This window comes from Megalopta genalis, unplaced genomic scaffold (assembly GCF_051020955.1).
Source record: "Megalopta genalis isolate 19385.01 unplaced genomic scaffold, iyMegGena1_principal scaffold1521, whole genome shotgun sequence".
Classification (NCBI taxonomy): Eukaryota; Metazoa; Arthropoda; class Insecta; order Hymenoptera; family Halictidae; genus Megalopta; species Megalopta genalis.
The window spans coordinates 1-64,284 of NW_027477590.1; the positions used below are offsets into that span (position 1 = coordinate 1).

The 64,284-nt window shown below is 35.4% G+C and overlaps 5 protein-coding genes and 3 long non-coding RNA genes across 10 annotated transcripts; 4 read left to right on the top strand and 4 right to left on the bottom strand.

Moving 5' to 3' along the window:
- Positions 1-9,529: 9,529 nt before the first annotated feature.
- LOC143263774 (uncharacterized) lies at positions 9,530-23,648 on the top strand. The gene is made up of 2 exons (XR_013037113.1): positions 9,530-9,922; positions 23,410-23,648. It is a non-coding gene; the product is annotated as an uncharacterized LOC143263774 (long non-coding RNA).
- On the bottom strand, positions 10,848-15,023 carry LOC117228071 (uncharacterized). Its single transcript, XR_004492224.2, has 2 exons — positions 14,708-15,023; positions 10,848-14,598 (listed from the first exon to the last, which is right to left on the bottom strand). It is a non-coding gene; the product is annotated as an uncharacterized LOC117228071 (long non-coding RNA).
- LOC143263775 (uncharacterized) lies at positions 19,455-23,411 on the bottom strand. Its single transcript, XR_013037114.1, has 2 exons — positions 20,843-23,411; positions 19,455-20,391 (listed from the first exon to the last, which is right to left on the bottom strand). It is a non-coding gene; the product is annotated as an uncharacterized LOC143263775 (long non-coding RNA).
- Positions 23,649-23,809: 161 nt separating the features above from the next.
- Positions 23,810-28,094, top strand: LOC117221755 (uncharacterized). Its single transcript, XM_076528491.1, has one exon. It carries the CDS (start codon positions 23,944-23,946, stop codon positions 27,883-27,885), a length of 3,942 nt encoding a protein of 1,313 aa, XP_076384606.1. The 5' UTR covers positions 23,810-23,943; the 3' UTR covers positions 27,886-28,094.
- A 31-nt stretch (positions 28,095-28,125) lies between these two features.
- LOC143263773 (uncharacterized) lies at positions 28,126-29,556 on the top strand. The gene has a single exon (XM_076528493.1). The coding sequence runs from the start codon at positions 28,126-28,128 to the stop codon at positions 28,921-28,923; it is 798 nt and encodes a 265-aa protein (XP_076384608.1). The 3' UTR covers positions 28,924-29,556.
- A 3,797-nt stretch (positions 29,557-33,353) lies between these two features.
- On the bottom strand, positions 33,354-42,038 carry LOC117221693 (uncharacterized). 2 transcript variants are annotated; one of them, XM_076528489.1, is made up of 17 exons: positions 41,842-42,023; positions 41,014-41,518; positions 40,284-40,905; positions 39,779-40,209; positions 39,512-39,713; positions 38,978-39,401; positions 38,526-38,900; positions 38,311-38,446; positions 37,836-38,239; positions 37,469-37,762; positions 37,347-37,391; positions 37,202-37,285; positions 36,559-36,796; positions 36,098-36,474; positions 35,868-36,019; positions 33,729-33,855; positions 33,354-33,664 (listed from the first exon to the last, which is right to left on the bottom strand). In XM_076528489.1, exons 2-17 carry the CDS (start codon positions 41,516-41,518, stop codon positions 33,602-33,604), a joined length of 4,479 nt encoding a protein of 1,492 aa, XP_076384604.1. In that variant the 5' UTR covers positions 41,842-42,023; the 3' UTR covers positions 33,354-33,601. The 2 variants fall into 2 exon arrangements, with proteins under 2 accessions (XP_076384604.1, XP_076384605.1); XM_076528490.1 differs by lacking the exons at positions 33,354-33,664; positions 33,729-33,855 and adding an exon at positions 35,111-35,294 and having other exon boundaries at positions 41,842-42,038.
- A 2,367-nt stretch (positions 42,039-44,405) lies between these two features.
- On the bottom strand, positions 44,406-47,678 carry LOC117221731 (SET domain-containing protein SmydA-8-like). Of its 2 annotated transcripts, none has more exons than XR_013037112.1 (3): positions 46,438-47,678; positions 44,900-45,015; positions 44,406-44,741 (listed from the first exon to the last, which is right to left on the bottom strand). XR_013037112.1 is itself a non-coding variant. In XM_076528494.1 (3 exons), the coding sequence occupies exons 2-3, from the start codon at positions 46,723-46,725 to the stop codon at positions 44,968-44,970; spliced, it is 336 nt and encodes a 111-aa protein (XP_076384609.1). In that variant the 5' UTR covers positions 46,726-46,997; positions 47,279-47,678; the 3' UTR covers positions 44,406-44,967. The 2 variants fall into 2 exon arrangements, 1 of the variants encoding a protein (XP_076384609.1); XM_076528494.1 differs by having other exon boundaries at positions 44,406-45,015; positions 46,438-46,997; positions 47,279-47,678.
- Positions 47,679-49,996: 2,318 nt separating this feature from the next.
- On the top strand, positions 49,997-60,861 carry LOC117229498 (uncharacterized). The gene is given in 15 exon segments (XM_076528488.1): positions 49,997-51,109; positions 51,112-51,543; positions 51,652-51,962; positions 52,050-52,424; positions 52,504-52,639; positions 52,711-53,114; positions 53,226-53,501; positions 58,584-58,709; positions 59,117-59,198; positions 59,201-59,256; positions 59,259-59,358; positions 59,443-59,819; positions 59,898-60,049; positions 60,360-60,486; positions 60,551-60,861. Coding segments are annotated over 15 exon segments (3,069 nt in total). The 5' UTR covers positions 49,997-51,057; the 3' UTR covers positions 60,614-60,861.
- Positions 60,862-64,284: the final 3,423 nt, after the last annotated feature.

Genomic DNA, 64,284 nt, shown 5'->3' on the forward strand with positions numbered 1-64,284 from the left:
GGGGTCTTCTCAGAAGTTATTTTGTATTTAAATTGAAATAGTTAAGTATTAAAATTAAATCCAGAGATTTAATGATTTGACAATAATGTACATATATAAAGTAAATGCGGAGATAAATCAACCAAGTATTGTATTTGTTGCTGCAACAATTCTTGTTTCGCAGAAAACATTTTAAATTTAATTGGAAAAGCTGGAACCTTTTTGTACAGAATATTATTTGCGAAGGATCTATGAAAACTGTTTCGCACTTATCCGGCTCGAGGGACTCGAATGTGTCGCGGAAAATGTGTGCGAAGCGAGTCGAGCTTTTTCGACCCACGATTGCGTTCGCTCGTTGGCGAAGTAATGCCGCGGATGAGGATTCTACGGAATGTCTCGTGAACTCGAGAGAGTGTCCGATTGTACTGTATGTTAGAGCTAGAGCTCGGGCGAGAAAGAGAGCGCGTGTAAGTGTTTTCGACTGTGACTTCTGACTGTTTGACTCCGACTGGTTGACTGCGTTAGACTATGTTTTTCTGCGTTTTAACTGTACGCGCCCCGACTGGTCGCGTTATTTTATATCGGTCACCCCCGTTTGAGATCCCTGAAGGAACCTCCATCTCCACGCCGGGACGCACTGATTGGTTTTTCTCGAAGATTGCGATTTTCCAATCAGTGTCCTCTAAGCTTTTCGTCACCACCCTCTCGTATCGTCCTACACGAGCCTTTTTTTTTTTTTTGTTTAACGTGGGGGAAATCTGCTGGTCAGACACCCCCGTCCCGCCCGAAGGGCGGGGCGGGGGTAGTGCGGGGTTCGACCCGCTAAAACCCCCACGGCGGCCTAGGGCGCTGGCGAGTAGCGGGGGAGCCACGGGAACTCTCAAAGAACACAACCGCGGCTCCCCCTCGCCTGGCCGGCCAACAGGATGGAATGGCGGTGGCCGGCCGCGTCCCGGGGGGGAGATTTATACTCCCCCCATGAATCATCTTGCTTCGGCGGTGCGGGGGACCGCACCCCACACCGCCTCGTCTCTCCCAATATGGGGAGGACAGCTTCAGTTGGGGGGGGGGGGGGTGGCAGGCGGCGGGCAATTAAACCAGTAATCTGGTACACCCGCCGCCCGCCTATTCTCATCTGCTCGGGGGGGGGGGGGGGCTCTAGGCGTGGGCGCACACGCCGCACCCCCCGCTCACGGCGACCCCGCTCGGCAGCCTCCTTCTGCAGCATCACCTCTTCGCAAAAGATGAATTTCTAACTTTGGATTTGTCACCAAAAAGAGGAAGACCTAGGCTTTATTTACAAATAGAAATGGATCCGTTATACGCTGGATCTCGTCCTGTTCCTTCAGCAAAATACAAAGACATGATGGACTTGCTTAATTATATACCCCCAATATACCACAGTTATTTTAAAAATTTGAAACAAAACACGATTTCCGAGGACTTAATCACTCCTATTGATGACGAAAATTAAATCGAACTGATGTATTTTCATATAAATTACTTATACTTATGTTTCAAAATGTACTAATTATTTTTGTGTTTTATGAATATTAAAAAAGGAAATACTTCAATCAAACCTTTATATTAAATATATTCATGGTATAAATTATTACTATATGAGCCGTTTATTTTGAAAGTGGCATAAGTCACTCTTTCAAAAAAATCGTGTTAATGGTAACACTAATTACAATTGAAAGAAAAGTGACTTATGCCACTTTCAAAATGAACGGCACATATATGTGTAATTAATTCAACAATTTTAGTAAATCACTGTCCTTTCAAAACATCACTTCAGTAAAATACGTCGGACAAAATTAATATATGTCAGTCATTTTTCTAAACTATTTATTTTGAAAGTGGCTTAAGTCACTTTACCGTAATGAAAAGTGGTGATTTTTTAATGTTTATACGAAATTATTTATACTGAGAAAAATATCAGTATCCTGAGATAACAAATACAAGTAAATCTTCTTGAAAGTTAGCATCCATATTTTTAAACGTGTTATATATATATCTCGACTTAAAAACAAAGTGAAAGATAAGAAACCACTTTCAAAATAAACGGCTCAAATATAACAAGTTCAACAAATAAAAGTAGATTTGTCCTGTGCGTGATATGTTGTTATAAAAAGATAAAATAAAAAGATAAAAATAAAAAAGATAACGTAATAATCAATTATTTGAAATTGCCGTTATCTCAAATGGCACGATGTTATATTCATTTTTAAATAACCACATTGAAAATGACGGTTCAAAATGCATTATTTCAGATGCTTAATAAGTAGGTAGAAATTTCATTTAATTGTTATAAAATGTATAATGGAATAACGATATTTATACTCCGGGTCCAAATAGATCCCAGTCCCGCCCCCTTAGTAAGTGTTAATTAATATTTAATTGTTTCAATATTTTAACAACATAATTTGATTCTGAATGTAAATTAATTTAAGAAAAAATTAATCTTAAGTTAATCCACTTCAACAATTTTAACCTTTGACAATGAGGCCAAGCTTATTTGTTGGTCGCAATACGATACTTTGTTCAAAAAGTAATTGGACTCACTCGAATTTACCCTAAATATACTCATCTACACAACAAATGTCCGCACTAGGTTCTAATAATTAAAATATGATCCTATTTGTATCACGCAAGCTTCTTAATAATATTACAAATAATGCAAATATTCAAGACGTACGTAGTTTTTGTCCCACCCTGTATATAATAGAAGATTAAATGAACAAATACTACATTAAATTTTACTGTAAACGAAATTGGTACTTTGGAAAAGATAACAAGATGTGAGTATTTCAGGAATATCCTAATTTTTATTTTTAATATTCAGTTGCCAGCAAAACTTAATTGTTTATTTTCGTTTTATAAATTTATTTAAAGTTGTTTCATCCTTTAGGTTATCAGCAACCAGATTATTTTATTATAATTTTTAAGCGACAATTTCAGGAAAATGATCAGTAATGTAAAATGTAACGAAATACTAAAATATTTAAAACAGATTTTTGTTTGTTTTATTAAAGTCTTATTTAAATTCATTTTTTTAAATGGAATGCCTATTTTTATTTTGATATTCGTGTTATGAAATTCATTCATAAAGTTTTCTTATGAATACATATTTAACTTGTGAAATTACAAAAAAGAACAAATTCAAGTCCTTGAAATGATCTTGAAGCAACTAAATCTATGTCTAAAATGACGTATCTTCTTGAAATGTCCTCGAGGCAACTAATGAAATACGAGCTTGAAAAATTGAAGATAAAAAGATCTGTTTATCGCAGTGACATTTCACACAAAATTTTTGTCCTACCACTTATTGTTTAATAATTATAACAAATTGCACTTACTGTGCGAATAACATAATTGAAAGTTAATACATGAATAATTAATAATAATTATAAGCATTATTATTTTACACTGAATGCTAGTGTTAAAAACGACGCAACTCATAGAATGATGAATAATATTCCGATCAAAAAACGTGAAAATTCTTTGAAAAACAAAGCGCGACCATAACGGATCCGATCTGTGTCGATGTCAAGATCGCCGATGATAAAAATAGTGGCGTGTAATGCGATCGAATCGAGTTCTGCTGTCGAGATGCGAATTCGAGATAGTTCCGTGTGCGACGAATCATTTCTCGATAAAACAAAATCATCTGTGGCGATCTCGTCGCGCCCAACATGATCACCCGGAATCAATAAGGACCTTGAATATTAGTGGCGTGACTGAACAGAACTCCGTACGTTTCATATTGTATTATTTTTCTTTGAATTATTCCAAGAAAAATTTATACTTGTCGATCTGATTTTACATCGGTTCAATAAATAATGATATAATTCGCGACTTTGTCCAAAAGGAGCGCCGTAATTATTGACATTTACACGAAAATTGTAAATAATAAATTCCAAAATTATTTACAAATCTGTCTGGAAACCCCCAAATTTCTATTACTCCCAATACTACTAATTGTATGCGGTTACATTAATTTCCTCAAATTACGTATACAAAAGACAACTTTCTAAAATTGAGATAAATACATCGGAAAGAATGCCAGAACAAAAACTAGTAAAAATAACTAACTTTATGGAAAGTATTTAAATTAATGTGTCAGTCACGGGGAGAAGCTTTCAGGTATCTTTAATTATAAAATACGACATATTAAATTGTATAATATTTTCTGCTTGAGTAAACTCGTATAAATATAAATATTTAAAGTCAAGAATAATGAAGGCTGTAATTTAAAAATATTTTGAGCTATAAAATATATAAAACAATATATAAAAATATATTTAAAATAAATTTGTAACGTAGGAAGATGTTACATTTAAATAAACATAATTATATGCGAATAAATATGAGCTTAATGGTAAAATAAATTTGTAACGAAATTTTTACAGTAATGCAAAAATTATTGGAGAATGAATTTAGTAACTAGCTAAAAGCTATTGATATCCTTCTTTATGTTTATTCCGAGAAAGCCAACTTTTAAAGAAGATATATTATAAAGCTAACCCCATCTGCTACAAATATTTCCGAATGAGAAATTAAACGACTATAATGTAATCATTAATTATTTGAAACACATCTTACGCTCGCAAGTTTATTTCTTTATATTTTTTTAACTTTTAATATAACAATTCAGTCCTGCTTTACTTTCTATTGCAAAAGTTTCGAATACAATTAATATATAAGACAATTCGTCTTTTCTTGTTGTCTATTCTTCATGAATATACATACATTTAATAAATAAATTATATCTTTTTGATATAAACTTCCTTTCGGAATATTTTCATTTTTTGTGTATTAGTATATTCACAAACTTATGATCCGTACAGACATTGCATGCAATGCTTTTTCCTGGTTTCAGGGTCTGAATTACCGACTCTGTAGAAAATGCTATGGTACGATCGCACATCCGGTAGAACACGGGTAACGCGTGATTGGATTTGTAACGAGTGGGGTTTAATTGTGATTAAAAATGTAGAAACTATGTTGAATCGATTAAACTTGGGTATATGAGGTTAGGGATATTCCCTAAGCTCCCTATCATGAAAAAAGTAAACGCACGAAGCAGCCGGTAGAAGCCGAACAGACCGAGCATGGTAGTCCCTTCCGGGAGAGAATGAAACCCAGAGGTATGCTAGTACTGAACCGATCTGCGGAAAGAATGGTCGAAGACCAATCAGAGCTAGAACACAGAACAGGGAGACGTGCAACTATAGGAAATAATGGAAGGGCCAATAGAACGAACAGGAAGACAAACAAAAGGATAAGATTGAAGGAGGAACCTCAAGAGGGAGAAGAAGTAATAAAAATAATATGCAAGGGAAGGCCCTTAACGACTAACGATACTAGTACAAATATAGAAGAAGAAGAAAGTTTAGACGCGAAAACAATAGTAGATGTTGAAACGAACAAAGACAAAAAGATAAAACAGAAAGGGACCGAGACTACGAAGGGAGATAATAAATTGAAAATTGTGGATTGGGGTGGGCTCATCTCTTAGCTGGTGTATGACGTGAACCTGGCCAAAGGAACTTCGCAGTTGAAAGACTTACGAAAAGGGTTAAGAGACAGGAGGAATACGTGTGGGAAAAACACAGACAACCTCTTAATAAAGGTCGAGAGATATTCACTCCCAAAAAAACTACTTATTTGCCAAGGATTATTCGCATTAGATGTAAAGCCATATACAATAAAGACATCAATATATGCTAAAAATGCCTAAGATACGGTCATAGGCCCAGTGCAGGACGGAAAGCCAGCTACGCCTCGTATGTGGACAGACGTACCACAGTAAATGCGAAAAGAAGCCACACTGCATTAACTGCAGCAAGGACTATATGATAGCAAATAAAAAATACGTTAACTACCAGATAGAGTATACGATCAACAAAATAGTGGCCTATAAATACAAGTCCGTTATAGAGTCAAGAAAAATGGCCACTAACGAGTTGGATCTAGAAGGCAGGTTGGATAAAGATAAATTCCCAAAATTAGGATCACAGAAAAAAAGACGATCAAAGTGGAAAAGACTAACTAGACAGACGATGTCATGGAATACAAACAAAGAAGAAGAGTCATGGGAAGAGAATAGAAAACAGAGAAAGACAAAAAGAGCATAGAGAATGTCAATAGAGTAGGAGAAAGGGAAAGAAGAATACAATATAGATTGAATCCGCACTGAAAAAATATACAAGAAGAAGAGAAAGAAGTACAAGTTGAAGTAGGAAGAATAGGCAAAGGGAAGACAAAAGATAAAATATTGAGAAGAAGAAGAAATATTGAGAACCGTAAAAGAGCATGACATCATGGAAAAACTAAAAAAGAAATTATAGTAAATTATAAGTATAAACAAGAATATATTGATAAAGAAGATAAAAGAACAAAGTCACAAAACAGAAATGGAGAACAGGAAGGGCAATAGAATCTGGATAAACAAACTGGAAGAAATAAAAAACAAAATCCAAGAAAGACCTATAGTTATGAGTTACATAAAAACCCTTCACCCTAAATATAATATAATAATATAATACGGGAAAGCCAAAAGAAAGAGATTACAGAAAGGGAACACAACTACCAGAAGCCGTTGGGATGAGGATGAAACAGAAATAAAAATAAATCAGAGGAATCATTGGCCATCTCATCGGATTGTGGAAGCAACAAATCATCACACAATAAAAATAGAACACAAAATAGTCTACCCAGTCAAGATAGAAAAGAAAAAATCAAAAATGCGGTAACACAAAGACTGGAAGGTATGGAAAGAACAAGGATGAACATATAAGAAGTAATACGGAAAGAAAAAGGAGAAATAATTTGGGAAAGGTGATTGGAGAAACAAGCAAGAGAGATGGACAATAAGCTAAGGAAATAAATTAGACAATGCGCTAATAGGAGAACACAAAAGGAAGAAAAGAGTAAAGAAAAAAGAAGGAAAATGAAAGCCAACACAGGAGCAATAAAACTAAAAGAACAGAAATACAAAAAGATACTAGGAACATGACGGAAGAAAAAACCAAGAACGTGAAAGAAGAAGGAAATGACGAAAGCGGAAATGAAAGCTTTACATCAATGGAGAACGTGGCCGCACGATACTGACACACGTGGCCATTAGTTTCTACCCCACAAATAATAAAAAAAGAATTAACTCGATTAAAAAAAAAAGAGGGGAAACGGGAACCTCTACGGTAATTTCTCCGGGAATTGCCGAATTTTAGTATTCTAAGATTTGCACTGTGATATTGCTACGACCCTGTAATTTATATATTCCAATTTAATTCCAATTTAATTTCCGATTCTAATTTATCAAATTCCCGGAAGCAGGTCATAATTCAATGACATAATTTTTTTAATTTTAAGGTTTTAAAAATGTTTTTTTTTAACATATTGCTGATAGTTTTCTTATTAAATTGGGACCAAACATGATATAGTTTGGACAAATATTTCTGATTTAAATAAAATCAAACACAATATAACTTCGATTACATTTATTTATTTAATATTTATTGTGAAAATTTATATTCTATATTGAATGTTTTATGGCGTATCATCCTTGGAATCGTGTAGTATCGTGGCCTACTGTGATGGTTTTCCTCTATTTCCTAATAACAAATACAAATGTAAAAAAGATTGATTTATAAATAATTCATATTCAAATCGGCTGCAAATTTTTACCGTTGTATGAATACGTACTTACTTATTTAATTTTCCTTGCCCAAGAAATACAATTTTAATGCCTTCACCATGTATTGCATGTGAGGTGATCCTCTTGCACTATGTGGCAATGTAACCATACGTAATTTATTGTTCTCATACGGTTCTTCCTGAAGTCTTTCCGTTTCTACTTCTGTCTCTTAATTTTCGTCCCTCCTTTCTTCTCCCTCGCAGTTCAATAAAAATTGTGTAAAACACAATTGCTAGAGTGTATTGCTCTCTTGTGATAACACTTACTATGTGTAGCTCAAATCTGGTTCAAGCACTGACATGTCTGACTGAATGGGAGGACTAGCAGGATCAGTAATTTTATTCCATGAAATTTTAATATTACTTTCTGTAATTTCCAACCAGGAATTCGGTAAAGTGTCAATGCAATGGAAAAAATACAATAAACTGTTTTTTCACACTCTCCGTCAAACGTATAGGCTCGTCGAATATACGTCGAATGGAGGTGTTACGCGATTTTGGAGTTTTGATAAGGGGGAAACGTGAACTAGCCGATGTAATGTAATGTAATGTCAACGCGGACCGTCGCTATAGGGATTGGGGGTTTAGTTGCCTTGTAACTTTTTACAAGAAAAATTAAAGATATACCTCGAGCGGTAAAGGTATATCTCTGTGGGTTTGTACCAACTACTGCTTCGAATCAGAAAATGGAATAAATGAATTTTACATTCAAATTGACTGGTAACAGATAATATATTACAAGCTTTTTAGTTCAATACAAGATCGCGGTTCCAGTTTATCGCACTGATAAGTCACGCTGGCGGGGGCTTATAACCTTGCAACGATATACGTATGCATTCGGTTGAAATGCTCGAAAGAGAATCAGACTCAATCTCGCTAACATTCCTCTTCGTCAGTAATTGACTTGAAACTGGGCCCAGTTTTAGTCGCGTTTGGGCCCTTTATATACCCAAATCTTCTTGAATAACAGTAGTGGAAATGTCCATACGTGTCCTAATCCCAGAAAAATTCGTCGTCGTATCCCTTTGAAGGTACATGACTCGAAATATATACAGTGTCCCAAAAATGAATCGCAATTCGGAAAAGGGAGATTCCTGGGGCCATTTGAAATAACTTTTTCCTTAGCAAAAATGCGATCCGCGGCTTTGTTTACGAGTTATTAACGAAAAACAGTGACCAATGAATGACGAGATCAGCTGGTGAGAGACGGTCGAGCCAATGAACGAAACTGGGCTTTGTGCGCTCGTTGGCTGGGCCGCTTCGCGCCAGCCGAGCTCGCCATTAAAATAATTATTTTTTTTATTATTTTTAGTGAAAATTTCATTGCAATATCTCCAATTGTTCAATTTGAATTGAGTTTCTTTTTCATTCCTAATAGAAAACGCCGGTTATAATATCATTTTTGTAACGAAATCTGTACAGCAGATCCCGATCTGCTGAATCCGTAAAGTCACGTGACTATCCTAACCCCTTAATAGAATGTAAATATATTTGTTTTCTCATGTGTGTAGTTACATATTGTAATAGTATCGTGAAATAAGTATTTTATTAAAATATAGAAAAATAATATTTCATCAAACAGTATTTAGAATAATGGTATTGCAATAGTATTGCAGACAAGAATTGTATCCTTCAGCTTTTTATAGTACCATGTACTAAAACACAACACAAGAACTGCATTTAAACATGTACTACACACCTGCAAGAAATATTTATTCGAATAGAAGATAGCGTGTGACAGTTGCGAAATATGTTTAATTTTTAAATTTTCGTGTCTAATTTTCAGTTCTTTATTTTCTACATTTGAATCTAAGTATAAGTATTAAATAGCATTTTCTGATGTTTTAAATATTTAACGAAATACATTCCAAATAGTATTTCATTTAAGCATTAAACGAAATAGTATTTATTTATGCAAATATTTCAATTTTACTACGTTTTGTCAAATTATTTCAAATCTTCACCAGCCCTGATTCTGGTTCTAGAATCCAGAATTTGAATTACCGCTTCTAAACCGTCATATTGAATTTTAGTTCGTTCAGGTTCGCAGCTAATTCCAAGTGACAATCAAGACAGTGCTTGAAAAATTGACTGTAGAGTCGAGGCTCCCTGCTGCCATTCGAGCATAAGTCGCTGAACGACTCGTTACTTATTGTGTATCGTGAGCGAGAAGAGTAGTGAAGAGAAGCGTTTCAGAAAAGGCCCGTGTATTATTGAAAGCTGACGATCTGCTGGATCCGTGGTAAGTCGCTCTTCGTTATTTTTTGTGATTTTCTTTTCGTGAGAAGGCTGGGAAAGTTGGTGTGAGTACGAACCGCTTCACGCTCTTGTTTGTCGCGTCCGGAAAGTTAGGAAATCGCGAGTACGCTTCAATGCGTACAGCGACTGTTCCTCCGCACGCGGAAGCAGTTTGTTCGCATTCGTGTCTTTAAAAGTAGTTTCTCGTGCAGTCAATTTTATTCGCGCCTTACATCGTACCTCACATACGTACTTAGCGATTTCGCGTGTATTTGAGGAAGAATATATTGTCATTATCACGCAAAAAAACTAACGCTATCCTACGCTTCTTGAATAAATCTGCAGTTTAGTGACTTTGCACTAAATGTTCTTATCTTTACCAGTTTTTTCAAAAAATGTGCTATTGCTATTTTTTTAACAAAAAAATTATAAAAACTACAGAATGCCTTAACCAACGACGATCATATTTCAGTATATTATAGAGGACGAGATTCTGAACAACTTTTATTTGAAAAATAATTGCCGATCGGCCTTAGTTTTTGAAATATTTGCTGAAATAATTGATACTACCACAATGAGTTCGCCTTACGTATACCGCAACGTGTTGCGGCTGCGAAGGATCGCCGCTCGTCTAGTGTTTCTATAAACATATGAGCCGTTCAGTGCACACATCGCTTAATTCCATAAAAGAAAAAGTTGAGAAACGCGATGAAACGATGTACATTGTTTTTTAAAATTCCTGTTATAATATAGATTCACACATATAATGTAGAATGCATAAATACAAATATAGCTTTCATCTGACGCTGTATAAAATTAATAAGAAAGGATAGCCAAAAAATAATCGTCAGTAATGTTACAGCTTTTATGTGACTGGTGGAGTTAATCAATTTGGCAACTGAAAAAAAGTAGTAAAGTTAAATTCAGTCTTTAAATTTTTAAGTTTTTTATTACAGAAAAAGTTAGTTATTATATATTTTTATTACAGCTTTTGCATAATAATGAATATTGACAGTTCTGTTATATTATATTATTTGTAATTAATCCATCAGAAATATTATAAATAATGTCTTCTTCATCAGCTGGATGTGAGGATTCGTCATTTCGATTTGTTGTCAAGTTTTCATAGTAATCATGTTCAACAGGAGGAATGTATTTTAGCAGGTCCATCATGTCTCTCCATTTTTCCCTTGTCACAGTTCTGCCTTTAGGATATAATAAAGGCTGATATATATTTGTCAAACTTTGCGGTCTACCTGATACAGATTTTCTTAAATTAATGGCTTTAAATTCTGTATCTTTATTATAATCACATTTGAATTGTATGAGATGGGGTTTGGACCTTTCTAACTTCATCCAGCGTATTTTAAGCCAATTTACTGGAAAGCCTGTGACGGTTACTTTTCTGTTAATGATTGATTGTTCTAAAGCTTTTGTTGAAAAAAAATCTTGGTGGGTCATTTGGATTAGATGAAATGGAGCTTTCTTTTTACATGTTTTGTTTATATTGTACCAATCATCTGGTGAAAAAATGTTTTGATTTTTTTCGCACGTGACTCAATAATGGCAAAATCTGAGTCATTAGGCAAATAGCTGTGCCCACTTACCAAAAATTTCATTTCAATTGACTCGGCTCTTATTTCCGTACTCTGAACAAGTTTCAATAAACTTAAGACAGTTTTAATATTTCTGTTTTGTCCGGTACACGAATCCGAGTATGTTATTATTTTTGCAAAGTTTGTAGCGTAAGTCTTTATGTACTTTATTAGACAAGATGAAATTTCTTGAGACCCACGAGATCCTTCAGTGTCTGGCCAAACAAACATGTGGCTTATATTTTTACTGAATTCATGATATCCGAAATTATAAACATATAAATTACGCTTATAATAAGCTACGGATGTGGTCAGCTTGGGAAAGGCCAAAGCTTTTTCCAAGTCGAAAGAAAATACGAAAACTTTTTCTGATGTTGCCATTCGGTCGGCAGCCATTTGACTGCGAGCCCGTTTAGCCTCTTCTAAGTGAGTTTCCTTTTCACAATTTCTGCCATCTTCTTTCCCTCACCGTCTGAGGATTGAATTTTTATTTGCAAAGCATCACAATTTTGACACGTATCCTTTGATGGTTCTTTGAAATGTAAATTAAATTTTGTAGAGAACACATTATAGTAATACTTTTCTTTCACTGGTACTACATTTTCCTTTTCACATTCTGTGACGTATAGTTCATACATCTTCTTAATATTTAAGTCAGGATCTAAATATTGTCGTCTTGGATTATGAGCTCTCGTGTAGTGACTACGGTAGGCTGGAAATAACTTTATATGTTTTATAACACTTGTGTCATCTATTTTATTGCTTGCAACATGGCCTTTGCGCAGATCAACCAAAGATGTAACTTGTTCTTTAGAACAACATTTGTATATCCGCCCATCGCTCACCTGATAAGTGTCTCTAAAATATTTTTTGCAAACGGGAATATCACGTGTGTCTTTTCGAAAGTAATATGTAAAAGAATGTGATCTTCGTTCTTTAGTTTCATTCGTGAGGCGCCTTCTTTTTATATTTCGTTGACTTTAATACAACCTCTTAAGAAAATATTTTGGTCAAGCTGACTATGTAAACTATAAAATGCCTTCATGGCAGTCTCTCTCTCATTCGAAAAAATTTGTTGGTTGCACTTTTGACGGCATCTGCATTTTATATCGACAAATGTTTTTGCAGGTATTAAATTTCCTCCCCTATTCCTATATGCCAAACCATTTATTCTGTTATGCTTTTGTAAATTTCGTGTCCATTTATCAGGATTACAACTTCTTTTCCTCCCAATCAATGTGTTTGTTGCGAAATTTTTGTACTGTTGCAATCAGATGAATCCGAGGAAAACGATAAACGTCTTCTTGAACCACACTTTCTGTTAATAAATCGTATTGAAGAACCATCACTGTTTTTTCGTCATCCACGTTGTTATTAGTCTCACTCATCTTGGTTATAACGGTATAATATTTATTTCTTTAAAAACAATCTAGGAGTAATGATGAAAAGACCAAGAAAATATGTAGGTCGTGCAATATATATATATATATAATGGTGAATTCAGTGTGCGAGATCACTGTTATACTAACTACCGTTTGCGTTGCGCTTCTTTTTTAATCTGTTTGTCGATGCGATTTTATTACCAATATTATTGAGAGGAGGGAAAGCATCTTCGGCTGTTTAAAACAAAGCGTTGATACATGACAATAAAGCAACGATTACATTAGGGTATGGAGTTAATCAAAATGACTTCTGAAATAAATTACTTATTTTTCAATGGCCAAAAAAATGTTGCCGTTTAATGATGTTAATTTTTATTATTCAGGGAAGTTATTATAAATATAAAAAGTTATGACTATAGCAAGTGCTTTGACACATAAATTTAAGATTTTTCAAAAAGTGGAGTTAATCGATGTGTGCACTGAACGGCTCATATGAAAACCGCCAGTCGAGCATCGGTAGTTGGAAACGGTTGACGGGTAGAAAAAATCTAATTTCAATTATATTTGAATCTAACTATGTATATGCGGTGTGTCAAAGAACTAACGCTAACTCAAATCTATTAATTAACCCTGCAGACGACGCGCATTTCCCGTTTTCTTACCTTGCGACCATCGGTATTCTGCGTAAGATATGTACAGTAGCTCACGAAAGTATTCGAACGCCTTTTGAAAGGCAATAACTGTTTTAAAACTGGACTAAGGGACTTGAATTTTGTTCAGATAATAGCGGGACAAGTTTACCAGACGATGACCAAAATGCTTTTTTAAATTTTGCTATTACTTGGAATGACAAAAAAAAGGTAAAAAACTCTAGTTTTTTTTAAGTTTTTTCTATCCGAGCCTATAACGAAAATTTAAAAAATGCCTCTCGTAGATCTCGATAACTTATATACGTGTTGAAAATTTTATCGAAATCGGTTAATCCAGAGTCGAGCTACAAGCGTTGAAAGATGTACGAAACTGCAAATTTTTTCCAGTTTTTGGTCAAAATCGTGATGAAACTGCGATTTTTGCCATCTTTAATTTCTTATAACTCATATCAACGTGAACCGATTTCGATAAAAATTTTCAGCACGCATATGTGTAAGTTACCGAGATCCACGAGAGGCATTTTTTAAATTTTCGTTATAGGCTCAGATACTAATAACAAAATTTAAAAAAAGCATTTTGGTCATCATCTGGTAAACTAATCCCGCTATCATCTGAAAAAATTCAAATCCCTTAGTCCAGTTTTAAAAAAGTTATTGCGTTTTAAAAGGCGTTCGAATTTTATTTATTGATTATCGTAACTTTTTACATATCTGTCATAGCTACATTTAATTAATGAAATTACGTAAATCCTAATTTAAAAAAATACTAGTTTCTCACCATAATAATTTAATATCGTGTTATAAATTTTGAAACACTTTTCTAAACAAAGTCCTACGTGACAAACAAAGTAAAAATGTACAGTATCTTTTTTCTTTCGTGTTTTGAGGATACCACGCATCTTCTTTATGGTCTTGCTTTATTATCCGAGGGAGGAACTTTCGAAATGAAGTGTCTGCCCGCAAGTCTTGAAACTGTACTATCCGGTGTTGTACTTGATTTATTTCTTTTTTTTTGCTGCTATATGTCACTAGTAGACTTTCGATCAACATATTCTACGGAATCGTAAATGATATAACTTTTGTAATTTGACTATTTCTTCTATATATAATTATACAATTTACTACTGTTGCATTCAACAGGCAGTGAAATAATTTTTGATACCATTTTGTGCAAACTTTTCCTTTCGATCATATGGCTATGAAACATTTGATCTTTCAAATCAACACTGCCCCGTGTGTTTGAAGTTCCTTATTCGGGTATCGAATAATTGAAAATATCTTAAATAATTTCGGTAGAGACCGTGGTAATTCTTTTCTTCTACTTGTTTGTAAACTGTGAAAAAAGCCTAACTGATTAACACGTTTATCGCCCGGCGCGATTCGGCTGAGTTTCTCGCAGGGCACAAATCCGACTGTCGGAGCGCCGAAACGTAAACATAGCGATAAGCGGGAATAGCAACGATGAAACTCAAGTAGGCCCGTGCGTTGTCGGTGCCCTAATGCCATAGAGCCTTCTCTCTCTCTCTCTCTCTCTCTCTCTCTCTCTCTCTCTCTCTCTCTCTCTCTCATTATAATTTTAGGTTCCTAAATGGGGAAAAGTTGCCCTTAGAGATTTTTTAATGATCGAATTGTAAGACGTAAGCTCTAGCATATGAAGATATCATTATTCGAGTTTCGCGGCTCGCTTTTATAGTTGCCGACACCTCGTGTGAGAGAGTGAGAGAGAGAATGAAACTCTGGTCGTGTGCACTACCCGGAAAAGCAGTGGCCGGCACCGGATGCAGCCGGTGTACATTACTATGATTATGTACACTGTAGTGCTAGAATAAAAACGATGATCTAACTTTTCTATTTCTAATTTTTTATACATGAAAATTTGTCCAACATATTGATGAAATTCTTCCAATTATAATGATACCAAACACGACATGCTTTAGCCCATATTTATTCAATTACAAAAATCTCGACGCCGAGATATTGCCACGGCCCTATAATTTGAACACGTGTGCTGCGGCACGCGCCGCGGCTCTTTTGACTCGAATTCCCGGAAGACAACTCATATTGCAATGGCATAACTTTTTTTAATTTTAACATGTTAACACTGATTTCTTTTTTAATATCTTACTGTTAGTTTTCTGATTGAGATGAGATCAAACACGATATTTCTGTTGACAAAATCAAAGGCGATAGATGTTGCACGTAATTTACTGCCAAGATGCACGTGGTGTGCGGTAGAAAAGAGTTTAGGCAAAATTGTTGACTTTACTGATGCTGTAATAAATAATGTAAAAAAAATTAATTTGTAAATAATTCATATTCAAATTGACGAAAAGTCGAAAAAAGAATCAGTTTCGAATGTTTATACTGTTTCGTGGACAGAAGACTAGAAACTGATTGGCCAGTAACGCGATGGAAGGGGATGTAAAAATGACGTAGCACGCAGTGCCGCAGGTTAGCGTGCTGGCGACCCTGTCATAAAAAATGCTTTATTGCTGAAAAGAAGAATAAACTCAGAAACTGCAATGAAGAAGGTTATGGCTCCACGAAATTGAAAGTCTAACGAACGTGATCTTTTGTCGATTGCACGTCGTTCATTGAAGGACTGTAATTTGTCTCGCTGAACCGAAGATTCCCCGTAAATAAAATTGTTTTTTAAGAGTAGAAAAAAATGTAATTCGACCCAGAGAAAATTGGGCGGACACAGCACGAAAATTCCGTTGAAGGACGGAACATCCTTCGTCGCCACATCTGCAATCCATTTGTTGCGCTATCCGCGCTTTTCAAGAATGCTAAATGTCGCGTTCTTTCTTGATGTTCGACATCTTAAAATTCCAAGGTTAATGGAAAATGTACAGAAAACAGTTCCTTTACACTCTCCACGCGTAGGCTTGTCCTCAAAATAATGTCGCTTCTCCCGTCCCAGCAAATTTCAAACATGGAATCTTCATTCTCGGCCGTCTTCGTTCTCTTCTGTCTCCCATCCTTGTAAAGCCTTTCTATTCCCGATGTCTAACGTAGGCTCGAATAGCGTAACTTTGGTGATATTTTCTTTCGAAAAACATATGTACATACCTTCTTTGGCCTTGCCTTTAATATTTCATATGTTAAAAATCGGTATTTGTAATGCTTTTTTCGCAAATAAAATAAGTTACTTATTACGTATAATAAATAAGAATGGTTTAAAGCATGTCGTGTTTGGTATCATTTTAATTGGAAAAATGTGACCAATATATTAAACAAATTTCCATGTATAAATAATAATATATAGTATAAAAATTTAGAAATAAAAAAGTTAAGTCATCGTTTTAATCTATCATTACAATATTGTACACCGGCTGTCTCCGATGCTGACCGCTGCCTTTCCAGGTACATACATACATAGTATACAACATAGTTTTGCTCGACTCGAGTTTCGTTCTATCTCTCTTCCTCTCACGAGGTGTCGGCAACAATAAAGGCGAGCCGCGAAGGCTCGAAGAAATCAATTCCTGCGTACTACTCTCGACACTTTAGAATCGGTCCTGGCAACAGATAGGGAGTTTTTACTGTACATCGTGATTGATTTTATTTTGAGCAATCAGAAATATTTGTCCAAACTTTATCATGTTTGATCTAATCTCAATCAGAAAGCTATCACACACACACACACACACACACACACACACACACACACACACACACACACACAGTGAGAGAGAGAGAGAGAGAGAGAGAGAGAGAGAGAGAGAGAGCAAGATATTAAAAAAGAAATCAGTTTTAAAATATTAAAATTAAAAAAGAGTTATGTCATTGATTATTTATATTTGATTGACATTGATTATATATATTATGAGTTGTCTGCCAGGAATTCGAGTCAAAGGAGCCGCGTCGCATGACGCATCATACGCTCGACCGACTCCGTCGAACCTTAGCATCGACCTAGCGAGAAAATCGATAAATTATAGGGTCGCGGCAATTATCGCGTGTCAGTGATGACATATTGAAATTACGCCGGGAAGAGAGACACTATTGTATATCGCAATGTGTACATCACAATTTCTTCTTTCTCTTAAATCACATTTTCTAGGTTAAAAAGTTGCTTATTTTAATGTAATGATGTTTAAAATTACTTAATTTACACTTGCGGTAAACCAAACAAGTAGCAACTTTCTTGCTCATAGCAAAAACGTCGACAAATTCGGTTTTCATGTTCTTTTCTTTTTTTGACAATGACCCAACCGGATGAAAAATTGCATGCACTGCTTGTGATAGTACCTCATCAGGAAATTAATATACAAAAATCACAATCCTTTGTTTTCGAGAAATCTTTAATTCTCCGATTTTTGTTTGGTTTTTTATTTTTGATAAGCACAGCTTGCAACCGAAAAATCTGATTAAAAAGCCACCAAAGGAGAGAAATAGGTGGAAAAGCGTGCTTTTCTTGGTTAGCTATCGAATGGTATAATATTCATTAAAAAACCTCTAAGGCCAATTTTGACCATCTCAATTAGCTAGGCCCTTTGCAAATAAGTAAAAATCATTATTTTCGGAAATATGACTTCTTTGATAGAAAAACATGATTTTATAGTAGGCTTATTTACTATCCCCATTGATAAAAGTAATGCCATATAGATGTCCTAGTTGTCTTAGTGGTGATATTTTATTATATAAATTTCACTCAACATGCCTATTTGTCTCATCCACAATAATTTTTACAAACTGCTCAATGAAAAATAATTGGAACATTGCTATTGGATCTGTTATATTTTCCGCATCGTTGCGAGGGCCGCTTCTTTTAGAGTAAACTTCCCGTTGTGCATTGTGTGTACCCATATCCTCCCAATGAAAAGATAAACACCGTTGCCTGTTTATTTGCGTTCTGCCTCATCGTTTTCACTAACATGCAATTTACTAATCACGTTAACGATTACCTGATCGTCAATTTTGTTCTCTACAGTTATATTCACCATCACTGATATTATCGCTAGACGACTGCTAGAATCGAACTGCATCTCGTGAAAGAAGTTCGAAAGATTGGGTCTCTGCATAGTGCAAATATTTCTACGAGATCACTCATCATGGAGAGACGTTAAAAGACACGATTTATAAACATAGGATCGACAGAAAAATAAGTACACAGGGTGTCCCAAAAATGTCTTGCAATTCGGAACTGGGGGATTCCTGAGGTCGTTTGAAGTAACCTTTTCCTTAGCGAAAATGCAATCCGCGGTTTTATTTACGGGTTATTAGCGAAAAACATTGACTAGTGAAAGACCAGATCAGCTGGCGTGAGACGGCCGACCCAATGAACGGAACTGAGCTTCGTACACCCATTTCCGGAATGCGAGACATTTTTGGAATACCCTGTATAACGTAATGGTATATCAAGTGGCCGCTCAATGCTCCGCACACTGCACAGACGTCGGCCGCTGGGAACGGCTCGAGAGTTCGTACAGTGGCACAGACGTCGTCCCTGAAGGGTTAAAACGCAATTCTGCGATTAGTTCGGGCAAGTACAGTAGGCCAGGAGTTGGTATTGGCTAACGACTTCCAGTTAATCTGGCTGTACGGAGGCTCAGAAACAATTGCCGATATGTCATCCTTAACAGTGCTACGATGTTGCATTACAGTGTTGAGGTAAATACAAGCACGTATAGGTAAATTTTGATGTAGTTGTAGCACTCGTTCTATGCAAATATCTCCGAAACAAAGGCCGAGCGGCAATTATTGTTCCAATAAATGTTCGTTAAGAATCTCGTCCTTTATAACATATTCAAAAAACATCGGGATCGGCCCACGGTTTGTATAGTTTTTATAATTTTTATGTTTTCTTTTCTTTTTTGTTAAAACGTAAACTTCTAAATAATTTACATTATTTATTGTAGAGCTCGTTCAGACAATAAGAATAATAGCTTAGAAGGAAGAATAAATGGTTTGAAAACTGTTTATATATACAAAAATAGTTTCTTAAATATATAATAAAATATACATGTGATCAAGTATAAAAATGTAGACGTAAAATATATGCATAATTAACTATGACTTAATACTAAGATTTTATTAAATATTAACTTTTCTATTTCATTTTTAATTCTCCTCTTCTATTGTAACCTGCTTAACTTTCCTTTCTTCTTCTTTTTGAATTTTTAATAGTTCTCGTTGCTTTTCCTTTTTTGCAATTTCTGTTTGCTTTCACTTTTTTTTTTGTTGTTGTGCAAATTTTTCTTGCTGCTACTGGTCTTATGTTATGGCAGTTTGTAAAATGTTCGCGTTTTTCCGTTTTTTATTTAAATCTGAACAAGTTAGTGTCTTGTCAAACGGTGACACTACATACATATATTGGACATTATACATATTTTCATTTAATCTGTCGTCTAACATTTGTTATCGTCCTTAATCATATTTGTTGCTGAGCGCTTATACTTAAATTAGTCTTTTTGATACTTGAGTCTACTATTTCGCCTTTACTTTCATCAGTTTACCGTTATATTTTTGGTACCGGTATTATACGAGCAAAGCTATTCCGAAATCGATTATTACCGTAATACCGATACCGTTATAATCCCAAAACCGATATACATATTATCGAAAACCGAAAAGAATACTGGTACCTCTTTGATATTCTGATTTTGGAAATGTAGTAACGTCTGACGAGTCGTTACGCCTTGTCGCCGAAATGGTAGATCTATCTTCATTTGTTTATATTCAATATTTCTTTTATCGCTGTTTACTATTTCATTCTACTCCAAGGTTGATCGAGACATTAAAAAACGTTCCATTGTTATTGTATTCTTCATCTCTTTTCCACTCATGATAGTGGTGGATTTAGCGAGAAGGATGCCTCTGGTGGTAAAATTTCCGAGACACCTAAACAAAATGAAAGGACACGCACAAAACATATGATTCGATTAATTTTATTTCTTTTCTTAATTATTATTACACTGTATTATTACACTATATTTTATACGATTTTATAATTCTTTATAGCATGTATTTTTTTTTTGTTGCAACTTGTATGACCGAATCCACTCTATGGGGATGGACAATCATGAATAAGATACACGTGTAAATGTAATTTGTTGTCTTAATTTGTCAATGCATCTGAAGGAATTTGTAAAATTCGAATGCCCATTTATCCGTTAATATTGGTGTAATATGGCACACATCAACCAACAATGCATTCCAATTTTACAATATATGGCGTAGATGTCAACGTTATACTAGCGGTTGAATACTTTCATGTATGTGTGTATCCAAAGAAATATATAAAACAAGAACAGAACACTGGACTACTAAAAAAAATTCAAATATTATTTACACAAACTGCGTGCCCCATTGGATCCCTCCATCGGTGCTGATTACGCATAGCTTTGGCCCTGCCGAGTCGAGAGAAGCGAGCAGTGGAGCACATGGCGATAAAACGTCGTGCACGCGTTGCCTGTTTGCAATGTAAATCGTTCCGACACTACTACAGGGCAGTTTCTTCTTCAGAAATGTCTACAGGAGCCGATCCTGGGTAGAGTTTCCGTGTTAGACAAAGAATTTTTCGTAAAAATATAAAAATATTGCGGAGAAACTACGCAGATACTTTATATTCGGGAAACTCTTCTCTATCATCAAAACCAATTAGAGTTTTCTAACATTTTTACTTTTCATGTAATCCCTCATTTTTGTCGAAAATACTGGGTTTTTACAAAACTTCGTATTTTTTTAGAATTTCGGCTTTTGGATTGTTGTTTGGGGAGCGAAGCTCTACACTTAGCTGCTTCGATCTATTTTTAAGATCAATTTTGTACGCGTTTTTTATCGATCACACTGGATGCAGTTTCTTTCGGCAAGTTGTTCTAAAATTATTCTAAATTGTGCGAAATTTATGAATATGCTTTACAAGCATTTTAACCCAAATCGTAGGAGAAGTATTTTTGTTGTAAGATGCAAAATTGTCATTTCCTTATTACATGTAAACACGTCGTCCACAACTGAGAGGTTACAAGCAACTAACTCGTAAATGTACACTTTTGATAGGATGTAATATTAGTATATCATTAAGAATATCGGTATTCAAATGATATTAGTTACTCACTCAGTAAGTACAGTTACTCATGAAATTGAGCGTACACCTTTTAAAACCCAATAACTTTTTTAAAACTGGACTAGTGGCTTGAATTTTTTTTAGATGATGATTTTTTATATGATAGATAGATGAATGATCAACTAGTCCACTAGATTAGAAGAATACGAAATGATAGATGAACTATTCTACTAGACGATGACCGAAATGCTTCTTTTAAATTTTACTATTACTTGGAATGGCAAGAAGAAATAAAAAAAAACTCTCGTCGTTTAACTTTTTTATCTGAGCCTGTAACAAAAATGTCAAAAATGCCTTTTTGTAGATATCGGTAACTTACACATATGCATGCTGAAAATTTTTGTCGAAATCGGTTCACGTTGTTATGAGTTACGACAAATTAAAGATCACAAAAATTGAAAGAAATCTGCAATTTTGTTTTAAATATTTAAACCGATTTTGATCAAATTTTCAGCACGCATATAATTTACGGAGATCTACGAAAGGCATTTTCTAAATTTTTGTTACAGGCTCAGATAATGAAGGTAAAATTTTTTTGTCATCCCAAGTAATAGCAAAATTAAAAAGAGGCAGTTTAGTCGTCGTCTAGTCTTCCATCCATCATCTAAAAAAAATTCAATACACTTAGTCCAGTTTTAAATAAGTTATTGCGTTTTAAAAGGTGTACTTTCAATTTTGTGAGTAACTGTACATGTATACTGTTATGGTTCACGATAGGTATATTTACGAGCTCTTCGAGGTGTTCAGTTTTTCTCCAACTGCTCGCTTCTCTATTCCAGCAATGCCGTTTCTTTCGATTATTCGAATCCGTCCGAACAACTTGGTTTCATTTGAGTTTTATTCGAATCAGTTCGAAAACCGATAGGTATCTTTCAAACTGTTTCGTTAACTTTTCCATGATGTTATTAACGAACAATCATGACCAGAATCTAATATGAACGATACCGTCTTATCCGACTTGAAATTGACATGGCTCGTATCAATCCACTGCAAGACTCTGTTACTTTGGCTGCATTTCTTGGACATTAAGTTGTAATATGTTCACTTTCGTTACAAGCACAGCGTTTGACGTTAACCAATTTATGAAATCGGCTCCTTGACATCAGCAGTCGACCAGTATTTTGATTTTGTTGCATTTTGGATCCCGCATTTCTCTCGACGATCTTTTCGATTTTTAATTTTACCCCGTGCCTCCGTGACGAGTGACCATTGCAACAATGGCCTCCATAAGTGAAACACTCATTATCTGGTCAATATACTCCATGGAGTGTTGCAAAGTTTCGTTCATAAATGGTTCAATTGCTTTGTAGTCGTCAATGTGTCAGTACCAAAGTACTCTACCCAAGCAGCCTGTAAAGCTGGCTATTTGTTTACTATTACTCGCAGGCGTCAACTTTTAATATACTACACCGCAAGCTTTCCTGTAAATAAGCGATCATACATACAAAAAAGCTCTCGTTTCGCAATAAAATTAAATTTTATCCATCGATCTCTATTGTATGCACCAAATATTTAGAGACAAGTTTTTTGTGTCTTTTTGGTTGAATGATTTTGGCAACATCTTCAGACGATTTTCGAAATAGCACTTTCGTGGCGATATTGGTGTTACATTAGAAGTTCTATTCTACTGAAGGTCCTTAATTTTGCTGTAACAACCCAAACATTGTCGAAAATGAAACATTTTGATCGCTCAAGTTACCGCATTCCTTCCATGTTTATTCCTACGTTTCTATGTTTTTGAAAAAATATCGCGTAGATAATATAATGATAATAATATTTATTCATGCCCACAGGTGCCGACGAGCAGGATACTACATCATATTATATGCCGATAAAGTTGCAAGAGTGGTAACTAGAAGCTCGGAAATACACATTCCTTGTGAAATAATCCAGTAAATCCTTAATGAGAAAATCAGGAACAACAATAAGAAGATTTAGCACAACATATACTAGTATATGAAAATATCGAGATTCTTAAAATGTATCCCGATAGTATAAGTAGTGGCGATGAAGATGAACAGTGGCTGAAGAATTATGAGTTATTTTCTATTATACGCAAAAAACTGCCACAAGAACAAATTATGCAAGACATTGGAAACTGTCTAAAGAATGGTGCAGAAATAAATGCTCTAAATGCACGAGGAAAAACAGTTTTAGATGTTGCACGTGATAAAAATTATGAGAATTTAGTTGAATTTCTTTCTGCACTAGGTGGTAAAACAGCATTAGATTTAGCAGATGGTAGCGATACTGATTCATATTAAACTCAACAGCATAGTGATATAAATAGAACTAAGTCACAGCAGCAAATTTGGCAACCAATAAATATGGATGCTGCTGACAATCAGAAAGTAAATTTACCATTACCGGTTGCCGCGGCACATGGAAATGTAAAAGATATAGCATCTGTAATTAATCTCCAATTACCTTTAAGAGAAACTACTCTTACAGAAGAACAACTCAAATTGTTAAAACAAATTAACGAAGAAGGTAATACACTACTATCAATAGCTGCTAAAAGTGGAAAAAAAGATAACGTAGATTTTTTTATTCGATGTGGAATTGATATCAATTGTCATAATAAATTAAAAAAGAGTGCTGTAGATTTAGCTTGGGAAAATCACCAATTTGATATTGTACTTGCATTATTAAAAGCTGATTCAGATTTTCCTAATCACTTTGATCTAACTGTGTTAAATGAAGGAAATGTTCAGAAGGAATTTAAAGAATTTGTTGGAAAGAGAAATTCTTTACATGAACAAATTAAAGAAAACCATTTAGAGGATATTAAAGTTTATACGGATACTATTAGCGAATCGAAGCTTTGCTTAAATAGTGAAAGTCAATCGGCAATGTTTACAGCTATTGAAAAAAAAAGATTCGAAATTTTTGCGTTTCTTAAGTCCGCTGGATTCATGTTTAAAAATGAAGATGAAAAAGAATGCATAAATAAACTCTCTCAAGGAGAAAAAGATACTCTAAAAACAGAAATGATTTCTAAATTTCCTCAAATTGATCAAGGACATATTCTTTACCTAACATCAAAATCAAGATCAGAGAAACCCGTCGACAAAGAGCTAATCGAGAAACTTTATAGGTCTTTGGATGCTATTCCTGAAGTTTCAATAATTCTAAAAGTGATACAATATATAGATTGTCTTGACATAATTTTTGATTTTGATAATGACAATATTAGCGATATTAATCCTACTGCTTCAGAAAGTACAAAAGGAACTACTGATTATAAAGACGGTAGAATTTACTTAGCAGCTAAGATAGAAGAAAATAAGCTATTGGGTACTTTAGCTCAAGAGTTAACGCATCTTGCAATCTATATCCTATATAAAAATGAAACAATAACGGCGAATATTAAAGATTATACAAAAGATATAGTTAAGGAGATGCACAGTAATACTGAAGATAGTCCGCTCATAACTCTAGCAAGAGCATTTACATATCCGGAGGATGAGCAGCAATCTGAACTAATTGTAAGTATTCCACATATACTTGCACGATATCATGATGAAGGAAGAAGATGGTTGCTTAATACAAATAAAGAAATCAAGTCGCTTTTTGAGTACTACACCGATCAAGCAAAAGGAGGAATAGCATATCGATGTAAGGAATTCATTGAAAACAGTTTTTTAATTAAGCCAAGGAATAGTGTACAAGTTCTTAATGAATATTTAGGAGAAATGAACAATATAATAAAATATGAGATACATTTTGAAAATCCTATTGATCTTGATAACTTTCTAAGGTCAAACGAACAAGTTTTTCTTCTAAAAACAGAGAACACGTTGTTAAGCATTTTAAGTATTTATGAAAGCTTAACAATTGAGAATAGAAATTATCCTATACGAGATTGTCTTTTTTTAAAATTTAATTCTTATATGGAGAAGGGAGACAAAATCAACCACCTATACTATTCTGCAGCAGGAAAAATGCTATGCATAAGATATCCCTACGATTCAGATAAGGAAAGATTATCAGATGTTTTAAAAGCTTTAAATACACTTTTAGAAGAAAAATCAGATAGAAAAGTCGTATTCATAATACCAGAAAGTAAAATAGAGGAATTTCATGAAATGAAAAGGGTGTTCACCAACAAATGTTATAAAGAAGCAACAGACCGCAAATTCACATTAAATGACCTAACTGAAGAATCACAGCAGAAGCTCTTGGAACGAGAAGTAGTACTGCAAGGAGCAAAAATTAATTTGAAGAAATTAATTGGTAAGTGGGATAAAAATGCAAAACAAGTAATTGATGCCGAAACGTTAGAGGGACTTATTGTCAATAAAGTAATCAAGATAGGTAGTAGTCCATTAGGCACAACTGATTTAGAAGGAGCATATTCTGACTTAGTTGACGAAGTCAATATGAAAACTTTGGTTGATAAATTATTATCAGAAGAATCAAATGATATTTACATTATTAGTGGGATACCTAGCACAGTCAAAGAGAACAAGTTAATTGAATACCTAGTAAATGCAGATATAGATAATAGCAAAATACCAAAAGTGAATGATCTCAAAAGTCGAATAGCAGTATTGAATCAAGATATTGACACAGCTATTGACAATAGAATACAAGTAGCTGGTGATCAATTTAAAAAAGAAGATTTTAAACAAATATGTCAGAACAATCGGGAAAGAAAGATTTATTGGATTAATGTAAAACATGAAGGTAGTGCATCTAAATTCATGCTAGAACAAATTTATAACCCTGACTTTTACTTAAAAAGTAACAGATTTAATAATGAAGTAATTATTGAGAAGAATGTAAAAGAACACTTAGCAAGTCCTACGCTTTCTGAAATATTTATCATCGGTGGTAAAAGGAAAGAGGAGGCCACAAGATGGCTTCAATTTGGTGATAACAGAGAACAAATAGAATTTGAAAGAAATTATAGGGATCATAGGATTAAGTTCCTAAATTCTCAACATAATATGGTAACTATTTTTGAAGAACTAGTTGTACAAAATTACGCCAAAACAGTTCATTTGCTTAAGTTTGAACAAGAACAGCTTATTTGGTGTAAAACTTATGGTTCATTAAAGAATTTGAGTAAATATAGAGGTAAAGACCATAGAAATTCTAAACCTTTAATAGGAGAAGATGCTTTAATTATTGAAATTAAAGACGATAAGATGGTAATTATCGCTGGTGATCCAGGAATTGGCAAAACTACTACTTTGGTTAAGTTATACGAGTTACAGTATGTATTACAATCTGGCGCAAGAGAGTCAATAATTAAATCGCATTGGTTGATTACAATCAATCTAAAAGATCATTTAGATGCAATAAGGGATATTGATTTTAATGTTCCAACAGAAATAGTACAAAAAATAACAGATTTTTTATTACAAGTTGATAAAAGTATAAGCAATGATTTTGCCAGAAGATTATTAGGTATGGCGCTGGTAAAGCAGGATTTTGGAATACCTTTATTAATAACATTTGATGGATTTGATGAAGTTTTAGATGAAGTGAATAGAGATAAAGTTATCACATTATTACAACGTTTGAAAGATAAAACTAAAGCTAAATTATGGATTACTACTCGTCTCCATTGTGAGCATATTTTAGAGAGTGCAGTTTCAACATTTGCCATAAAGCTTGAACCAATTGGTGATGAAATAACGAGCGAATTAATTAAAAATTACTTAAAGAATCATCTAAGTCACATTTTAAGTCATGATGATTTTCAAAGTATCTTTGGCGATAGCGATGAAATAATAGAAAATACGAGGGTGCAAACATACACCATGACATTCTTAAGTAAAATGCACGAAGTATTTAATGGCGATGTATCGAAGCTCATTGGAAGACCATTACAGCTTTATTTAATGTTAGAAGGCTCTACGAGATATTTTAAAGAATGGACGCGAGATATTAATGATCAAAGCCCTGACTTTAGTTATGTGGGAAATGACATATGGGAATTATACGAAAATTTTGTTGATAGAAAGTATAGTATTTATTTTCAAAAAGCAAAATTTAAAGAACGACTAAGACAGGAACAAGATAAAATAACTTATGATAATTATCATAAATCTCTAACTAAATCTTTCATCCTTAAATCTGCACCAAAACAATCTTTAAAAACATTTAGAGATACATTACTATCAGTTGGTATTATCAGATCTGATGGTAGCAATATTGAGTTTATACACTCAACTGTTAGAGACTACTTTGCTGCTAAAGTATTCGTAAATTGGATAGCAAAATGGAAAGCAGGGAATCAGTATATACTAACAAAATAAAAAAAACAAGAATATTTATTAAAAGAGATTTTAGTAAAGACAGATTATCAAGTTATACGAATATTTTTAAACAGTAAACTCCTAAAAGAGAAACTGACAAATATACATCTACAAGAGGAATATTATGATAAGGACGTTCTATTTGTAGCAGCAAAGGAAAGTAATAAAGGAATCGGCCGTTTTGTCTTAGATAATTTAGATAATCCATATAACATTCTTAATGTTGAAGACAATAGTGGCATGACAGTTTTGCACACGGCTGCTAAGTTTGGTAAGTGGGAGATAGTTAAATTTCTGATAAATGAAAAAGGGGCCGATTTTAATGCCAAAGACATTAATGGTATGACAATTTTGCACACTGCTGCTAGGTATGGTAATTTGGAGATAGTTAAATTTCTGATAAATGAAAAAGAGGCCAATTTTAGTTCTAAAGACATTAATGGCATGACAGTTTTGCACACGGCTGCTAAGTATGGTAATTTGGAGATAGTTAAATTTCTTATAAATGAAAAAGGGGCCGATTTTAATGCCAAGGACAATAATGGAATGACAATTTTGCACACTCCTGCTAGGTATGGTAATTTGGAGATAGTTAAATTTCTGATAAATGAAAAAGGGACCGATTTTAATGCCAAAGACAATAATGGAAAGACAATTTTGCACACTGTTGCTATGTATGGTAATTTGGAGATAGTTAAATTTCTGATAAATGAAAAAAGGGCCGATTTTAATGCTGAAGACATTGATGGCATGACAATTTTGCACACTGCTGCTAGGTGTGGTAATTTGGAGATAGTTAAATTTCTGATAAATGAAAAAAGGGCCGATTTTAATGCTGAAGACATTGATGGCATGACAGCTTTGCACATAGCTGTTAAGTTTCATCACTTAGAGGTTGTTAAATATCTGATAAATAAAGGTGCCAGTGTTGATGCCAAAAATAAATTTGGCGAGACAGTTCGGGCCGCGGCTATTAGGTCCAGAAACGATGATATTATTAAATGTGTATCCGTATTCTATGCATATTCGCATAAGTGAATCTATCGGATAATAGGAATGAAGCGATTATTCCCTCTTTCGTTGTTCATTTATTCATATAATTGGAGTTTAATTTTATATAACTGGGTTTTGTTACAAATTGCTTTCAACACAAGTGCAAGTATATACATCCAACTGGAGTTGGATAATAGGAGCATCGTTCTTGTCGGTATACAGGGTTGTATGTCGGTCAAACTTAATTCAAATAGACGGAGTTCTAGTGTATTATTATTAAATTTGGTGAGACAATTTTACCCGCGGCAGTTATCTCTGTTAACTTGGATATAGTTAAATTTCCGGCGTATGAAAAAGAAGTCGATGTGACTGCTAAAAAGAATGTTGGCATGTCACTTCTGAACATAGCTGATGCAAATTCCCGGAAAATAAACATACTATTGCCCCCCCCTCCCCCGAAGAAGCTTTGGTATCATTATCTATTTCAGCAAGTATGTGTAAGCTGAGTAGTAGTACTATCCCACACTCTAGTTAGGAGCAAGTAATTTGATATTGTGTCAGAATGAGAAAGAAATTGTGAAGATGCGAAAGAGGCATGTACATTGTAAGAAAATATGAATCTTTTTAATACGGTTGTAATTATAATGAATTAATGATTAAATATGTTGTCTTAAGCGATATATGATATACAAAGTACATTCTTTCAAAATAACCATCATCTCTAAGATATTTTCAAAAATCTATCAATGAACTGTTTTGTATAGAAATTAAGTATCCTTCAGTATTCTTGACTTTCTATAATTGATTTCATAATACAATAACGTCAATTTTTTGTTTCAATGTGAAGATTTATGCAACAAATTTTAAATATGAAAGCTTTAAAATTATTTTTGTTTGTTCGACAACAACAACGAAATTAACTCGTTCAAATATTTCGAAGAATGAGACATTAATGTCAAGCACACTACGAAAGTGACATTAAGATTTTTAAGTGGAAGCTTGACGTTTTGAAAATAGTTTTGGTTTTGACACATGCTATCAAGGAAATTGGCCTCAACTGATTTGGAATTGATTGAGTTTAGGGTCAGGAGGAAGCAGAAAGGTCTGCAGAGATCTCACAATTGTAAAGAATTTATAATTTCAAGGTTATGTCAACGTTTTTATGTTCCCATTTTTTTAAGTATCACTAGCTGGTGTATATTCTGGTTCTTTATTTAATTTTATGTAAAATAAAAATTTTCAAAAATTTCAAAGACAGATGACGTTACTGTCGGATCCAACATAACTCTGTGCTACAATACAAGTAAATCTTGTAAAATGCTCTTGATCTTCTGATGAGAAAAATTATATACATACACTGATGACACTCGTGTTCGTTTGCATGAAATACCTTACACAAACATGTCACAATCTTCACCATCTGTTGGTAATACTGTTCCTATAATGAAAATAGTGCAGGAGATATCGACCTGCTAACTCTGGAAAAAATATTTTTTCTTTGTTTATAATATCCTTTTCCGCCAACAACTTTTTGAATTCAAATAGAAATTTTGCAAACTATCAAATACAATTCAAGTCTCACATATATTTTAACAGTGCTGTGGCCATAATTAGTAACTACTATTTCTCGTAAATATCCGGATGTCTGGATATCGTTTGGATTTACATAATTACATCTTTACGCAGATATATAACCGTATAAATTTTATTCAACAACATAACCCGTACTATATTACAACATAACCCCCGTTATATTCTTGTCTTCAAAAAATATTCTTTTTATTTAAGGCTTATTTTTAGTCTCTAAAGTGTAACATAGTAATGGATTTAAGTTAAAGCCATAGTTCTGCGTACTTTCTCTTTTATTATTGTCCGATTTATCCGAATTATCGGGATATTTTTAACTAATCGAATTATTCTACGACTATATATGTACTCCGAATACTCAAATATCCGGATTATCCAGACAGTCAAAAAATCCGGATCATTCGGCCAGTCAACTCGCAACATCCTCCCAACGTTGAAGAAATGATTAAGACCCGATAATAATAGAATACCTTAAATATCAGATGCGCCAAGAGAGAGAGAGAGAGAGAGAGAGAGAGAGCGCAGTTCTTATGAAAATAATTAATCACGAAGCGCGGAGATTTAAATTTGGACTGTTCGTATTTAAATCGCGACGGAATGAGGCGAAAAGTGGGCCGATACGAATGACGAACAGGAGAATCCCAAAACGCCGGGATCACATATTTCGTATCATTCAAGTTAATAGATCCGACGATTGCGTGATCATTCTTTATCATTTCTCGGAGAAAGAATGCTTTGTAAAAAGATCCGCCAAACCGAAGCGACGATATCTGCCCGCTGTATTTGTTATGGAGAAACTTCGATCGACTTCGTGGCACGCCATGGGCTTTGGCCCTGTCTCCTTCAATCCTCCGCTGTCCTCGGTTTCACGTGAATTCAAAAAGCAACTCATGTAATAGTAGTTTGACCTATATAGCGGCTGGGTTATTTACAGAGACAAAAAGGAAAGAGAGAAAACACACGGCACTTTGTGCAATCGAAATTTCGTTTAACATTTCTCTCTCCGTTTCTGGTCCAGACCATGGGAACGGTGAAATGAAAAAGAGCCGCGGATTGCATTTGAATTTCTACCGCGATTTTGAAACGATGGCTATACGATGTTAAGGTGCTATAAGATGTTAAGGTGCTATACGATGGCAAAGTCAATATTTACATTAAGTAGAAACATCCGTCAATATCTAGACACGGCTGTTGCCAGAGCATCTGGCAATTTACATATCCGCAAACGAGACCCTCGAGCGCAAAAATACTGCGCGATTCACACTTTCTCATCGAGTATATCCACCCACCGGGTCGAACGAGTTTTTTGCTTTCACTAAATAGACAAAGGTTCAAAATAAATGAAATAATAAAAAAGAAAAACGGAAGGAAATAAATAAAAGAAAAGACAAAACAGATATCTGATAAAAAAGGAAACGAAAATTATTTATGATTCAACCGAATAGACAATACCGGAATAGTTTGTTCGGATAAATGGACAGAATAGCTTCCTTGAATAAATAGATGGAACAAATTGTTTGAATAAGTGGATGGAATAATTTGTTGGGACAATAAGTAATCATTATCCTAATAAAATATTCGACAGACAAGAATTTATTCGGACAATTATATTATTGTAATATTTATTTGGAACAATTCGAATAATTTCGAACTATGCCTCGGGCTTGCTAGGTCAAGTGGTTCTAGGTGGGGCCTTCTCGACCGATTTGCTCCGTCGTCATCGCAATGGTTGAACATAGTCAAGGTACGGGCCACCATCTGCGTAGGATGGGGGTGGTGATGGGATTTTGGCTGAACATTAAAGTATGGCACGAGGTTCAAACTCCAGAATTACGGGCTACGATCGAACCATAGAAGCAACAACAACCTCCTGTGTTACACAGGCACTTGTATTTAATAATAACAGCCCTTTTCAAGGTCTCAAATTCATTCCAGAAATGATAATGTCGATGCGATAGTAAAATACCATTTTCTATGTTACCCAAAGACCCACAAACAATGTTTCATTATATTCCTAGTTTCGTTCATAACTTCGATAATTGCGAAATTATCTGTTGCTTACGAAACTACTCTCTTGGTTTCGTTTTTATACAAACTTGTAAAATACTACTATCAACATACACAAATGAAATAGAATTAAATTTCGCCTCTAAACAATCTCATTTGAAAAAAAATGATCTTTTATAGAAATAAAAATTGTAAAGTCTGCACGCTCCCCAAAATCTTCCACAAACCTCCCACGTGGGGTATGTTGCAAGCAAATGATTATACCGATGACTAGCAATTACCCTAATCTGATTTCACGGGTCAGAAGCTGTCTGCGGATTCTCCGCCAATTTTAGAGTTATATAAAAGGAAGAAGAAACACATTTTCCAAATGTCCGAGAGAAATTGATGCAGAAAATGGTCGGCATTCGCCCAAGGATTCGCCCTTGCGGATTTAGAAAATTCTTGAAATGTATCAAAGATTCGTTCTTGATGGTAGCAAAGAGTGACATTTTCTTGTTACTTTAATGTTCATATTTACGTCTGCTTTTAACTGGAAAGCAAAAATTTTGTAAAACTCGAAAAACGTCGTAAATAAATAAATTCATAATTAGCGCTATTTCAGATAATTTTATAAACTTCTAATCAAGTATTTAGACCAATGAATAAAATCTATATAATCTATATAACCCATATATTTCGAGATAGTGTAGGTGGTGTAGGCTTTAGACAGTAAGTTGTTCTACTGATCATTAATAATTTTGTAACGTATTAATTATATGGTAACTGTTGATGCTGTACTTTTTTGTGCATAAACTTTTCAAGTAACGCCACGAAGCTGAAGTTACAACGTCACTGGTTAAAGTCACTCCAGAACTTAGTAGAATAAACAACAAAAGCCATGCGGTACTTAAAAAAATATACTATTTTAATATAGACAATAACTTAACGATACAAAAATACTGGTTTTAATTATTCATCTCACAGTATGCCTTAAATTACAGATAATAAAAAAGAATTCTTACAGATTGCATATCTTGCATTGTAACGTAATTTTTTACATAAAAATATCGGAGCTGTAATTACTCCGTTCCTTTATTTTTAATAGTGATCAGTTATGATAACTCATTCTTAATCGATATACAATTTATCATTTTCGCCTAGATCTTAAACTGCGAATTTTCACTTCCGTAGGTTTATCTGTTACTGCACACTAAAAAAAATAAAGAAATATTAATAATCTATAGAATTATTAAAATTATTTTACACAACATTACCTTGACTGGTTCAATATCATGAAAAGATTCATCTTCTGCTACATATAATTTCTTTTTACGAGTATTTTGTCTTCTCTCCGAAAGAGATACAATAGGAGGTGGAAGCACAGTAAGTTTACCAGTCGGTCTAAAATTAAGCAATAACATTTTACAATACTCAATTTTATTGTTCGAACTACAGTGCAAAGGGCCCATGGATTTTCAATAATAAAACGAAGCATTTTCTTATAATTACACTGTCCGACACGATTTTTGGGTTTCTATAGCCACTATGAAATTCTTGTAGAGCTTCACTCCCTGAACAAGAATCCGAAAACCGAATTGCTCCATCACCCTCAGTTTTTTAAATAAACGAACTTTTGTAAGAACCCAAAATTTTCGACAAAAATGAGATATTGCATGAAAAGTACAAACGTTAGAAAGTTCTAATTGTTGTTAAAAGATAGAGGAGAGTTTCCCGAATATAGTGGCATGCAATTTATTAATTGTTTCTGGTCCTAAATAGCAACAAATTGATGTCAAAGTTTAAAAAAGTGTCGACGTGAGCAGTTTCTGCGCAATATTTTTGTATTTTTACGAAAAGTTTTTTGTTCAGCACGAAAACTCTACGCAGGATCGGATTCTGTAGACATTTTTGAAGAAGGAACGGCCCGGTAAAAGTGTCGGAACGATGTACATTTCGAGTGGATCGAGAAAATGTTCGTCGGCAACATGTACACGACGTTTTGCCGCCTTGTGCTTCGCTGCACGCTTCTCTCTGTCCGACAGGGCCGAAGCTATGGGTAATCAACACCGATGGAGGGATCCAATGGGGCACCCACTTAGCGTGTGGGGCGTGCCATTTTTTTTTAGTACTTCAATGTGCTGTCTTCTTTTACATATTTTTATGGATAATAATCGCCAAACTGTGAATCATAAATTAAAAATGGAGAAATAATAAAAGAAAAATAATGAACAAAAAATATTCATTTTATTCTGAATTTGTTCGAATTACAAGTATATCATGTATACATTTATCATTAAAATTATAACGATAATTTATATTTAAATTATAAAAATAAAAAAATATATAAATAAAAAAAAATAATAAATAATCATTTTCAAAACGTTAAATTTCTTGAAACATATCGTTAAATATATATTTAAATATTTATTTACTTATATGGCGTAGAAGTCAAAATTATGCTAGTGTTAGAATACTTTCGTTACCAACTCCAAATACTCTGGTGTGATTTTTTGTGTGAAATATATCACAGTTTGGTTATTATTATTCACAGAAATATGTAAAAAAAAACAAAACATTAAAATACTAAAAAAAATTCAAATATTATTTACGAAAAGTGGGTGCCCCATTGGATCCCTCCATCGGTGTTGATTACGCATAGCTTCGACCCTGCCGGACAGAGAGAAGCGAGCAGCGAAGGACATGGCGGCAAAACGTCGTGCACATGTTGCCGACGAACATTTTCTCGATCCACTCGAAATGTACATCGTTCCGACACTTTTACCGGGCCGTTCCTTCTTCAAAAATGTCTACAGAATCCGATCCTGGGTAGAGTTTTCGTGCTGAACAAAAAACTTTTCGTAAAAATACAAAAATATTGCGCAGAAACTGCTCACGTCGACACTTTTTTAAACTTTCACATTAATTTATTGCTATTTAGGATTAAAAACAATTAATAAATTGCATGCCACTACATTCGGGAAACTCTCCTTTATATTTTAACACCAATTAGAACCTTCTAACGTTTATACTTTTCATGCAATACCTCATTTTTGTCGAAAATTTTGGGTTTGTACAAAAGTTCGTTTATTTAAAAAACTGAGGGTGATGGAGCAATTCGGTTTTCGGATTCTTGTTCAGGGAGTGAAGCTCTACAAGAATTTCATAATGGCTATAGAAACCCAGAAAAAAAGTTTGATTTTGTCGGACAGTGTTATTTGCCCTTTTTGATTCATTCTGTTAAGAAGAAGAACGGCAAGGTGATGGAAGATCAAAACGAGCAAGTAGTAATAAAAATGAAAATCTAGTATAGGTATGTTTACAAAATAAATAAAATGGACCCTAGAGATAAATAAAAGAATATCAAAACTTTCTCATCTAGTCTAATCTATACAATAACGTGTTTAAGTTTATACTTGGTCCCTGAATTAGGTAGCTCGATGACGGATACATCTGATGTAGGAGAATATTTCCTTGGTGGCCGCCATGTCCTACGTTCTTTTGTTATCACTTCATCCTCTGAAGCGTTTTCACAATAGACTTTTTCTTTAGAATGATGCACAGTTGCCTATAAAAGAAGTATCATAATGAACAATTTGTTCCTAAGCCTTCAACTTCATTAAACAATTTAGTAAGGAAGTGCTACTTGTTTTTGTTTCTCTAATTCCTCTTGTTGATTCCTTACTAGCGCCTCATATTTGGTGACCATCTCATCTCTGTTTTTCATAAATGCTTCCATCTCCCGTTCCTTCTCATTCAAACTATTTTTTAGTTCTTGATTCATGTTCCGTAACCTGTCATTTTCTGTTTGCCTTTCTTGAGCACTTTGTTGGAGAAGATCCAAAATTTTAGCATTCTGTTCGTTTGCTTCAACCTGTGACTCTAAGTTTTCAATATATTTCTCATTTTGAGAAAGTTTATTTTTTGTATCTGCCAATTCTTTTATTGTATTTTTTATCTCTGCCTGCATCAGCTTGCCGTCTCTGTCAGCAAGATCCGTTTTTTTAAGTAGCGACTTTACTTCTGGAAGCATGACGAATTTTGTTTTTCTTCACTACGGAAGTAATATTTGTAATGCTTTATACAATAACAAATTGTATATCCGACCTTGTTGAAGCGACATTATTTCAGCATCTTTTTCCTGTTCTATATCTTTCGCACTTTCCAAACAATCCTCAAAATCCAAGAGTTTATCATTATTTTCATCCAACAACTTTTGCAGATATTCTTTCTCATCTTGACATATTTCTAACTTATTTAATTCTTCAATTTCTTGCTGAAATTCCGTTACGGTATCAAGTTTGTGTTCCAGTTCTATGATTTTCGCAGCATGTACGTCTAAGCACTGGAAACAAGAATATAGTGTGACAGAATAAATTATCACGTTTTAAATAATTTATTCTATGTTAACGACAAAACGTTTTAAAGAATTACAAATTCTTAGATAAAGAAAATGATCTCTTTCCTAATTTCATAAAACAAAAGTTTTCTCAATTCAAATGCTATTACAAAATTTAGAATATACTTTGAAATAAAATCAACACAAATTTGGACGATCTTTTGGTGCATAAAAGCCCGAATAAATAAATGCTTATCCAAAAATATTGCGATCCTTCTTCACTTAGTTATAATATTAACCTTTTAACTAAATCGTTTCTCACGAGTTCTAACATTAATCGACAATCTTTTAGCTAAGATTTAGTGATTCATTAATTTTTATCGTTTTTATTGTCCTATTACATCCAAATACCTTTGTCTTCATATCACTTTTCTCTATTGCTGTATGCAGATCAATCTCCAATTGACTTATACTTTCTATATGTTCATCTTTGCACTGAAATCGTAATCATTAAATATGTGTGCATAAACGATTTTATGTTTAAACCTATACTTACCTTTGAAATGAGATTGTCGAAATTAGCTTGTAAAGTATTTAATTTCTGTAATTGCAGAATAAATGTTAAAGAAGCGGTTAAAATTTGTGATACCAATTGTAAGATTATGAAATACTACATACTTCCATGCATTGATTATGATCATGCTTAGTATGTACAAGTTCTTTTTCAACTTCATTAATAAGTCGCTCATAATCCCCAATCTTTATATCTAGTGTAGCCTTAGAATGATCACTATCTTCTAATAATTCTTGATGATGCATTTCATCATCCACACCTTGAGACAGCTGCTTTTTCAACAATTCAATCGAGTTTTTATATTCTTCTAAAACAAGCTTATTTGCTATATTTTCTTCTGTCAGACTTTCTAGTTTTTGCGTCAAAGATGATACTTCTTGCTTAGACTCAACCAACACCTTAAATTGTATAGTGGTCCTATTAGAAATCTGCTAAAAACTGATATGAATATATTTCTATTAATCTACATACTTGACACTTTTCCATAAGAAGTGATTTCGTATCATCGTATTTTACCATTAGTTTGGATAATTCGTTCAAAATAAGTTCACATTCATCAAATTCGCCACTAAAACTTGTTTGAGTATCTTCTTCTTTTCTAATAGGTTGACTGCAATCACTTTGAATTTCATTTTCATTCACTTGACTTTTGCATTCAACAGAACCTTCAATCCCAAGTTTAGTATTTCTGCTATTCATTTGCAAATTGCTTATTTGATCAGATATAACCTTCAATTTCACTTTAGCTAAATCTAGTTCGTCTCTCAGGCTCTGTATCTCGGTCTTACTTTGAGTTAATTTCTCTTTTAGAGTAGAATTCTCTATTTCTACAGCAAGTGTCTTTTCTCTCATTTGGAGATCAACCTCTTCATTTCCTATTAAATTGACAATTAATTGTATGATAACTATTGTTGTTAAACACCATAAATCAAGATCTTATACCTACCTGTTTTTCGGTCATAGTTACCAGGCTCAGTAGACTTATCTAACGATTCTACCTTGTAATCGATAGAAATTTCTTTTTTGATAATAATCTCTTGATGTTCGTCATCTTTTGGAGAATCATGAGATGTTTCTGAAACCTATTATGTAACAATTTACAATGTAAGTTTTGATTCATAAAATTATTTATATATTATATAAAGTTAAAATTTGGCATACATCATTTTTACATGTTGAGTCTTGAGTGGAATCTTTAATCAAAACTGCTTTTTTCAACATTTGCTCTTCATTTAATAGTTCTAATTTCTCACATCCCAATTTATTTATTATCTGGAGCATATTTTGCATTTTGCGCTCGTAATCCAGCAATTTCTTATTTTGATTTTCTAATTCTTCATCTAATGCCTCTTTTTCTTTACACTCCTTTGTGAGGCAAATATTAATATTTACAAGATCAGCTTCTAAGTCATCTATTGTCTCCTGCTTTTCTAATAATTCTACTTCCTGCTCCTTAATAGTATATTCTTTCTCCCTTATTTCCGTAGTAATAGTAATATACTCTTCCTTTGCTTCATTTAAAAATAGTTTTAATTTCTGAAATAACGTCAATAGAATATAAAATGGAGTATTTGTTTACAATCATAAAAAATAATAAATAATCATGTATGCACCTTCACTTGATCCTCTTTAGCAAACAGTTGAGACTTTAATTCTTCTATGTAACATGTTGCCTCTTCACCAGTACAAACATCTTTCTGAGCTGCACTCAACAAATCTTTCATATTGTTCAAATCTTTTTTTATTAAGTCTAGTTCGAAAGATAACTTATTCTTTTCGATTGCCAAAGTTTGATTCGATTCTTTAACTTGCTTCACGTTACTTTTAAGTAGCACAAGCTTTGATGTTAATTGTGAGTTTTGAATCTCCAACTCTTCAATGTTTTTTCTGTCATCAGCATTGTCGTCTAGAATAGACGAACGTTTTCTCTTGTCACAGTTAAGTTCATCCAATCTTTGTTTATAGAAATCTTCAATTTGTTTCACAGACCATTGAAGAATATCTTCATGTCGTTCCTCTACATCGTTTATATGACTCCTGGATCACAATTGATGGTGTAATTTTTAAAATACAATGATTATACTAATGAATTATACAACTTAACAAGACAAATTATTCTCGATGAATTGTTAAAACTAGTAACATACTTCCATTCAGTTTCAAGGTTTTTCATCATAGCCGTATAAGTATCCGCCATTTCTTGACGAATCTCTAGATCGCGACTTAATGCAGAACTTTTCAATAATTTTATTTCGTCTTTTAGATTTTTATTTTCACAAAGTAACTCATCGTAATCTTCAACGTGAACATAATCAGGTATAGCATGATTATCTCCACCATTATGCAACTCTGCCAAGATATGTAAAAGTATAAATCAATTGGAAACATATAAGCAATTTTTAAAAATGCTGTACCTTCACTTTCTAATTCTGTAGTATCCCAATCAATTGCTGTTTTTATACTTTCTCTAACTATTTGTGAAAATCTCGACTTTTTCTTATGTACTTTTTGTTTCTGTTCTAAAACTATTTTCTTTGCAATAGCAGCAAAATTCAAAACATTTCGTGTTTCTGTATACAAATTTGGTAAAGGATTGATATTCACTATCAATGCCATACGTTCTCTACCAGAAAGTGCTTTTTGAAACAGTCTTGTTAGTTTTGACTCCCTGAATGGACCAACATGTTCCAGTTTTTGTTTAAATAGCTGCCCGTCATGAATTGTTTTTAAACATTTTCCTAATACCAACAGACTTGTATTGATATTTTGTGCTTCTTTCAATCTATCCCCAATATTCAATGTTTTTTTCAAGCGTTCCGAACCAGCCAAATCGCAGAAAGCAAATCTGTAATATTTATAAAAATTATTAGATATACTCTTAGCTAAACATTATATTTAATAAGAAATACTATTGCTTACGTGCTAACTTCAACAGCATTTGGTTCATTCTCAACATAATACTTCAATAATTTGATAGTAAATATGCAATGTGATCTAGAACTTCTTGCATTTAGAGCTGTTGCAGCTACTTTTAAATTATACTGACCAGCCATTAAAACCTGGTAAGCCTCGGAACCAGAATTGACACATACAGTTTTCAGTCCTTTGATAAAAGCTGTACCTTGTGTATCAGTAACTAATTTCAACGGAGTTCTCCTTTTCTGAGTCTCATTCGACAAAAGATCGTAGACAATTTCATTATAAATTTCTGCAAAAGACACCCAAACTGAGTAATGTGCGTCAATGCATTGACTTGGTCTGATTGGTGACTCCTCTTGTAATAAATTTTGCATTTCTGTGTAAGCATTAATATAGTGTTGTTTATCCATCGAAGCAAACGTTAGCAATTTCGTTTTCATTTCTAATTCTTGAGCACGTTCGAGAGGACCCAAACTAACAACATCACAATGATTCACTGGTTTGTAAGGAGGAGACGGTTTTGAAGTAATATTAGAGAAAACAAATTCTAAGCATCTGGGTATAATACCAGGAGACGTAATACTCCCTTGTAGAGTAAATGATTTTCCTGAACTTGTTGTGCCTATAAAAGTTATAATACTTGTGTAATAATCAATAATAGAAGTAATCAAGATGTTGGTTTCATTTCTTGAAATATAAACAATATTTATAAGATATCTTATATCTTTACCATAAGTCATGATAGTTGAATTCTGACCAGCTAAAAAATCTACCATTTGCTGTTTAACAGCTTGTTCAAACAGTTCCAATTGATTAATCTCTGGTCCGAATGTACGAGTAAATGTAAATTTTCTTTGTACAATATCATTACTATTAGATCTTTTCAAAAAACTACTAGTATTATCCAGAGTAGGGAGTTTTGTCAGCAGTGTAGTGGAATTCAGAATTTTATATGACTGCTCTAGCTCCTGTGTTAATTTCATCTGTTTGGGAAATGGTTTCAATCGTAAATAGACTTTAATAGTCTGAAAACTCTTTGACTCTGAATTTGTCTCTTCTATAGAGTTACATTCTTCGATATCATAAACAGACATCAAATTCTTTTTTGTATCTTCTGAAATATATGGTCTTTGTCCATAGGCCAAGATGCTAGGGTCTCTTCCAAATAAATATGATACTTCAGCTTGTGAATTTAGATCACAAGATGGACTAATGGGATCTAATGTATCATTCATCTATGATTAAAAAAATTATTAATTTGTGATTAACTGACGTTAGTATTTTATTGTTGATGGGATAAAATTAAATTAATTGTTTAAACATTAATTGAATGAATAATTATCTACTATAATACTCTCCATTGAACCTAGTCGATTAAATTTTTCAAGATGTTAGACTTTTTTAATCAATTGTATGTAATGTAACTTTCTGTAACTTTTTTTAATGGATTAATATTCAAAAATAGTGCAAAAATAATTTATAATTTGTTTCTAAGTAAGAGTTGTAATGTAAATAATTAACCATTTAATAGTATACTTTGTATAATACTTATTCTTACAATTATAAAATCACAAAAACGCTCTTAAAATTATACAAAATCTTTAACAATTAATACAAAATAGTAATTCACACACGCTTCTTTGTTAATTTGCTCACGATTCGCACAAACAGTTAATGTTTCATTTTGAAATTTTCAATAGATATATATATATGAACACATGTGGCGTCACCATTTACGGTGGGCCCAGAACGAAATGCTCCATTCTTTTCCCTCATGCTCTTCTTTATCTACAGAACCAGCATATGGTACATATGGTAACAAAAAACGAGTAGACTATCTGAAATATTATTAAGGTTATTAATTGATATTTTTGTAATGTCTACAAACTTAGTTGGGGACGGATCTATAGATAAAGAAGATCGGGGAGGAAAAGAAAGGAGCATTTCGTTCTGGGCAAGCCGGACGTGGTGACGCCACATGTATAAATATAATGTACATTAAAAATCTCAAAGCGGAACACTAATCGTTTGTGCGAATCAAAATCATAACGAGAAAAAACCGTATGTGAATTATTTTATTTTATATTAATAGTTAAAGAGTTTGTATAATTTTATAAGCATTTGTGTAATTTTATAATCGTAACTGGCACAAATGTGTACGTATGATTAAGAATAAGTATTATATAAAAAGTACTATTAAACGGTTAATTATTTACATTGGAACTTTTACTTAGAAACAAATTATAAATTATTCTTGTTCTAGGTTGGAACATTGATTGATTAAAAAAGTGAATCATCGAAAATCATGAACATTTTAATTCATTAGAAGATTGAAGAAAATTATAGTAGTTGAAATAAGGGAATTATAGTTTATTCAATTGATATTTAAACAATTAATTTAATTTGATTCAGTTAACAATTGTTTGAAATTCAAATCGTTCTTTTAAAAACGTAATCGCGATCGATCACTCAGTTTTTGCTCGTGTTACCTGGGTCGGTAATATACACAAAACAGCCGCCTGTTTATATATCATTTATTTAATTCATTTCAAATAATAGCAAAATTAAAAAAAAGCATTTTAGTCGTTGTGTAGTATATTAGCCCCTCTATCATGTAAACAAAATTCAAGTCATTTAGTGCAGTTTTAAAAAAGTTATTGCGTTTCAAAAAGTATGCGAATACTTTTTTTACCCACTGTATGTACCAGTCTGAAGGTCGACAATACTAACTTGATAACTGGGATCTCTTTAACTCTCCATCCTTCTCTTTTGAACGTTTTTTGAACGCGATCGAGATACCAACTTCCTAATTATTAGGCATCTCATGAATAAGTAGCTTTATTAATGCTTATGATTATTAATGGCTTTTAGCATTTGTCTAAAAATTACGTAAACTTTGCTTTTAATAGAAGTGTCGATTTTTCCCGATTCCTTTTAGAGAATATCGATTATAGAAATTCGATATTTTTAACTCTGATAATTTGGTAATTATTTAGATTAGGAAATATGCATATTTTATGTCAATTATATTTTTGCACATGCAGTAAATTCACACTAATGGCAGCTTACTTTGTCCATATGCTATTCCTATGCTATTCTCTACAGGGTGTTCCACAATTATTTTAACAGCCAAAGATGAGGGGTAGCTGAGGTCATTTGAAGTAACTTTTTCCTTTGCGAAAATGCAATCCGCGGCTTTGTTTACGAGTTATTAACGAAAAACACTGACCAATGAGAGGTGACGGCGCGAAGTTCGAGAGCCTGCAGCACGAGGCTTTGACAGATGGTCGGGACGGACTCACCTCTACTTTAGAACGTCTGAAGAATATTTACTAATTTTTCGGACCCGAAATAATATGTAGTTTAACCGTGACAGCCGTTTTAATTTTCTGGTGTGCATGACACCTCATATGTACCATATGAAATTTTTATGCAAGGTGTACAGTGGAGATTAACAAAGTTCGTAAATGATATTTTAATTTAAATAATTCCGTGTCCGAACAGAATTCAACGAATGATTCGCAAAGCTGATTTAATAATAAATAATCGCGTTAAGGGACTTAAAGGATTTGTTTATTAGAGAAATATGAAAAATATTATCAATAAGAAATATCGTATACACACGAGGTGTCATGCATACTAGAAAATTAAAACGGCTGTCATGGTTAAATTACTTATTATTTCAAGTTTGAAAAAATAGTAAATATCCTTCAGACATCCTGAAATAAGAATGAATATGATCGACGATTAATATGGAAAATAAATCTTAAAAACAGTTTTTGATTTTGTTACGTGCTGAGAGCCAGGCAGCTTTGCGAGGCCGGAGGTTGGATACCATCTTGGAATTTTGATAAGGAACTTGTGTGGACTAGTCGATGCTTCTTTCATCAACGGGTCGCCACTAGGTAATCAGGATATGTTTCGTGGATTAGCCGAAGCTTCTTTCATCAATGGGTTACCACTAGGTAAGAGGAATGGATTGATGGAAATTAGAGTTTGGGTGCTCCGTTTCTTTTACAAAGAAGAAATGAAGATACACCTTGAGCGGTAAAGGGTCTCCGTGGGTTTGTACCAACTACTACTTTGAATCAGGAAATGGAATAATTGAATTTGACAACTTGATTGACTGGTAAAAGATAGTATATTACAAACTCTCAGTCTAATACAATTGTATGTGTATGTGTGTATCGCAGATTCTAGATCGTGATCCTAGTTTGTCGCACTGGTTAGGCGAAGGTTTACACCTTGTAATATTCAGAAGAGAATCAGACTCAATCTCGCTAGCGTTTCTTCGCCATTAACTGACTCGAAACTAATTTTCTTGAAAAACAGTAGTGGGGGTGTCCATATATGCCCCGTTTCCAAAAGGTTCGTCATCGCACCCCTTGGAAGGTACTTGACTCACGATATAGTACATACAAAGCGGAGCCCGTCGGTTGGCGCCAGCCTGGCGTACGCCTTCAGGAAGGAGTAAGAAAAGACGCGTCGGAAAATTCTCCGTACGTTACAATTTAATTGTCAAAATTTTATTAAGGTATAAGAAATCATGATTTTCGCGAACGTTTTTACGTACTTTGTATATCACTAATATCCATGGGAAGATGATGTCAACATACCTGATTTTCAAAAGTTTTGCGCTTCGAATGTTCTCAATGTTCGAATCAAGCTATTTCTGCGAATGTTCCTATTCAAAGATGCGCTTGGTCAAGTCAAAGCAGCGCACATCGCTGAGCTATATGGAAAAAATTGATTAAAAGTTCTTACTCCGAAATGAGATCGTTATGAGAATGGGTATGAAATTGGTAATTTGTTCTACTTTCCCGATATCTCTGAGCTAATTGTAATTAGTAGACTCCAGATTTTTATGCAAAATAAGAATTCCATCCATTAATTGCATGGTGGAAGAGTAACGTAAAATTTCCATTACTTTCCTTAATAACTTCAATGAGCTAAGAATAATGCAACGATGTTTCGAAATTTTTTAAATGTTTTTTTCTATTTTGCAATTGATCCATTCATTTTTAACAAAAAAGCATAAAATCCGTCTATGTATAAAATCCACAAAGTAAAACGCCGAATGAAAATTCCGTCTACGATTGGACAATTTTTGGTCAGACATTAGTTTCTTTTAAACAACTATTATCCATTTTTTTATATAGGTTAAATCATCGAAAAATGAATACGTAACCTCATCTTACAATTAGACAAATTGAAAAGTTATTTTAAATGACTTCAGGAACCCCTTATTTGCCAATTTTGAATAACCTTTAGGACACCCTGTATACTTTCTCTAGAAGTAGAATATAATAGGAATTTAATACAATATAAATATAAATAATAATACAAATAATATAAATATATAATATAATATAAATATATAAATATATGTATATGTAAAATATAATAAAAATTTACATAATATCCAATATCAGAATCATCCGTCATTTAAATACTTTTCACCTGTAATCGGCTCAATCAAAGTCGAATCATACACAAAACGATTTATTGTACAAATCAATAAAGTTGATATCTGGCACTTTATCTAAGTAACTGTTCTATTATCCGAACATTTACGTCACTCTGCTTAGCTCGGATAATCGAGGTTCTACTGTATTCAGAAGTCACTTAATTATTGTCACTTCGTCGATGTTGCAGGATTCGATCGCCGAGCTCTGCTACATACCCGATACTTATCAATGTATGGATGTTATAAGAATATATTCTATGAAAAAAGCCAAACCCAGCACATATAAAAAGTTCATGAAGCTCCAGAGTCATAGCGATCAAGAAATAATAAAGAATTTGTCCTCATTTTAGTTTACTTTTATTGTGTCGATTATTTATCATTGAATAATAGATTACTATTATATTATTATTATTATTATTATATTATTATTATTATTATTATATTATTATTATATAATAATATATAATATATATATATATATATATTATTATACATTTATTTATATATTATATAATTAATATTATATTATATTACTACTATTATATTATTACTATTATATTTAATTAGTATTATTATTATTATTATTCCAATCTATTGATAAATGGGTCACTTGAAGAACCGCTACAAACTTTCGGAACAATCCAATAACAGTGTGCCAGAATTTGAGTTCTTTAATATAATAGTCACCTTTCCATAACATCGAGTAGCAATGAAATGGCATTCCGGTCCATGGTCTATGCAGGTGGCACAAAGAGGCCATGAGCATCTCGCGCAAGGTACAGCAGTTTCTTCCTTCAGCGCCAAGTTGCACCCCAGACATATGGGAACGGGAGTCCAACCGGAGCCAGAGAACAATGGTGGCTCTCTGATAATGGTTTCTCCAACAGCGAGGTCCCTTGTGGCGATATAGTGACGGCCCACGACCTCGTCCTCTACTACCTTTGAAATCAAATTTTCTGATCGATTACCAAGCATCGACAACACTTTCGATTTATGGGGGCAGAACGACTTGACGCGTCGAAAATCTTATCGATACGTTGGAGGACAATAAAACAATGACTACATATTTCATTTGATCATAAGTTTTTGTGGTTTATTTCACTGCATTTTTAAGTAAAAAGAAAATCAATAGTAGAAAATGAAAAGAAAATTAAAGAGCTCTCATTGTATTTTCCGACAGCATTCTTGTACATGAATTTTTGTTGCAGTGCTTGTCGGTGTGGACGATTCAGGCCAAACCGAACTAGCTGTAATCAAAAAAGGAACAAGATTTTGAAAATGCATGGAATTATTTAGGGATTGACGATTACAAGGTTTCAATTTTTTTGAAAATTATAAGAACGACAACTATTTGTTGCTGAATTATCGAATTTTTATCAAAAACTTTCGACGATTTTTATTTCTACTTTTCGAAATTGTTAACAATTGAAACAAATGAGTTCGTCGATCTTTAATAAATGTTATACTAAAGATACATACCAAGTGACAGAGTACGATACGTTATTTTTCATATGTATCTTTTACTTACCATTAGACAACCATTCCTGCTTCGTGCATATGATCATTTGCTTTAATTTAAGGCAGTTTTACACTTTATAATACTGCTTGTAAAGAGCGGCACAAGTCCAATTATTTTGTATCCATCGCTCGCACTCATAGTTGGTAACGAAAGTATTCCACTAGTATAACTTTGACTTCTACGTCATGTGTTTAAAATAAATATACAATGAAGGGAAAAGATCCTTTACGGTATATTACAGTAGAGCTTACAAATAACAAAATACGAAAAACTTTCGACTTAGTATAAAACGTTGCCTACATAATTTAAACAAAATATAAAAAAAAAACATAGAATTTTCACGGCGCACAAGTATTTGAATGCCCTATAAAATTAAGTTGAAAAGTTACAAAAATAATTTTTCTAAAATTCTTGTTACGAATTTTATACCTCAATTATTTAACGATACGTTTCCAAGAAGTTTGACATTTCAAAAATTATTACTTATTTACAATCGATGTCGTTACATATCTCTTTTTTTCACGATTTTATGATTTGTTTATAATATGTATGTTCTGTTGTTACTACTTGTACGATCGAATTCACATTCTGGGGATGAGCAGACACGTGTAAGTATGATTTGTTATCTTAATTCGTTAATACATCCGAAGAAATTTGTAAAATTGGAGCAGCAGATACGATGTACAGCAGATACAGTCTGCTACCAAAAAATAGCACACGTTAAAATTAATCCTCAGACGACAGACCATTTTCACAACTGTAGTATCAACGATGTTTATAACAATTCTGAGAGCTCCGTTCAGCAACTTTTCACAACATATTTTCGAAAATATTTCTTACAGATTTATTGGCTTTCCTGTTGTTCATAATGCAACAGCAATTTATTTAATTTAATTGTCGAAGATTGAGCTAGTCACCATTATGCGAGGGTTAATGTAAATTTTATTTATTTAAGATTACAACCATGGTTCTCTTTCTAGGCAAACTTGCAAAATACCGTTATAAACATACATAAATAAAATAAAAATTGAATTTCGTCGGTCTAAACAATTTTATTTGAAAAAAAAAAGAAAATCTTTGTGGACATATAGTTCGACAAAATAATTGCACGTTTAACTAAAAATTATGTATGACAATAAATCGGCGAATGTTATGTGAAGGGATCAATGACCGGAGCAAGCTGATCATATGGTCGAAGCAGGTCATCTTCGAAAAACCTGAAACGTAAACACACCGAATAGGAGCAATGAACTGGGAAGGCCAAAGCCTTCCGAATTGTTGTCAAGACGGAAGGTGCGTATAAAAATGACGAACGTTGAACTGCGACAAAGAGTTTTTAACGTCTTTTACGAAATAGCGATACGATGCAACGATAAAGCGATACACCAATAGAGCGATATACCACCCATAAAAACGATCTAGCGATTTGTGCGACCATAAAGTGTTTGCAATTCTTATCCATTTTCAGTAATACATTTTTATTGAAATATTACCAGTTGTGCATCACGCTCCCGCACCCTACTCCTACAGATATTTAATGCTTAACACTCGAACTGCGAGGCCCGGATCCATTTGGACCCGGAGTAAATATTGTTATTTGACAAGTTTATATTTATATATATATATATATAAAGTTTTATTTAATAGTTTCTGGAAATTGTTTGACATTTTCACGTAGTTTATTACGATTCATAGGTACAGTAACGTTTCTGGAAGAGGTGCCTTGAAAAACATGATGACAGAAATTCGTGAATAATATTATAAATAATCCTATAAAATGATAGTTATATTTTTGTCAATCATCTATGTTGAGGACTCATCAGATGGATGACGGAGATCCTCTGAATATTGCACTTGGTGCCGACTATCTCGAAGGACCACCCACTGTAGTGGGACTATTTGTAACGCGCAACCTAACCGTTACGCGTATCTCTCTATGTGTTCTGTTCTGTTCTGTCTTGTCTGTGCTTTCTGTCTGTCTGTCTGTCTTCTGTGCTTTCTGTCTATCTGAAGTTGTCTGTCTGTACTTTCTAAGAATGTTCTGTCTGTCTGTACTTTTGAGAATGTTCTGTGCGTCTAAGAGTGTTCTGGTCTTCTGTACTCTAAGAATGTTCTGTCTATCTGCTGAGAATGTTCTGTCTGTACTGTTGAGAATGTTCTGTCTATCTGCTGAGACTGTTCTGTGCGTCTAAGAGTGTTCTGGTCTGTCTGTACTTTAAGAATGTTCTGTGCGTCTAAGAGTGTTCTGGTCTTCTGTACTCTAAGAATGTTCTGTCTATCTGCTGAGAATGTTCTGTCTATCTGCTGAGAATGTTCTGTCTATCTGCTGAGAATGTTCTGTACTTTCTGTTGAGAATGTTCTGTGCTCTAGAGGACCGGAGTCATGTCTCATATCACCTCGGCCCTCCCTACTTCTCTTGACCTAGGGTGGGCGGCAAGGAATTACGGTCCAATCACTGCAATCCCAAATCCAGCGAGACTGCCCCAAAACGGTGGGCCGGGAGTTAGGAGGGAGAGTGACAAAATAACTCCTGCGAGACATCCCGCGCTGATGGGCCTACGTGCCCGAACAATGCCAGACCCAACCGTCATTGACTGGACCGTAATCAAGGACCAGGAGACGTTATGACGGTGCCACATGTGCCCGGGAACGGCCCGGGACAGACCCATACCGTCCGGGTACCCAAGCACATGGCCCCTGCCATAAATCCTGGCCACTTGGCCCTAACAATCTACGTCAGCAAATAAATAGTGTGCACTCGATCGTAATGAAACTATTTCATTGTCTCAATGATAATCACTTCTACTTTTTAAAGAAATACTCTACAATTAAAAATCTACTTCGAAAATATAGTACCGAAATTTCGAATATATAATACCGAAATTCCTAAAATACGTCAACAATATTTATTCAAAGATAGCAGTTTTGAAATTATTCTTCTATGATGTTTTCAGTTATTTACCCAGAAAATAAACGTCTTACGTTAACGATACTATTATCGGTCACTTATAAACAAAATGAATTTACATTGTCGGTAAAGGTAGGTACATGGTACATTGAAAAGTTAAAGGATAAAAAAGTCTTATTTGCAATACTTTATTATCTAAAAACACACAATTCGAGTCATTTAGTTTAGTTTTAAAATAGTTATGGCGTTTTAAAGGTGTACGATCACTTTATTGGCCACCGTACTTGTCGCCTAGGCCGTCCTTTCAATAATCCCAATATCAAATCCGTTATCTATTTTCCAGTGTCTCCCATGCAGCACTGTTCGTTAGGGCATTGCTCTCGTTCACTATATCGAACGTTCGACGCTGCCTAGTCTTCCCAATATTAAAAAATCTCATTCCTTGTTCCTACTTGATGGTCCATGATATAATTTGTAATACCCCTCTGCGCTTGCAACTGTCGTTATAGCTTTGCAATTTTGGTAGATCGCTCAATCATACCATCAGAGCGCTTCACGATACATATTCTTCGGTTCATTTCTACATTATGCTATTCTCATCTTTATTGGCTTGTTATTTCTTCACGTGTATTTCTCCTCTGTTTACTTAAAGATATTTCGTTATCTCATTTTTCATATAGTCCACTTTACCACTCTATCGATCCTTTCCTTAACAACAATAAAACGTTAACGTAAGTTAATTACAAATTAATATAATGAATTATTTAATGTATAATATTAATTATTACCCGCATTAAGTATTATCAAACTATGTTCTGAAGTATTATAGATTAATATGATAATGATCATAACTAATATTTTTTTAATCATTATACATAGATGGGTGATACATTAGATTCCATTAGACCATCTTGTAATCTAAATCCACAAGATGAAGAGACCCAAGTATCTTAGTCTGTGGACAAAGACCATGTATTTCAGAAGACACAAAAAAGAATTTGATGTCTGTTTATGAGATTGAAGAATCTAATTTTTTAGAAGAGACAAATTCAGAGTCAAAGAGTTTTCAGACCATTAAAGGCTATTTACGATTGAAACCATTTCCCAAACAGATGAAACTAACACAGGAGCTAGAGCAGTCATATAAAATTCTGAATTCCAGTACACTGCTGACAAAACTCCCTACTCTGGATAATACTAGTAGTTTTTTGAAAAGATCTAATAGTAATGATATTGTACAAAGAAAATTTACATTTACTCGTACATTTGGACCAGAGATTAATCAATTGGAACTGTTTGAACAAGCTGTTAAACAGCAAATGGTGGATTTTTTAGCTGGTCAGTATTCAACTATCATGACTTATGGTAAAGATATAAGATATCTTATAAATATTGTTTATATTTCAAGAAATGAAACCAACATCTTGATTACTTCTATTATTGATTATTACACAAGTATTATAACTTTTATAGGCACAACAAGTTCAGGGAAATCATTTACTCTACAAGGGAGTATTACGTCTCCTGGTATTATACCCAGATGCTTAGAATTTGTTTTCTCTAATATTACTTCAAAACCGTCTCCTCCTTACAAACCAGTGAATCATTGTGATGTTGTTAGTTTGGGTCCTCTCGAACGTGCTCAAGAATTAGAAATGAAAACGAAATTGCAAACGTTTGCTTTGTTGAGTGCAGCTCAGAAAGATGTTTGCACTGGTAAGGAAGCAACATTTTACGTAGAAGAATTAAAGTCTCAACTGTTTGCTAAAGAAGATCAAGTGAAGGTGCATGCATCATTATTTATAATTATTTAATGTCGTTTATGATCGTAAATACATATTCCATTTTATATTCTAATGATGTTATTTCAGAAATTGAAAGTATTTTTAAATGAAGCAAAGGAAGAGTATATTACTATTACCACGGAAATAAGGGAGAAAGAATATACCATTAAGGAGCAGGAAGAAGAATTATTAGAAAAACAGGAGACAATTGATGATTTAGAAGCTGATCTTGTAAATATTAATATTTGCCTCACAAAGGAGTGTAAAGGAAAAGAGGCATTAGATGAAGAATTAGAAAATCAAAATAAGAAATTGCTGGATTACGAGCGCAAAATGCAAAATATGCTCCAGATAATAAATAAATTGGAATGTGAGAAATTAGAACTATTAAATGAAGCGTAAATGTTGAAGAAAGCAGTATCGATTAGAAATTCCACTCAAGACTCAACATGTAAAAATGATGTATGCCATATTTTAACTTTATATAATATATAAATAATTTTATGAATCAGAACTTACATTGCTAATTGTTACATAATAGGTTTCAGAAACATCTCATGATTCTCCAAAAGATGACGAACATCAAGAGATTATTATCAAAAAAGAAATTTCTATCGATTACAAGGTAGAATCGTTAGATAAGTCTACTGAGCCTGGTAACTATGACAAAAAAACAGGTAGGTATAAGATCTTGATTTATGGTGTTTAACAACAATAGTTATCATACAATTAATTGCCAATTTAATAGGAAATGAAGAGGTTGATCTCCAAATGAGAGAAAAGACACTTGCTGTAGAAATAGAGAATTCTACTCTAAAAGAGAAATTAACTCAAAGTAAGACCGAGATGCAGAGCCTGAGAGATGAACTAGACTTAACTAACGTGAAATTGAAAGTTATATCTGATCAAATAAGCAATTTGCAAATGAATAGCAGAAATACTAAATTTGGAATTGAAGGTTCTGTTGAATGCAAAAGTCAAGTGAATGAAAATGAAATTCAAAGTGATTGCAGTCAACCTATTAGAAAAGAAGAAGATACTCAAACAAGTTTTAATGGCGAATTTGATGAATATGAACTTATTTTAAACGAATTATCCAAACTAATGGTAAAATACGATGATACGAAATCACTTCTTATGGAAAAGTGTCAAGTACGTAGATTAATAAAAATATATTCATATTAGTTTTTGGTAGATTTCTAATAGGACCACTATACAATTTAAGGTGTTAATGGTTGAGTCTAAGTAATGGTTGAGTCTAAGCAAGAAGTATCATCTTTGACGCAAAAACTAGAAAGTCTGACAAAAGAAAATATAGCAAATAAGCTTGTTTTAGAAGAATATAAAAACTCGATTGAATTGTGGAAAAAGCAGCTGTCTCAAGGTGTGGATGATGAAATGCATCATCAAGAATTATTAGAAGATAGTGATCAGTCTAAGGCTACACTAGATATAAAGATTGGGGATTATGGGCGACTTATTAATGAAGTTGAAAAAGAACTTGTACATACTAAGCATGATCATAATCAATGCATGGAAGTACGTAGTATTTCATAATCTTACAATTGGTATCACAAATTTTAACCGCTTTTACTTCTTTAACATTTATTCTGCAATTACAGAAATTAAATACTTTACATGCTGATATTTCTCGACAATCTCATTTCAAAGGTAAGTATAGGTTTAAACATAAAATCGTTTATGCACACATATTTAATGATTACGATTTCAGTGCAAAGATGTGTGGCGGCGACAAGCCGGCGCCACGTCTCCGCCATGTGTTTAGTTTTAAGGCGTAAGAATGTTTGGACGAATGGGCCGGGCTGCATGCTGTGCGTTAGCGTCGAGCGAATGTCTAGACGATTGGTTTGAGTGTCGCGTAGAATGAATGCGTCTAGCCAGGACAGAGTGAAAGCGAACCGTGAGAATGAGAAAGAATGATCTGGATGGGATGCATCGGTGAGCGAATGGTTAGTTCAGTAAGATCCCTCGTCGGGAACGGTACGCGAGCGTCGCGAGTTTAGTTCCGATTGTAAATAAAGATAGTCTAATTGTAACCGGGTTCAATTCTCTCTTCCCGTCGCCGATCCCACCTCCTCATTGGTGACCCCGACGTGATCTAAAGGAAGCGAACGACACGAATTTTGCAGTCGCATTTCGTTCGTGGTTTCGTGGCAGTGGATCGGGAGTTTTCGGAAGAGAACACGGACATTCGCACGTTTATTCGGTACGATGGCATCCCCGCCCGTATCGACAGTCAGCCGCGTCGCGGTGAAAATACCGGAATTTTCGCCGACCGACCCCGAGCTGTGGTTCGCGATGGTCGAGGCGAGCTTCGAGACGAGCGGCGTTACGACCGAAAAGACGAAGTTCGGGTACGTCCTGGGCGCGCTCAAACCAGAATACGCGGCCGAGGTCCGCGAAATCATCTTGAATCCCCCGGCTGAGCCGTTCACTAGGCTCAAGACAGAGCTGATAAGGCGGATCGGGGCGTCGCAGGAGCAGAAGACTCGGCGTCTCCTCGAGCACGAGGAGATGGGCGACCGCAAACCGTCGCAGTTCTTACGCCACCTGCGGACCTTGGGAGGAACAGCCGTGTCGGAGGAGATACTGCGTACCTTGTGGTTGGGCCGGCTCCCCGCGAGCATGCAGGTCATCCTGGCGACGCAGCGAGACGTCGAGCTCGACCGAGTGGCCGACTTGGCCGATACCATCGCTGACACGATGGGCCCACGCACGCGGGTAGCCGAGGCCTCTGCGGGTCCCGTCGCACGGCCGTCGAGGGATATGTGCGAAGTTGAGGAACAACTGTGCTCGAAGATGGCACAGCTCACGGCGACGTTTCGGCAGGAGCTCGCAGCAATTCGTCGCGAGATAAACCCCGGTCCGCGTTTTTCCCAACGGCGACCATCCACCCCGGGCCGAGCGCGATCGCTATCCCGAGAACGACGAATCGCGCTACGAGGCGGGAAGTGTTTTTACCACTACAAGTTCGGCGCGAACGCGTTCCGTTGCGAACACCCATGCAATTGGTCCGCGTCGGGAAACGAGATGGGCAGTCGTTAATGACGGCCAGCGACCACTGCCCACCATCGCGCCGTTTGTTCGTCACCGATCGAGTAACGAGAACGCAGTTTTTAATCGACACCGGTGCCGATCTCTGCGTTTTTCCTCGATCGAAAACTCGCGGGTTCCGCGAACGCGCATCTTACGTTTTATATGCGGCGAACGGGTCGGAAATTGCCACGTACGGGACGGTTACGCTGAGCCTCGATTTCGGGCTCCGTCGCGTTTTCGTATGGCGTTTCGTGGTGGCCGACGTGTCAAAGCCGATTATAGGCGTGGATTTCCTCGCGCATTACGAACTATTGGTGGACGTCGGAAAGTGCAAACTTTTAGACCAGGTGACGTCGATGACGGTGCCAGGACGCTCAGTGCGCGAGTGCGGGCCATCGGCGCCCTCGGTGAAGACAATTTTCGGTGATTCGAAATTCCACGAATTGCTGCAACGTTTCCCGAACATTACGCGACCAGTGGGGACACCCGTGCAAGTGCAACATGAAACGGTGCACTACATCCGCACAACGCCGGGTCCGCCTGTGGCTTGTAGGCCCCGGCGTCTCGCGCCGGATCGTTTGAGGCACGCGCGACAAGAATTCGAGACGATGATGCGTCTCGGCATCGCGCGACCGTCGGAAAGTGCGTGGTCATCGCCTCTCCATATGGTGCCCAAAAAAGAACAGGACGCTTGGCGACCGTGCGGGGATTACCGAGCTTTAAATGCGCGCACGGTGCCGGATAGGTACCCCGTGAAGCACATCGAGGACTTTTCTCACGCGCTTCACGGGAAGACGGTGTTCTCCACAATAGATCTGGCGCGCGCGTATAACCAGATTCCAGTGGCCACAGAGGACATCGCCAAAACCGCGATAACCACCCCTTTCGGACTATTCGAGTTCCCCTGTATGTCGTTCGGATTGCGAAACGCGGCACAAACGTTTCAACGTTTCATCGACGAGGTGCTGCGCGGCTTGGATTTTGTGTACGCGTACATCGACGACATACTGGTGGCATCGTCGACAGAAGAGGAGCACTTGCGCCACTTGGAGGAAGTTTTTTCACGCCTCGACAAGTACGGCGTGACCGTCAACGGGGCGAAATGCATTTTCGGCCAGGCGCAGGTTAAATTCCTGGGGTTCACCGTATCGTCCAAAGGCACCAGCCCGTTGGAATCAAAGGTGGAGGCGATCACCAACTACCCCCAACCGACCACCGCAAAACGGCTGAGGCAGTTCCTGGGTATGCTAAATTTCTATAGGCGTTTCATGCCCAGGGCTGCGCAGGTACAAGCGCCCCTCAATAACCTACTGCACGACGGCATCAAGGGTAACGCCAAGTTGGCGTGGACCGAGGAAGCTACCGCGGCTTTCGCCGAGGCGAAGGACAGTTTGAGGCAGGCGGCGTTATTGTCGCATCCGAGGGACGACGCGCCACTCGCCTTGTTCTGCGACGCGTCCGATTTTGCTGCAGGTGCGGCACTGCAGCAGCGGGTCGGAAAGGATTGGCAGCCGGTGGCTTTCTTCTCCAGGAAGCTCAGCGCTGCCGAGCGGAATTACGGCGCGTACGACCGGGAAATGTTGGCCATTTACTCGGCAATCAAGCATTTCCGACACATGGTGGAGGGGCGAACATTCACCATCTACACGGACCACAAACCGTTGACCTTCGCCTTCCAACAAAAGCCCGAGAAATGTTCTCCCAGGCAATTTAGATACCTGGATTTCATCGGGCAGTTCACCACCGACATCCGCCACATCGCCGGGAAGGACAACGTCGTCGCCGACGCGCTATCCAGGTTGGAAGAAGTGGTAGAGTCTTTCAGCTACACCGATTTGGCGGAGTCTCAGCAGCGCGACGCGGAACTTCAGGCGTACACGAGCGGGAAAATAAAAAACAATTTACGTCTAAAACGGATACGCCCGCCCGATTCGAACACTGAAGTGATCTGTGACGTGTCTACCGGGATTGCGCGACCTTTCGTCACGGGACAATTCAGGCGAGCCGCATTCGACTCGATGCACCGCTTGGCGCATCCAGGTGTTAAAGCAACGGTGAGACTCGTGACGGAACGATATGTGTGGCCGTCCGTTAAAGCCGATTGCCGGAGTTGGGCTCGCGGTTGCGTTCCGTGCCAGCGCGCCAAAATAAACAAGCACGTTTTCGCGCCGCCGGGAAGTTTCGACGCGCCGACCGGAAGATTCGAGCACGTGCACATAGACATTGTAGTCCTTCCGGTCTCAGAGGGGTTCAGGTACTGTTTAACCTGCGTCGACCGTTTTACGCGCTGGCCCGAGGCTTTCCCAATTCGGGATCAAGAAGCTTCGACCGTGGCACGCGCCTTTTACGAGGGTTGGATTTCACGGTTCGGAACCCCGTTGCGCGTGACGACCGACCAGGGTCGACAATTCGAGTCGCGCTTGTTTCAGGCATTGTCGCAGCTAACAGGTGCAGCCCACTGGCGGACAACGGCCTATCACCCGGCGGCAAACGGAATGGTGGAGAGATTCCACCGCCAATTTAAGGCAGCAATCCGTTGCCAGCAAAACGTCAGCTGGACAAAGGTTCTTCCCACCATCTTGCTGGGCATCCGCGCAGCCTGGAGGGAGGACTTACAATCCACCGCAGCTGAGCTGGTCTACGGCGAGACACTGCGCCTACCAGGGGAATTCCTGGTCCCACAGAGAGCGGAGTCGCTGCCGCTGCCAGGGGATTTTGTCGCGGGATTACGAAAGCATTTCGCGACCCTCGCCCCAACGCCTGGCAGCAATCACTCGACGAAACGAGTTTTCGTTTTCAAGGACCTCGCCACGGCAGAGCATGTGTTCGTGCGGAACGACGCCGTGCGAGGAATCCTCCAGCCGCCATACGACGGCCCATACAGGGTCCTCGAGCGAGGGGACCGGACTTACTCCCTCAGTATCCGGGACAAGGCGGTTACAGTGACCATAGATCGCCTAAAGCCGGCGTACTTGCTGGCTACAGATCCAGCACCGCCGACGATACCAGGGGCAACACAGCCAGCGTTACCTGGAGAGTCCGAGGGGCCACCAACACCACCATCACCACCCACTCCGAGCGAGTTTACGGGGCAGCCGCCCCAACCATCGCCACCATCTCGGGGTCCAGCGGTGCCGCCCCCCATAGTAGTACCACCAGGTGCGGGTTTACGCACCACACGGTCCGGAAGAAGAGTGCGTTTCCCGGACCGATTGCAAGTTTCGTGATCGAGTCAATCACTGGCGGGGGGGTGATGTGGCGGCGACAAGCCGGCGCCACGTCTCCGCCATGTGTTTAGTTTTAAGGCGTAAGAATGTTTGGACGAATGGGCCGGGCTGCATGCTGTGCGTTAGCGTCGAGCGAATGTCTAGACGATTGGTTTGAGTGTCGCGTAGAATGAATGCGTCTAGCCAGGAAAGAGTGAAAGCGAACCGTGAGAATGAGAAAGAATGATCTGGATGGGATGCATCGGTGAGCGAATGGTTAGTTCAGTAAGAACCCTCGTCGGGAACGGTACGCGAGCGTCGCGAGTTTAGTTCCGATTGTAAATAAAGATAGTCTAATTGTAACCGGGTTCAATTCTCTCTTCCCGTCGCCGATCCCACCTCCTCAGATGAATATATAGAAAGTATAAGTCAATTGGAGATTGATCTGCATACGGCAATAGAGAAAAGTGATATGAAGACAAAGGTATTTGGATGTAATAGGACACTCTAAAAACGATAAAAATTAATGAATCTCTAAATCTTAGCTAAAAGATTGTCGATTAATGTTAGAACTCGAGAGAAACGATTTAGTTAAAAGGTTAATATTATAACTAAGTGAAGAAGGATCGCAATATTTTTGGGTAACCATTTATTTATTCGGGCTTTTATGCACCAAAAGATCGTCCAAATTTGTGTTGATTTTATTACAAAGTATGTTCTAAATTTTGTAATAGCATTTGATTTGAGAAAACTTTTGTTTTATGAAATTAGGAAAGAGATCATTTTCTTTGTCTAAGAATTTGTAATTCTTTAAAACGTTTTGTCGTTAACATAGAATAAATTATTTAAAACGTGATAATTTATTCTGTCACACTATATTCTTGTTTCCAGTGCTTAGACGTACATGCTGCGAAAATCATAGAACTGGAACACAAACTTGATACCGTAACGGAACTTCAGCAAGAAATTGAAGAATTAATAAGAAGTTAGAAATATGTCAAGATGAGAAAGAATATCTGCAAAAGTTGTTGTGGATGAAAATAATGATAAACTGTTGGATTTTGAGGATTGTTTGGAAAGTGCGAAAGATATAGAACAGGAAAAAGATGCTGAAATAGTGTCGCTTCAACAAGGTCGGATATACAATTTGTTATTGTATAAAGCATTACAAATATTACTTCCGTAGTGAAGAAAAACAAAATTCGTCATGATTCCAGAAGCATAGTCGCTACTTAAAAAAACGGATCTTGCTGACAGTGACGGCAAGCCGATGCAGGCAGAGATAAAAAATACAATAAAAGAATTGGCAGATACAAAAAATAAACTTTCTCAAAATGAAAAATATATTGAAAACTTAGAGTCACAGGTTAAAGCAAACGAACAGAATGCTAAAATTTTGGAACTTCTCCAACAAAGTGCTCAAGAAAGGCAAACAGAAAATGACAGGATACAGAACATGAATCAAGAACTAAAAAATAGTTTGAATGAGAAGGAACGGGAGATGGAAGCATTTATGAAAAACAGAGATGAGATGGTCACCAAATATGAAGCGCTAGTAAGGAATCAACAAGAGGAATTAGAGAAACAAAAACAAGTAGCACTTCCTTATTAAATTGTTTAATGAAGTTGAAGGCTTAGGAACAAATTGTTCATTATGATACTTTTTTTATAGGCAACTGTGCATCATTCTAAAGAAAAAGTCTATTGTGAAGACGCTTCAGGGGATGAAGTGATAACAAAAGAACGTAGGACATGGCGGCCACCAAGGAAATATTCTCCTACATCAGATGTATCCGTCATCGAGCTACCTAGTTCAGAGACCAAGTATAAACTTAAACGTTATTGTATAGATTAGACTAGATGAGGAAGTTTTGAAAAGGATATTCTTTTATTTATCTCTAGGGTCCATTTTATTTATTTTGTAAACATACCTATACTAGATTTTCATTTTTATTACTACTTGCTCGTTTTGATCTTCCATCACCTTGCCGTTCTTCTTCTTAACAGAATGAATCAAAAGGGGCAAATAATTATAAGAAAATGCTTCGTTTTATTATTGAAAATCCATGGGCCCTTTGCACTGTAGTTCGAACAATAAAATTGAGTATTGTAAAATGTTATTGCTTAATTTTAGACCGACTGGTAAACTTACTGTGCTTCCACCTCCTATTGTATCTCTTTCGGAGAGAAGACAAAATACTCGTAAAAAGAAATTATATGTAGCAGAAGATGAATCTTTTCATGATATTGAACCAGTCAAGGTAATGTTGTGTAAAATAATTTTAATAATTCTATAGATTATTAATATTTCTTTATTTTTTTTAGTGTGCAGTAACAGATAAACCTACGGAAGTGAAAATTCGCAGTTTAAGATCTAGGCGAAAATGATAAATTGTATATCGATTAAGAATGAGTTATCATAACTGATCACTATTAAAAATAAAGGAACGGAGTAATTACAGCTCCGATATTTTTATGTAAAAAATTACGTTACAATGCAAGATATGCAATCTGTAAGAATTCTTTTTTATTATCTGTAATTTAAGGCATACTGTGAGATGAATAATTAAAACCAGTATTTTTGTATCGTTAAGTTATTGTCTATATTAAAATAGTATATTTTTTTAAGTACCGCATGGCTTTTGTTGTTTATTCTACTAAGTTCTGGAGTGACTTTAACCAGTGACGTTGTAACTTCAGCTTCGTGGCGTTACTTGAAAAGTTTATGCACAAGAAAGTACAGCATCAACAGTTACCATATAATTAATACGTTACAAAATTATTAATGATCAGTAGAACAACTTACTGTTGAAAGCCTACACCACCTACACTATCTCGAAATATATGGGTTATATAGATTATATAGATTTTATTCATTGGTCTAAATACTTGATTAAAAGTTTATAAAATTATCTGAAATAGCGCTAATTATGAATTTATTTATTTACGACGTTTTTCGAGTTTTACAAAATTTTTGCTTTCCAGTTAAAAGCAGACGTAAATATGAACATTAAAGTAACAAGAAAATGTCACTCATTGCTACCATCAAGAACGAATCTTTGACACATTTCAGGAAGTTTCTAGATTCGCAAGGGAACAGTATTCTTCCTTGGGCGAATGTCGACCATTTTCTGCATCCATTTCTCTCGGCCATTTGGAAAATGTGTTTCTTCTCTCTTTTATATAACTCAAAAATTGGCGGAGAATCCTCACACAGCTTCTGACCCGTGAAATCAGATTAGGGTAATTGCTAGTCACCAGTATAATCATTTGCTTGCAATAGAGGTTGCAATTAGGTTGGATCATGTTCGTCACGTCCGCGACTTTTCCCCGACTAATCGACAGTGGGAGGTTTGTGGAAGATTTTGGGGAGCGTGCAGACTTTACAATTTTTATTTCTATAAAAGATCATTTTTTTTTTCAAATGAGATTGCTTAGAGACGAAATTTAATTCTATTTCATTTGTGTGTGTTGATAGTAGTATTTTACAAATTTGTATAAAAACGAAACCAAGAGAGTAGTTTCGTAAGCAACAGATAATTTCGCAATTATTGAAGTTATGAACGAAACTAGGAATATAATGAAACGTTGTTCGTGGGTCTTTGGGTAACATAGAAAATGGTATTTTACTATCGCATCGACATTATCATTTCTGGAATGAATTTGAGACCTTGAAAAGGGCTGTTATTATTAAATACAAGTGCCTGTGTAACACAGGAGGTTGTTGTTGCTTCTATGGTTCGATCGTAGCCCGTAATTCTGGAGTTTGAACCTCGTGTCATACTTCAATGTTCAGCCAAAATCCCATCACCACCCCCATCCTACGCAGATGGTGGCCCGTACCTTGACTATGTTCAACCATTGCGATGACGACGGAGCAAATCGGTCGAGAAGGCCCCACCTAGAACCACTTGACCTAGCAAGCCCGAGACATAGTTCGAAATTATTCGAATTGTTCCAAATAAATATTACAATAATATAATTGTCCGAATAAATTCTTGTCTGTCGAATATTTTATTAGGATAATGATTACTTATTGTCCCAACAAATTATTCCATCCACTTATTCAAACAATTTGTTCCATCTATTTATTCAAGAAAGCTATTCTGTCCATTTATCCGAACAAACTATTCCGGTATTGTCTATTCGGTTGAATCATAAATAATTTCCGTTTCCTTTTTTATCAGGTATCTGTTTTGTCTTTTCTTTTATTTATTTCCTTCCGTTTTTCTTTTTTATTATTTCATTTATTTTGAACCTTTGTCTATTTAGTGAAAGCAAAAACCTCGTTCGACCCGGTGGGTGGATATACTCGATGAGAAAGTGTGAATCGCGCAGCATTTTTGCGCTCGAGGGCCTCGTTTGCGGATATGTGAATTGCCGGATGCTACTGGCAACAGCCGTGTCTGGATATTGACGGATGTTTCTACCTAATGTAAATATTGACTTTGCCATCGTATAGCACCGGCCATCGGTCTTCGTTTCAAAATCGCGGTAGAAATTCAAATGCAATCCGCGTCCCTTTTTCATTTCATCGTTCCCATGGTCTGGACCAGAAACGAAGAGAAAAATGCTAAACGAAATTTTGGTTGCACAAAGTGCCGTGTGTGTTTTCTCTCTTTCCTTTTTGCCTCTGTAAATAACCCAATCGCTATATAGGTCAGACTATTACATGAGTTGCTTTTTGAATTCACGTGAAACCGAGGACAGCGGAGGATCGAAGGAGACAGGGCCAAAGCCCATGGTATGCCACGAAGTCGACCGAAGTTTCTCCATAACAAATACAGCGGGCAGATATCGTCGCTTCGGTTTGGCGGATCTTTTTACAAAGCATTCTTTCTCCGAGAAATGATAAAGAATGATCACGCAATCGTCGGATCTATTAACTTGAATGATACGAAATATGTGATCCCGGCGTTTTGGGATTCTCCTGTTCGTCATTCGTATCGGCCCACTTTTCGCCTCGTTCCGTCGCGATTTAAATACGAACAAACTTAAATCTCCGCGCTTCGTGATTAATTATTTTCATAAGAACTGCGCGCTCTCTCTCTCTCTCTCTCTCTCTCTCTCTCTCTCTCTCTCTCTCTCTCTCTCTTGGCGCATCTGATATTTAAGGTATTCTATTATTATCGGGTCTTAATCATTTCTTCAACGTTGGGAGGATGTTGCGAGTTGGCTGGCCGAATGATCCGGATTTTTTGACTGTCTGGATAATCCGGATATTTGAGTATTCGGAGTACATATATAGTCGTAGAATAATTCGATTAGTTAAAAATATCCCGATAATTCAGACAATAATAAAAAAAAAGAGAAAGTAAGCAAATCCATTACTATGTTACGCTTTAGAGACTAAAAATAAGCCTTAGATAAAAAGAATATTTTTTGAAGACAAGAATATAACGGGGGTTATGTTGTAATATAGTACGGGTTATGTTGTTGAATAAAATTTATACGGTTATATATCTGCGTAAAGATGTAATTATGTAAATCCAAACGATATCCAGACATCCGGATATTTACGAGAAATAGTAGTTACTAATTATGGCCACAACACTGTTAAAATATATGTGAGACTTGAATTGTATTTGATAGTTTGCAAAATTTCTATTTGAATTCAAAAAGTTGTTGGCGGAAAAGGATATTATAAACAAAGAAAAAATATTTTTTCCAGAGTTAGCAGGTCGATATCTCCTGCACTATTTTCATTATAGGAACAGTATTACCAACAGATGGTGAAGATTGTGACATGTTTGTGTAAGGTATTTCATGCAAACGAACACGAGTGTCATCAGTGTATGTATATAATTTTTCTCATCAGAAGATCAAGAGCATTTTACAAGATTTACTTGTATTGTAGCACAGAGTTATGTTGGATCCGACAGTAACGTCATCTGTCTTTGAAATTTTTGAAAATTTTTATTTTACATAAAATTAAATAAAGAACCAGAATATACACCAGCTAGTGATACTTAAAAAAATGGGAACATAAAAACGTTGACATGACCTTGAAATTATAAATTCTTTACAATTGTGAGATCTCCTCACCCCTTTTGACCATA

What these genes read in the sequence shown, in the direction of transcription:
- LOC117221693 (XM_076528489.1), bottom strand. Translation starts at nt 41,518, where the DNA reads ATGAATGATACATTAGATCCCATTAGTCCATCTTGTGATCTAAATTCA. An exon ending in AATGCTGTTGAAGTTAGCAC is followed by an intron (nt 40,210 to 40,283) that starts GTAAGCAATAGT and finishes TAAATATTACAG; the next exon opens with ATTTGCTTTCTGCGATTTGG. An exon ending in TAACTATGACCGAAAAACAG is followed by an intron (nt 38,240 to 38,310) that starts GTAGGTATAAGA and finishes TCAATTTAATAG; the next exon opens with GAAATGAAGAGGTTGATCTC.
- LOC117221755 (XM_076528491.1), top strand. Translation starts at nt 23,944, where the DNA reads ATGGATGCTGCTGACAATCAGAAAGTAAATTTACCATTACCGGTTGCC.
- LOC117221731 (XM_076528494.1), bottom strand. Translation starts at nt 46,725, where the DNA reads ATGCTTGGTAATCGATCAGAAAATTTGATTTCAAAGGTAGTAGAGGAC. An exon ending in CTACTCGATGTTATGGAAAG is followed by an intron (nt 45,016 to 46,437) that starts GTGACTATTATA and finishes TTTTCCATATAG; the next exon opens with CTCAGCGATGTGCGCTGCTT.
- LOC143263773 (XM_076528493.1), top strand. Translation starts at nt 28,126, where the DNA reads ATGACAGTTTTGCACACGGCTGCTAAGTTTGGTAAGTGGGAGATAGTT.